The sequence below is a fragment of the Phragmites australis genome, chromosome 1 (genome assembly GCF_958298935.1).
Source record: "Phragmites australis chromosome 1, lpPhrAust1.1, whole genome shotgun sequence".
Classification (NCBI taxonomy): Eukaryota; Viridiplantae; Streptophyta; class Magnoliopsida; order Poales; family Poaceae; genus Phragmites; species Phragmites australis.
In genome coordinates this window covers 18,682,992-18,755,080 of record NC_084921.1, presented here as the reverse complement: position 1 = coordinate 18,755,080, position 72,089 = coordinate 18,682,992, and the positions used below count along the sequence as shown (strand labels likewise).

Genomic DNA, 72,089 nt, shown 5'->3' with positions numbered 1-72,089 from the left:
GAAGCAGGCATCAAGGAGCTTGCTGACTTGCTCCAGGATGAATTCCTGATGCTCGGGCGCCTGCCACCAGACCTTCTACCTCACCGGCCGTGCGTCGAGGCGCACAGCAAGGTGGTGCTCGATCACCTCCCCTAGGGATCCCGGGCATATCGGATGGTTGCCAGGCAAACACGTCGACGTTAGCTCAGAGGAAGGCGACGAGCGCGCTTTCCTATTTGTTGCCCAGGTCACCGCCGATCCGGACAACCTAGGACGAGTCTTCGCCCACCACGACCTCCTTCGTGGGGATGGAGGCGTCGACGGCGAGTCAGGGTTTGGATGAAGAGGGTCTCGGGCCCCTTGGGTGTCCTTCGACCTCGGCCCGAGCAGAGACCAAGGCCGAGTAGAGCTACTCGGTGCAAGAGACTGCGCTGCCGGTCTTAGCGGGCATGGAGATGGGGCTAGCAGGACACGGCATCTTAACCGTGAGGTAGGCATAGTGCGTGACCACCATGAACCGGGCGAGCGCCAGGTGCCCGAGGATGGCGTTGTAGGGCAGGGGGACCTCCGCGACGTCAAAGACGACGTTCTCCATCCGGAAGTTGTCCCGGCTCCCGAATGTGACGAGCAGCTTGACCTGCCCGAGGGGCAGAGTGTGCCCCTTCGTCACCCCGTAGAAGGGGAGCGATGGCTTTAGGCGCCTTGATGGCACCTGCAGTTTCTGGAATGCCTCTTGGGACAGGAGGTTTAGGCCTGCACCTCCATCGATTAATACTCTGCTGACCTTCACATTGCAGATGGTGGGGGACACTACCAGAGGTAATCGCCCCATGCCTGCAGTACTCGCGCATCTTCGACGGCCCTTCGCTCATTGAGATGTAAGCGAAGGTCTTAAGCTCCGGTTGTGGACAGGGGGGCAGTGCTCTACCTAGAGACCCCCAGCCAGTTCGACCGCCACCTGAAGATGGACTGGCCTTGGTTACGCCGTGGTGGGAGGTGGCACGGGAGCTTTCGACCAGCACCTGCCGGTGAGCTGTGCCCACCAGGGTGGCCACCTCCTGCAGCCAGTGGCCTTCTGGGATTTCCCCCACTGCCTGGACAGGTGGGTGCCTGAGGAGTGCTTGCGCCGCAAGCAACACACTCCCAAGACTGGCATCACCAAAGGTGAACCTGCGCTGTAATGGCGCCTGGCGCTGTCCAGACGCGGATCTCACAGCAGGAGTGTCTGCCGCTTGCTGAGGGTTAAGCAGCCCGCCTGCGGCGGCGGCGGCGGCCTTGCTGAGCCCAGCACTGTTGTCCCCATGAGAGCGGAGCGCCATACGGGCGGATCGTGACTGCTGCTGAGGAGCAGCAGAGATTAGGGCCTCCTGAGCGATGGGCTCCACTTCTTCGCTAGAGCTGGAGCCGGAGCGTCGGAGGCGATGTCCACCCTCTATCTTTTCTGCAGAGAACAAAGCGAATTCAGGGATGCAACCCCCCTACCTGGCGCGCCAGCTGTCGGAGGGTGAACTCCTCAAGCGAGGATCCGGAGGGACCCCCTTTGACATTCAGCCGGGGGGATGATTGTAAATTCGCCTTGTGCATGAAATAAATGCGAGTAAATGAGATGCAGGTGGAGGGGAGGATCGGATGCAGGAGGAAGTAAATGCTCAGGGGATTTTAAGACAGGTTCGGACCGCACTGAGCATAACACCCTACTCCTGTGTGTATTTTATAAATGCTCTAAGAATGTCTCTCTGAGGATCTGCTGTGTTACAAGAATATTTGTCTAAGTCTAGAGCTTCGTGCTCCCATCGTCATTGTCGACTGGAGTTCGTTTGATGTGCTCTATTTGATCTCCGTCTTCTATGTCTTGTGTCCGCTCTCAGACTCGTCTTCTCCGGGGAGCCCACCCCGCTTATATACCCGTCGGGGTGGTAGCGTGCCCAGAAAGGATGATGCAAGTTCCAAGGCGCCATAAATGGAAAGCAACCATCATGGGCTGCTATGTGAGATGACGGGGAGGGTTGAAAATGCGCCCCCGTCCGGTCTTGTTCAGCGAGTACTGCAGGGAGGGCCCACCGGGCAGCCACCGAGCAGCCCCGCGTGCCCGCCCGGTCAGAGCAAGCCTGACACAGTAGGGTGGCCGGCGGTGTGCCTCGAGCCCTATGACGTTATCTCGAGGTGCGCCGGATGACGCGCGATGGGACCCGTGCATTAAATACCCCCACGCCCCCCTGCCAGACCGTGGCAGGGCCTGACAGCAAGCGTGGGGGGAGTGGTTGGAAGTGACAGGCCATGCGCCCTCTTAAATAAGGTATCAGGCCTCTTACCAGTTGTCACCTTACCGCTAAACCCCTGTTGAGGCCACCGGCGGAGGACTTCTTAGTCCCTCGGGGAACTGTGAGTGCTCGGGGGGCTACTGTTCACAGCCCCGAGCACTCTCTCCCGGATATGCCCTTTTCTTGGTCCTCGGGGAACTCGGGTGCTCAGGGACCACTGTTCGTGGCCCTGAGCGCCCTCTCCCGGTATTGTACTGCTCGGGTCCTTGGAGAACTCGGGTGCTCGAGGACCACTGTTCATGGCCCCGAGCACCCTCTCCCGGGACTTGATCTTCTTTTACCATCGGGGAACTTGGGTGCTCGGGGACCACTGTTCATGGCCTCGAGCACCCTCTCCCGGGACTTGATCTTCTTTTACCATCGGGGAACTTGGGTGCTCAGGGACCACTGTTCATGGCCCCGAGCACCCCCTCCTGGAACTGGGACTTCTTTTATCATTGGGGAACTCGGGTACTCAGGGACCACTGTTCATGGCCCCGAGCACCCTCTCCCGAAACTTGGTCTTCTCGAACCTCGGGAAGATAATCCCCGAGGGAGGGTGCCATGTGGCACACTGCTGTTCTAGCCTCGGGACTCGGGGACCCCTGGTTCCCATGTCACTGACACCTGCTGTACCAGGAGCTCTTCAGTATGGGGATCGATGTGACATATGGTGCAGAACTTCCCCATACTAAAGAGCTCCTGGCATAATGGTTTTGCAGTGAAAGCACAATCATCTTGAACTGCAGTGACAACAGTAAATCTAAATAAATGACGAAAACACAATCATCTTAAAACAATGTGTTTTATGCCACTTATTTAGATATTTTATTACCGTAATCTTGAATGCGGCCGGCGAGGGGATGGTGGCGAGGTCGGTGACAGGAGAAGACAAGCCCAAGGGGAGTAAGTTGGGAAGATGCGAAGCGAGGCGGGGCAGCCGCGCGCGGTCGGCACGATGAGGCCACGATAGGCAAGGGGATGCCGGTGAGAGAAGTGTGAGAGAGGAGTGAAAGTGGAGTGTGAGATGCTTATGGAACTGACAGAGGGGAGAAATATTTATGGAATGATTATCACTATCAGTTTAGAAGCTCAAAAGACAGATCAATTATTGATCACTGCCGGTTTAAACTTATGAACTGATAGTGTTATTTTTATCACTGTCAAGTAGTGATAGTGGCTATCACTACCGGTTCATAAGCTCAATCATTGATCTATCATATGAGCTTATGAGCTAGCAGTGATACTTTTGATCACTGTCGGTTTGTAACACGAACCAACAGTGATATATTATTGCAATGATAGTGGTTGTCACTGCCAGTTCTTAAAATCTCAATGTTATATATGTCAGTTCAACTTATAAATCAGCAGTGATACCTTATCACTACCAGTTATTACCAAACCAACAATGAAAATGGGGCACGAATGATCCTTGATGTAGTAGTGGCTGTTGGAAGGATAACGGCCTTGTCCTACCTTGGAGTAGTTCTGTTTTTGCACTCCCCTACTATCAAGACACTAAACCCTATTATTCCAGCAGAAACTAGGGGTCTATTTGTTTTAGCTGTGGATTCTGAAAAGCGGCTTTTGGATTCTTGATTGTGAAGAGCTAGATTGTGGAAAGTTGATGGTCCAAAAGCTGAGGGTTGTTTAACAACCTGGATTCTGTGTGCGTTGGATTGTTGTTTGTGCATGTCAAAAGTCTGAAATGCCCTGCCCTGTTTACTATTTCTTGGTATGTTTCTCATTCGATCGAACTTGTAGCTTATTTGTAAAATACGAATATGCATAATTAAATTGCAAAAGATACATCATTCATGCAAACTTTAATTTTTGTCCATACCAATATCCTCCCATAAATAATCGACTCTCTCATGACATATAAAGCATTAGTAAGGCTATCACATAAGATATTCATATCTCCCTCTTCATCTCCTAATACAAAGCATTAGTAAGGCTATCACGAGAGATATTCATTTTCTCATGGATGTCAAACCACCCTGCTTGCGGCTGCACCTTGTGCACCATCTTTTCCTATAGTTACCTGCAACAATCACACAAGCCAACATAAATAAGCAAAAGGGAATGATAAGATGACATGTAATATGCTACTTTATCATTTAACCTACATGGAGAAAATTTCCATATGCTGCATTGAGCCATTGAAAAAATGATTTGTAAGCGGGCACTTGCATATGAACACTTGCTCAGCAGAATACATTCAAGCATGCCAAGCTATAGAACCACCTCAACAACAATCATCTAAAAAAATGACAACAAACATGAGTAGCTGACTTCTCCATGAAAAGTTGCCAAAAAATGATAACAAACATGAGTACATGTATGTGTCCAAGGTTTTCACCTATTGAAGATGTGCAGTTGTAGACATGCTACACTACTAGTACTGCAATTCCTAACTAGACAAATATCGAGCCCGGTTTTCGCATTTATCCTACACTGAAATACAAGACTAAGGATATGTGCTGAATATAGTAAGGAAATTGAGCCAATTTTCAATATGAACCTGGACCAATTCACAAGCATGTACTATCTGGCACTAGCCTGATAAACAAGAAAAGCATGCACTAGTTTGATGGCCCTTACCGCAAAGGAATGGGGAGCTGAGGGACTTGGCACGATGGCAGGACGAGGTGGCCAATATGTCATGCTGGGTCAAGGCACCTAGCCGGGCCGCGTCGGGTTAGGACACCAAGCCGGGCTGCGCCACTAGGGAGGCCACACCTAGGAGGCTGCCACTGCCTAGGAGGCTGTTGTCGTCATGTGGGAGGTCGCCGCCACTTGGGAGCCAGTCGCCGCATGGGAGGACACCGTCACCGCTTGGGAGGCTGATGCCCGCAAGCCATCCCTGAAGGCGACGGCAACGGCAAGCTCTTCGGCCTCCAGGTCGACCTCGACATGCTCCATCGATGCGCGCGACCAAGGGCTACTAACGACGAAGAGGTGACGGCACGCCTTGATCTGGTAGGAGAGGGGACGGCAGAGATGGGCTAGCGCCCCTTGGATCCAGCCGGAGAAGGGGACAATGTCGCTAGATCTAGGATGAGAGCAGGGGTTGCAGGTGTGGAGCGCGAAGGGGGAGAGGTGGTTGTGAAGGAAGAAGGAGGCGGCGGCAAGCGGGTTGGGAAGCAACAGCATCAAGGAGGGGAGGGGGAAGAGGCAGGGTCGGACATGAGGGCGGTGGGAGCGGGAGGGTGGAGTGCGCGGAGTTCAGCAGTAGCATCTGGGTTTAGCAATCTGGAGAACTAGATTTTAGAAGTTATGGCCAAAAGCTAGCTGTTTGTTTTCACTTTAGATTGTGGAAGCTGCTTTCCACAATCTAAAGTGGAAACAAACAAGTCCTGGAACAGTTGACATCGCCATTGCATTTGCAATTATAGGAGCACTTCTTGTCACGGAAATACTGCAATTCGTACTATATCAGATCAGACTGGGCTCTTGTATCATTCCAATGGATTTGGTGCATGAAACTGTTGGGTTAGTTAGCATGATCAGATATTGGCAACATAAGATAGGCCAAATTTCGGTAATTGAAAGCTGTTGTTATTGTCCCCGCAAGTCTGACAAAAAAACTTTCTCACGAGAGCAATAACGTAGGGAATTCAAAGGTACTGCAATGTTTTATTCAACCGCACATTCCAAAAAATAGAGAAGTTAGCCATACTGATACTACGTCTAGGTCAAGGTTTCCATTGTTCTGTGAGACCATTTCCTCTGAAAATAACCATTTAATGACCAAGTTATTGTGAAATTGCACTCCCTGATCAGGAAAAGGAGCAGATTCTGCCTTACCATCAGCATCGGGAATTTGCGACCAAGTTATTGTCCTCCATCCCAGAACTGCGATATGAAGTTTGTCTGTAACTCTGTGATGGTGGAAGGAAGCGAAGAGTTGGGAAACAGGGCACCAAACAAAGACAGATTGTCGGAGATCGCCCGCAGTGATGGTGCTAGACGGGAGACCATTTTCATCCGAGGACTGAAGCTTGCAATAGAGCTGGAGGCATTGGATCTTGCTCTTCGCTGGAAGGTGCTGGCCGAGTTCTGGGCCGAGACGGATCTACATTGCGCCGTCGGACAACGCCATGGAGCGCCTTGCAAAAGGTGGGGAGTTTCTTACTCGTGTCTGGGCTCTCCTTACTCATGCCGGCATCCTCACATGGGACAGAACGCAAACTCAGTGAAAGCGGAAATAGTTTCACGCCAATGAATTGCATTGATGGGTTGCCGATTATATATAAGCGGGCAAAGCCTTGTGGGAAAAAAATCAATATACTTCTAATGTCAAATAAGGTTCACTAAGACAATAAAATATTAGGTCAAACTTCTTTGGTACAAGAAGAAAGATCCTAACAATCAGGATCAAGGAGATATATATGGTTACCTAAACTAAGGTTGTTAGCTAAGGAAACAACACAATCAAAGGGATTGTACGTGTGCATGCCGTGACATGCACCTATATGGTTTAACACTGATGGAGAAGGCATCGCATGAGGCAAGATCAACTTGCTTTGTGTGCGGTGTGCCCACCTCGGCAACAGCTCTGGAACTGTACGTTTCATTCGTGTCTTTGTGTCCTCTTTCGATTTGGAGGTTGCAGTTTCATTTCAGTCGAACAAATCTGCTGCTTCCATGTAACGAGTGTTGTACTGCTTTTATGTTAACGAAGCCTTGCGCTTTTGATTTGCTTTTTCTTAAATATTATCAAGTGAAAATCCTAGTCATTTATATGGGAGAGGCTGAGTGGCTCTGCTTAGATGCCAATACGGTGCCTTGGAATGTGATGTTAGACGGAGAATCCGGCCCCTGGCTCCCTCCTTAGCGTGCATGGCACTGTGTGGCTGGCACGGGACGCCTGGCATCTGGGTGCTGTGCCTGTTACACTTTCTGCTTGCTTGATGCCTTGACTTCTGCAGATGGCCGTCCGGTTCCCATGTCCCGTCAGGTTCTCGTGGCCGTCCGGCTTCTGTGCTTGTTTGGCTTTTTCGTTTTGCTTTCATATGTGCCTGTATAATATAATACTTGCGACTCGAATCAATACAACACACATTTGTATCATATTCTCTTACATGGTATCAGAGCTATTAAACCTAATGATTCTGTTTCGGACCGTACGTTACTACAAAACCTATTTTTTGAGACACCTAGATTTCATTTCTACAGGCGGTTCATAGGACGAACCGCCTGAGAAAGTGACTGCGCCCCGTGCGGCTGAGGACCGCCTGTGAAAACTAATTTTCACAAGCGGTTCTTTATGTAAACCGTCTGTGGAAATAGATCCATTTTCACATGCGGTTCACATAAGGAACCGCCTGTGGAAATTGAGTATTTACACAAGCGATTCCTTATGTGGACCGCCTGTAAAAATGGATCCATTTCCACAGGCGGTTTCTTAGGTCAACCGCCTGCGAAAATAGTCCATAAATACTCCATCGTCTCGGCCAGCTCCATTCAGACAGGCTTACTGTTTCGAACAGTAAGCATTTACTGTGGCGGCGGATTTGGAAAATAGGTGCGGAAGGTTTTGTTTTTTATTTTCTTGGAGGAGCCAAATAAGGTATATATATCTCATCCCTAGCTTGCATTTTTTTGAAGTTTAGATTTAGATTTAAGGCTAAATTAGAGTTTAAATGTGATCTAGAGATGCTCATGGTTCTTGCCATTAAGATCATCAAATTAACTCAAATTTGTTGCAATATTGATTTAATTGTGTAGATTCACATGATTCTAGTATTATATTTTAAAAATGTAGCTAGAATGTGATGTTTTTAGCCTTAGGAGGTTTCATCATGAATGGGGATTTTTTCTCTAGATCTAGGGAGATGGAGAGGGAGAGGGAGAGAGAGTAATGAATTCACATTATTTTGAGCCATAAATTTACGTCAATGTAGATTCAATTGCGTAGACATATTATAATCATAATAAGCCCATATTTTCCTTTTTTCAAAAAATCTTTTAATTCTGATTTTCAAATTAATTAATTAATTAATTAATTAATGTATCTAATTTTGTTGTTGAAGTTAAAGATGGACAGAGCATGGATGTATGATGCACTAAGATATGGAGAAATATACATCAAAGAACTCTCTGTTTTTATTAAATCCGCAGAGAATGACGCTTTAACTAAGAAGACAAAGGAAATATATTGTCCATGTTCTGACTGCAAGAACCAGAAATTGTGGGACAAATCAAGCATAATCAAATCACACTTGATCTTGAGAGGTTTTGTTGAGGATTACAAATGTTGGTCCAATCATGGCGAACAACGTACAAGCGAACCAAACCAGGACATCGCTGCCGATCAAGTAGATGGTGATGATGAGGGAGCAGTCGAAGGCGACATTGATGTTGTGATGGATGATGATGCCGATTTTGATCTGGATGATGATGCTGATTTTGATCTGGAGGAAATGCTGCACCACGCAGAACTGCATGTTTTAAGGGACACGAGAGGTTTAGATAATTTCGAGGCGTTACAAAAGGCATTGAATGAACTTTTGTATGAGGAATCGAAGGGCTGTGATAAGGAGTTTACGGTGTTGCATTCGATGCTTGAACTTCTAAGGTTGAAGGCCAGCAATGGATGGTCCGACAAGAGTTTCTCGAATCTGTTGAGTCTCTTGGCAAACATGCTTCCGAAGCCTAACTCCTTGCCCACCACCACTTATCTGGCGAAGAAGCTTATCTGCCAGTTGTCAATGGATGTGCAAAAAATGCATGCGTGTCCGAACCATTGTATCCTCTACCGTAAAGAGTACGAAGCCTTGGATAAATATCCAGTGTGCAATGCGAGTCGGTACAAGAAGAATGATGATTGTGAGGACGAAGATGCTTCCGCCAACGCGAAGAAGAAGAAGAGTAATGCTGGTCGTGACGAAGAAGACACTTCTTCCAACGTGAAGAAGAAGAGAAGAAGTCATGCGATGGTGATGTGGTACCTACCAGTGATCCCTCGCTTGCAGCGTCTGTACTCGAACCCTAGGGACTCTGAACTGATGCGTTAGCATTTCGATAAGTGCAAGAAGGATGGAACTAAGCTTCGACACCCTACTGATGCTAGGCAATGGAGAAAGTTCGATGCCATGTATCCAGAGTTCGCTGAAGAACCAAGGAATGTAAGGTTCATGTTGAGTACCGACAGAATGAATCCTTTCGGTGACATGAGCACCTCACATAGCACTTGGCCAGTGGTCCTTGCCATCTACAACCTTCCTCCATGGCTATGTATAAAGCGGAAGTACCTTATGCTGTCCATTCTTATCCAAGGACTGAAACAACCGGGCAACGATATAGATGTGTTTCTGAAACCATTGATGGAAGATATGGTGAAACTGTGGAACGAGGAGGTCCGGGTGTGGGATGAGTTCCGACGACAGTACTTCACGCTGAAAGCAATGATTTTTGTTACCATCAATGATTATCCCGCCCTTTTTAACCTATCAGGACAGGATAAAGGGAAGCAAGGATGTGCAGTGTGCTTGGATGAAACCGCGTCTGTGTACCTTCCATACACACAGAAGGTAGTGTACACTCAGAACTCACAGATACCGCAATATGAAGAAACATTTTGACAACACGGTTGAGGAAGATACTGGCCCGAAACCTCGCAACGAGGCACAAGTGTTTCAAATGGTTAGTAGCATCAAGGTTGTTTTTGGGAAGCCGCCGAAGGGTAAAAAGAGGAAGAAAAGTGAGACGCCGACCAGCACGCTGTGGAAGAAGATGCCAATTTTCTTTAAGTATTTTCTCTACTGGAAGGACTTGGACGTCCGTCACAGCATCGATGGCATGCACGTTGAGAAGAATGTGTGTGATAGCATCCTTGGCCTCTTACTGGACATACCGGGAAAGACAAAGGATGGAATCAAGTCACGTAAGGACTTGGTGCATTTTGAAATCAGGCCAGAGCTACACCCTGAAGACAGACCAAATGGGAAACATTATCTTCCGTCGGCTAGCTACTCTCTGACACCTGAGGAGAAAAAGGCAATGAGCTAAAAAAAGATAATAGTTCCCCTCATCTTGGTGATCTGTCGACCATCATGATCAGAAATTGCATATGCACGCGATTTGTTACTGGATGGCAACGCAGAAGGAAGTGAGTCTTATAGATAGATGATAATAATAGGGCGTGTAAAGAGGGGGTAGTTCAATAGAGTAAAAAAAGAGAGCTCTTTTATGGTGGTCCATACTACCTAGAGGTAGGAGGTAGTATAAATCTAATCCGACGATCCACGTAATTGGATATTTTGGTAATTATGATAATTTTGTTAAAATTACTCATCATGCTTTTGCTAATAGAAATATCGATGTCGTAAACATTGGATCGCTAACCCTAGCTGATGGGTAGCAAATGAACTCTCATGCCAAATACAGATTAAAATATTAAAACGGTAATGAAAAATTACTTTCATACCATATATTTTTCTTCCAAAAATAATCCTAATACTACCATACTACTCACATATACTACCTATACTACCGGTGAGAAATGAGTAGTATCCTGGTTAATCTGGACCGTTAGACTCTAAAAATAGATGGCTCATATTAATTTTGGACCACTGTAGTTCAAATAGCTTCAGTTTTATTAATTTGTACCATTTTTAGCCCCTCAAGAACATGATTTTTACACAACACAAGTGATTTAGCTCTCCTCGTCTCTATATGTGCTGCTCCTGCATGTCAGTCGAATGTGTTTTTTACTTGAAAAATAGTATGAGACCTGTTAATTTCATTGCATATGTCATGTCCAGCCCATTAGGGGCATTTAGATCGGTCCATCACATCTGCTATGTGCAAGAATTCCTGTTCGCGCACGCAAAAAGTAACCGTGACACTGTATAACGAGTCCTTATGGTAGATTAGTTAGTATATTTATTGGTATATTAAGATTTAAATTGATTTGTTTAGAGATAAGTTTGATTTGAGATAAGTTAGGACTTGAAATTAATTTAAGATTATAATCTCCCTCCTTATATAAAGTAACCGTGACGCATATTATTGTAATCAATCAAAGAAGAATTAATGTAAGTCTCATCTAATATTCTAAATCTCTCTCATCTATAGTCTAATCTCTCCACTAACAACCGATACTGTTCGACTATCTTCTCGGTAGATATTTATCCCCTAATGATTCAGAACCATAACTTACAAAGTTTATCCTAGGACCATAGTTGAAGCAATTTACAAGAAAAAAAAAGATTGTATAGTGTGATGGCTTAACGTCCTATAGGTCTTGTTTGACATAACTAAAATTTATGAGTTTTTTTTTCTAAAAACGGTTTTTGCTGAAAGTTACTTATGATTTTTGCCAAAAACTATTGACTTTTATAAGCAAATTTTAAATTCTCAGCATATCAGCTTTTTAAAAAAGCCACGCAGCAAGTTTATTAGCTTTTAGTTTATTTTATTAGAAGCCAGTTTTTTTAGCTTTTCAAAAACTAAAAATAAACCAACCTATTTATTTTAACTTATAACTTTTAAAAAAAACTAACCATAAATTGTGCCAATCATTGCCATAGCCAGCGCAACCAGGTCAAGACAAGTCTGAAGCAATCTCTAGCTAGCCAAGTTGATCAGGTTGGCGCCACAGTTTCCTTCCAAGTGCGGAATGTGGCCACCTCTGTAAGTAAATTGGGTTGTCTGAGCACCCATCTGCTCTGCGAAGAGCTCCACCGCATTTTCCTGTGCATCTTTTGTCTAACCTACAATTACGTAACCTACTGTCTCTGGAGATCAGATTAGGTTTCTCTAACTTCAACGTTACCGTGACTTTATCACTGATATGTGAGGCTATGACCTCATATGTCAGTGATAAAGTTATGATGATGTTGAAATCGAAGCAGCTAGAGATCGACGTAGAAGACAGAGCAGTAACAAAGAAATGCTATATGCTACTCTCTGACACCTGAGGAGAAAAAGGCAATGAGCTAAAAAAAGATAATAGTTCCCCTCATCTTGGTGATCTGTCGACCATCATGATCAGAAATTGCAACTCTCTGCAAGTGCTTACGTGCTTACGTGGGGTGAGAGTCCCAACTGGCTACTCATCCAACATTAAGAACCTAGTCTCGATGAAAGATTTGAAGCTAATCGGCATGAAGTCTCACGGTTGTCATGTGATGATGACGCAGATGCTCCCTATTGCAATCAGGGGTATCAAGCCAAGATACATAAAGGTGGTCATCACACGGTTGTGTCACTTCTTCAACGCAATTTCTCAGAAGGTGATCGATGCTGAAAAACTGGATGCTCTACATAGTTACTTGGTAGAGACTTTGTGCCAACTTGAGATGTGCTTCTCTCCATCCTTTTTCGATATCATGGTACACCTCTTGGTTCACATCGTGAATGAGATAATTGCGCTGGGCCCTGTATTCTTACATCAGATGTATGCGTTTGAGCGGTACATGGGCATTCTCAAGGGCTATGTACGGAATCGTGCTCACCCAGAGGGTTCCATGATAGAGGGCTACAGTACCGAGGAAGTCGTTGAGTGTTGCATCGATTACATAAAAGATTCTAATCCGATTGGTGTACCTGTATCTCGACATGAGGGGAGGTTGTCTGGGAGAGGGACCAAAGGAAAGAAAAGATTCATCGATCATGATTACAAAGCAGTGGAAGAGGCACATTTCACCATCTTGCAGCAGATCCAGTTAGTGGTGCCGTACGTCGAGCAACACCTAAATGAGCTCCACACAAAAAATCAAGGCCGCTCGTATGATTGGATCTTGAAAGAGCACGAGCATCGCTTCACCACATGGTTCAAGAACCAAAACCTTCCGAATGGTGAATCTGTAGATAAAAAATTATGAAAATGTTGGCATATGGCCCATCAAGTTTAGTTACGTCATGGCAAGCGTATGACATTAATGGGTACACGTTTTATACCAAAGCAAAAGACAAGAAGAGCACGACCCAAAACAGCGGCGTTCAAACAGAAGCCTATGACATAACAGGGGAAAAGGTCACCTACTATGGGTTCATAGAACAAATCTGGGAACTCGACTATGGAGTGAATCTGCAGATCCTCGTCTTTCGGTGCAAATGGGTCAAACACCCAAATGGCATGGCGGTTTACAACTACGGCTTCACAACTGTCGACCTCAGCCTTATAGGGCACAAAGATGACCCGTGGGTACTCGCTGATCACGTCACACAGGTTTTCTATGTAATCGACCCCGCGAATAAAAAGAAGCATGTAGTTGTTACCGGGAAACAAAGAATTGTCGGAGTTGAGAATGTGGAGGATGAGGAAGAATACAATCAGTATGATGACGTGCCGCCTTTCGGAGATCCGAAAAAGATCAAACTTGTATAAGCAACCCTAGATAGATCTATGATGCCCTACATGCGCCTTGATGGTGTAGGAAAAACAGTTCAAGCCAAATAGTATCGAATTGTATAAAATTAGGATAAACTTCAATTTGTATCAAGGACTTATATGCATGATATAAGATTATGCTTTAATGTATTTCAAGGGCATGTATGGATTAGTATTATGCTTTAATTTACATTTAGGTCATGTATTAACTAAGATGCTTAATATGTAATAGAAGAATATTTGCCCAAAAAATTTAAAAAAAATCATTAGTGCCTTGCACTGATATGTTTCCACAGGCGGTTGACCTAATAAACCGCTTGTGAAAATGATTTCTACAGACGGTTAACCTTATAAACCGCCTGTGGAAATCAACCGCCTGAGTCAACCGCCTGCAGAAATAATTTCCACCGGCGGTTGCTTACGTCAACCGCCTGCGGAAATCATTTCCGCAGGCGGTTGACGTAAGCAACCGCATGTGGAAATCACTTCCTATATAAATTCCCCTTCCGAGGCCCGTGCGCCAAACCCTAGCACTTGACGAAATTTTTGCCCGCGCGCCGTCAGGCTGCCCAAAACTGCCATGCGCTCGCTCCTCGCCGTCTCCCCGCCGTCCTCGACACCATCCTCTGCTCCGGTGATTCCCGCACAGCCATCGCCATCCCCGTCGCCGCCGTCCAAGCCCTCGACTCCCGATGCCGCCGTCCTCACCCCCGAGCGCGCCGCCGTCCCGGAGTCCAAGGGCGCCGTCCCGAAGTCCGAGCACGCCGCCGTCCTCACTTCTTCCTCCCCGCACCGCCGACGACCGAAGAAGAAAAACGGCAGGCAGCCGGTCCTAGCTGTTAAATGTGGTTCACTGTATACTAATGCATTATTTGTATGGAAAATTTCTTTTAGGTTGTTGAGCATGGTCTGGGGCATTTGCCATTTGCAGAGAAGCAGGTTGTTACACCAACAGGTATATTATTGCCTCCCTTTTGTCATGTGTCCTTTTTCTTTTTGTATTTACCATACAGGAAATTCTTTGGCATAATTTAGTCAGAATAACTATGTTCCTTGCTTCAAATTAGCTCTCTAACACAGGCAGATATGGTTTACGAGATAGTTTTTAATAAAGGGAAGGAACATGTTTTGGCAACATTGGCTCTATACGATTGTAAGAGCATGACATTTGCTGTTTTCTATTCGAATTTGTGGTCTTGTCCAGAACCATTAAGATCCAATATCTGTTCTGCTGATGACCATTTCTGATAGTTTTGCAATAAACAATTGAGGAGGTTCGCTATTCATTTTACACTGAATTTAATTACTCTCACTTCCTATGCTCCAAAGTCCCTACTCGGTTCAAAGTTGCATTTAGCTCTTCTGTAATCCTGCTTGTTATGGTAGAGCTAGCACAAACAAATGCGAACTCTAAGTATAACTTGATCATTTTTAAGTGATGTGATGCTTTTGTTATCATAGCTTTGCATTTCATCTAAGAGATAGCTTTTCTTGATATATTTGATTTTGGCTCTTAAATAATGAGTGAAAGTTTGCTCTATTACACAAAACTGATTACAAAATTGGAAGGGAGGTTGAAGCTAGCTGTCAAAGTTTAGGAGCTACTATGATTTGTTAATGACTTTCGGCAGTTTTTTTTAAACGAGTGGCTTTCATCAGTTTATGGAGCTAAACTCGATTGCAATAGTACATGAAATATTCCCTGCAATATTGAACACAACAATATTTGGCAGATCACTAATACAACAAGTCCACATTTCATTTAATATGGTTAAATTGAACCATTTTTGCTGGTACAGTACTGTGTAACTTGCTGATGAGTGGTGGTGTAGTAGTGTACCAATGTTCTAACAAAATAAAGCAACATCTACTTTTCATTTATTTATTTATATAGATAGATATATGCATAATCATGTGAAATATTATAGTCATTACTCACAGACATACCAAATGCATCAATTCTTGTCATCATCTCTTGTAGTACAACATGAAGGTACATGCATTAAGTGATGTACACTCTACACTAATATATTTGCACCAAAAGCCTCTCCTTGATTCCTTTTCTTTCCTCTAAAATAATATTACCCATTGCAATCTGATCTTTGTTGCATCTTGCTTCACAATGGCATATTGGAACGAGAAATTTTATTGATGTACCATTGCATACTTGTTGGTTTTTCTAGGCAACAATAATCTAGCGGTCGATTAAATACCATGGGGTAGAAGAGGACAGTAACCCCTAAGAAACCAGAAGCAAGCAGGATATCGGATAGGAACCTATGCCCCCCGAAGAAACCAAAATTACAGAGGATGCTCGCAATAGAGGCCTCCCCAGCACAGAGGACGCTCGCAATAGAGGCCTCCTCGGCACAGATGACGCTCGCAATAGAGGCCTCCCCGGCATAGAGGATGCTCGCAATAGAGACCTCCCTGGCACAAAGGTCGGATAGGAAGCAGGAGATCGGATAGGAGCCCAAGCCCTCACCAGCCGTCCTCCTCCGACAGCAGCCAAAGCTCGGCCTCGTATCACAGCCCGAGCCCTGTTTCGTGCGATCGGTAGATCCGACGTCAGGAAAGTGACAACGAGTACGATCCCGCCGAAGAGGTATTTAGTTGAGTCAATGCATTTTATACTTCTTAAATGGAGGAATATCTTCGGTTCATGTCAACTCTCCTTTTTTTCTCTCTAGAGGGTGAGGGTGCAAAGATCTTCGCGTCAATCATCTACGCCACAACATTCTGCGCCACAACCCACCGCTACCTCTGTGCCCGAAACTTCAGGTCCCTCTGGGCCGACGCTGAAACGAAGAAAGGGACGAGCGTAGTAGAAACAAGTTGCCATCCGGCATTTATACAATAACACAGGTCGGTGTTGAAGGGGAGCTTGTTGCACCTCATGAGGCCTGCGCCAAATTCCGCAAAAGTTGCGGATTTCTTGTCAAGGAGTACGTCCCAATCACTGTAACTGATTGGCGGTTGCTGTCGGATGAGACGAAGGAGTTCCTGTGGGCAACATTGCAGAGAACCATCCGATTCCCCTTGGGAACAGAGGAAGTAGCCAAACAGAATGCATTGAAAACTATGGGAAAGAGCTTCCGGGGCTGGAAGAGTGAGCTCAATAAGGAATTCATGAAGAAGAACCTGGTACCCTTTAATAAATACGGAAAGATTACGCCAGAGTAATGGGCAGAGTTTGTTAGGCAGAAGACCACACCTGATGCCATCAAACTGGGTGAATCGTTCAAGCACCTTGCGAAGAAGAACAAGCACCACCATCACCTGGGCTCATCTGGGTACGCCCCCAAAATTCCTGAGTGGAGGAGGCAAGAAGAAGAGGCTACCCGAGCTGGGAAACCCAACCCTTTGGAAAATTATGACGAGCGAAGCAGGAACTGAGTCTACGCTCGGTCACAACGAACCGAGTCTGGGGACTTAGCCTTTAATAGCCCCAAGACCATGGAGGTGACCCAGACCATCCAAGGGCTTGCTAAGGAAGGGTCTCTAGAGCCCGACAGGGAGGATGACCTGCTTACCAAGGCCCTGGGAAAAAAGGAACACCCGGGTCGCACTCGAGGAATCGGATCAAAAGTGGGCTGAAAATATAGGTTCTCAGACGCTGCGGGCCAGTACAAGACCCATAATAGATATAAGAAGACCCTAGAGGAACAGATATAAGAACATGTTAAGGTCGAATTCATGAAGATGTGGAATGAAAAGGAGAAGGAAAGGGTGGCATTAATGCTGATAGAGCAACCAACCAGCCCAGGCTTTCAGAGCAGTGTCGGGTCCACAAATTTCGATAGCCAGAGATATCATGTGGATGAAATCACATAGGCTACCCCTTGCATTCTTCATGTTCCGGTCAGGAAGGGAGACTTCACTGTCAAGGCTGCCACTGGCTAGGCCATTCCAGGCCGTGTGTTTCACAGTCAAGATATTCCGGCCGGTTACGCCAAGGTACAAGTGGACTCGGTGCAGCCGGTTTTCATGAAGTACAAGCTTGAAATCAGCACACCTGAGGGTATCGAGATTCTCGATGAGGCTGTTGGCAACTTCATTCTGTGGCCCAGACGGGATATCATCTTCAACTATCAGAAGTCACAATCGCCAGCGTCATGCCTGTCCCAGCGCCCAGCATCTCTGCCTCAGACACCTCTGCCCCAGAGCCAACCCACTCTACCTCAGGCACCTCAGCCCCCGCGCCAACCCTCTCCACCTCAGGCACCGTCGCCCCCGCGCCCGGTATCTCCGCCTCAGGCAACTTTGCATCGTGCTTCACCGTCTACAACTCCGGCACCTCCGCCTCCAGCGTCTCTGACTCCGGCATCTCCGCCTCCGGCACATCCATCACCTGAGCATCGGAGAGTTCCTAAAATGATTACTCCATACGAGAAGATTGATCTACCTGATCCGATGAAGAGGTGGCTTATGTCCTCATCAAAACCAAAGGCATCATCCGCTCAGGAATCTCCAGCGAAGGGCGATCTCACGAAAGAGATCGTCAAAGCATTAAGTACCCCACAGATAGATTTCGTGCCTACACTGGATGTTCCTGAGAAATATGAGCATGACAAGCCATTTCTGCCATCATTTCAACTCCAAAAAGGTCCGTGGGAGATGAGGAAATTCCACGAATGGTACATGAGGGCATGTCGTGCAAGGCTCTCTATAATCACTGCTTATGTCCCTGTTATTGTTTATCTAAGTGGAGACAACTACCTCATGTTGGATTTTAAGGACATGCACGCTTTGTTCCGCCTCGAAAAACTCGACATCAATCTCATAAGCGTGTGGTGCCTGTAAGTGCCTACAATCTACTCCTACATTCATATATCTACCAATGTATGCTATAGAAGCTAATGACTAGTGACTTGTTCTGTAGGATGTAATTTAACGATGCGGAAAAGTTGAAGAGGCCCGTCAGATTCATTGATCCGCAACGAGTTTCCCAGCCCAACATGGTCGTGAACATAAGGACTGATGACCCTAGGATTAAGGGGAAGAGTAAAAAGGATAAAACACGGGTCATAAAAGAAGCGACCAAAACAAAAAGGCTCGAAATGTCAAGCTACATAAGAAGGGCTATGCTAGAAATGCAGAACAAGGATTGCATCTTCGCTCCCTACAACTTTAAGTAAGTGTGATACGTTATGAACCTAACATAAGTATTCAACTTAGTTGATCGATCAAGAATCTAACATAAGTATTCATGTAGCGATCACTATATTTGTATAATGCTGATGCCGAAGTCGAGAAGACTCATGGTCCTTGACTCTGCCGATTTCCAACAAAAATCCTACCAAGATTTCATTGACGTTATACAGAGGTAAAGGAAATCCCCCATACTTAAAATTCTTATAAATTATTTATGAAATGATAATTACTTATTGGCATTCGAATATGGCCTACAAGTGCTACGTAATGAAAGGTGGGATACACGATACGGACAAGCCGGATGCGATGACGGTCCGTACACACTTTCCGGTAATAACACACTTCTAATTCTTGTATCCCACTATTAATGACGAAGAGTCTTATTGAACTAACGAATATGTTGCGTTTTTATTTGTAGTGCCACAAGCAAGGTTTCAATAGCGTTCTTTGTGGATACTATGTTTGCCAATTTCTTAGGGTAAACGGAAGGTACACAAAGAACCCTGAGGACGTAAGTCATCATTGCGTCTGCACATTCTTATTTGGTTATGTTTCCATTGTCAGTAGTGTTTTAACTCTTTTAGTTGTGTTTTCAATCCAGGCAAGGATGATCGAATGTGCCAACCAAGCTCTCACCGACAAAGAAATCCAAAACGTCCAACGTGACATGTGCCGGTTTATTATGCACGAAGTCATCCACAAGAATGGCAGATTCTTTGATCGCGGAGGCGAATTAGCTAGCCATCCGAGGCTTTGTGTGTGGGAGAGCGACTCTTAGCTATATAGGCTTGTGATGTTGTGAATATTATTGTACTTGTGTTAAATATTGAAATTTGTGATGCTATTCATATTGTTATTGAAACTGTGTGAAATCTGGATGGAATAAAATATATGCTAAGGCGGAACCGCCTGTGAAAATCTTTATATCTAAGGCGACAGCTAATGTGGGCCGCCTGTGGAAATCAATTTCCACATGCGGTTGGCATATGGAACCGCCTATGGAAATCGATTTCCACAAGCAGTGACATAAAGAACCACCTGTGGAAATCCATTTCCACAGGCGGTTCCTTATGCCAACCGCCTGTGGAAATAGATTTTCACAGACAGTCAGTTTTGCACGATTTCCACAGGCCTTCGGTCACAGGCGGGTGCGCTAAACGCCTGTGAAAAGGCGTTTCCACCCACCTGTACAGTATCGTTCTGTAGTAGTGGTAGATCCTTCACTGAGAGGCCAAACAAGTCAAACTCAACAGAGCAATTGTTGTCAGTAGTAAACTGGTGAATAGATATAAGATTCTTGATAAGGCTAGGAGTAACTAGAGCATTGTTAAGATGAAATTTGCCAGGTAAAGCTATTCAGCCAGTAGAGGTGATGGGCAAAAGGGACCCGTTACCAACAATAATTGATGAAGGAGTAATTGACCTTGGCGAATGGAACAAAGATAGGTTACCGCATTTGATGTCATGTGTGAAGATGCCCTAGAATCCATGTACCAGCCAATCGCAGCGGGAGGAGCAAGCGTCATAGTGTTGAACGTGTTTGCCAATGACTGCTAGTTCTAAGAGCCCGCCATTGGAGTCCAAGTGTCTGGGTCGGTGAAGGAGCAGGTGCGGCCAGGTATATTGGCTATTGATGCAGCGGGTAACCACCAAAAGGAGGTCCTATGTAGAATGCCTGTGGTGGTGCATTGGGATGTGGGTGCTGCTGGTGCTGCATGCCCTGTGCTCGTGGGGGTTGGCCGCCGGGGACACCGGGATGGGGACCAAGCCACATCTGAATGGTCCCCATCCACATATTGTAGAACGAGGGCCAGGTGGAGCCCCCCTATTGCCGATGCCACTATTCTTCCTGTGTCAACGGCGTCAGTTGGAGCTGCCAGATCTGCCCTAGGGCTGTGGTGGGGGAGCACCTGAGGGGGGCCTGGGCTGCGGCCGGTCGGGACACTGCCAGATGCCAGGGTTGTGGCAATGACGACACATGCCCTTGGGGATCTCAACGAGCCCACCTACGACCACCCACAAAGACACTCCACACAGCCATGTACCTTCTCAATCGCCTACCCACAAAGACACTTAACCACTCCACACTTTTCTTTGCATTGTAAGGCATTCATTCCACCTATGACCACCTTTGTGTGTTTGGCTCCAAGTGCTACCTCAACTTATCCGCTACAACTCCCCACAAATTCTCGCCTTGTTCCACCCATTGCATCTTCCTTAGATATTCTTCAAATCATAAAGGTTACCGGTGTTTTGATCCTTTTGTCAAATCACATCATCATCTCCCGCCATGTGACGTTCGATGAGACATCTTTTCCTTTTGCAGAATCGAACACCCCATCACCTAATGCATTTGATTTTTTTCCAATGTTGACAGCATGCCGATTCCAGTTGGATCACCGCGTAGCTCTTTCCCTGCAGGTACACCACCACTAGTTGTCACACCAGCTTCCCCTGTGGCTGCCAAGCCTGTTGCTACACTCATGGCACCATTCCCATTGGTCATGACCCGGTGGTCGATCATGCAGCCACCCTAACGCCGCTAGCCACACCTGCAGGACGCGCAGGTAACACCGCACCTGCAGGGAGCGCAGGCAGTGTCGCACCTACAGCAAAACCTCCATCTCCTCTGTCCACCATGCTGGTGGGCCCCGCGTTGCCCATGTCGATAGGTGCGATTACACGTTCAGTGCAAGCCCGCACACTGGCTGCAACCATTGCTCCTATTGTGCACAGTACCACTGCACCGACTACTGACTCCTGTGTTGAGCAGTACTGCCTCCCCGCCCCTGTATGTTCTGCCTGATGACGCGGTACCGGTCCCTCCCGTCAGCAACTCTCACACCATGGTCACTCGTGGCAAGCTTGGGTTCAGGCAGCCTATCCAGTGGCTCACCCTTCACACCACAGCCCTCTTGCCGATCCCAAAGACGTATCAGTCTGCTCTAGCCAATCCTAACTGGCGTAGTGCCATGGAGGACAAGTATCCGCCTTGCTTGGTAACAACACGTGGGATCTCATCCCGTGACCACCCAAGGCCAACATTTTCACTAGCAAATGGATCTTTTGGCACAAGTTTAACGCTGATGGTACTCTTGATAGATACAAAGCTCGATGGGTTCTTCGTGGATTTACACAATGTCTGGGTGTCGACTTCAATGAGACTTTCAGCCCGGTTGTGAAGCCACCCATTATCCGCATTGTGCTCTCTTTGGCTCTTTCCAGAGACTGGCCAATTCATCAGCTTGATGTCAAGAATGCATTTCTTCATGGCACGCTAACTGAGGCAGTCTACTGCTCCCAACCGACCGGTTTTGTGAATCCTTCATGCCCAGACTACGTCTGTCGTCTGAACAACCTTATGGTCTCAAACAGGTGCCTCAAGCTTGGTACAGCCTCTTTGCCTCGTATTTGCTTACTCTTTGTTTTGTGGAGACCAAGTCGGATACGTCTCTATTCATCTACCACAAGGCCAACATCATCTATCTTCTTCTTTATGTGGATGATATTGTCTTGACAGCGTCTTCTGTTGCTGCACTACACCATTGCAACTTTGCAAAGAGAATTCTCTATGAAGGATCTCGGGGCACTTCATCATTTCTTAGGCATTTTTGTGCAATGGAGTCCCGGTGGCTTGTTCCTCTCTCAACGACAATATACAATTGATATCCTGGAGCGTGCTGGCATGTTAGACTGCAATCCCTACAACACACCGGTTGATACTCATACTAAAGTGTCTGCATCTGCTGGAACCCCAGTGAGTGATTCTACTCAATATAACAGCCTCACAGGTGCCCTACAGTATCTCACCTTTACACGGCCGGATATTGTCTATGTCTTCATATGCATGACACCCGAGAGGCTCACCTCACGACTGTTAAGTGCATCCTTTGGTACTTATGTGGCACCATCAACTATGGACTCCAACTTCATTGATCTCTATCGGTAGACCTGGTCATATATTCTGATGCAGACTGGGCAAGGTGTCACGAAACATGCAAGTCCACGTCGGGCTGCTGTATTTCTTGGTGATAATCTCATTTCCTGGTCTTTCAAGTGTCAGAACATAGTATCTTGTTCCAGAATCCGGCCCTTGGCTCTCTCCTGCGCGTGCATGGCACTATGTGGCTAGCACGGGATGCCTGTCATCCAGCTGCAGTGTCTGTTACACTTTTTGTTGGCCTGATGCCTTGACTTCTGCAGATGGTCGTCCGACTCTCGTGCCCCGTCAGGTTCTCGTGGCCGTCCGGCTCCTGTGCATGTCTGTCTTCTTCGTTTTGCTTTCATATTTGCCTATATAATGTAATACTTGCAACTTGAATCAATGCAGCACACATTCGCGTGATATTCTCTCACATGTGAGACCACGCTTTTGTTCTGGCAAGTGTACGTGATATCAGTTGATGAGTAGAATGAAGATTCGTGCCCTCAAGACCTGGAGCATGAATGATTGATCCCATACCTGGAAAAGACATCAGCTAAGCACTCCGGGATATTTTGAGGTGAATTCATATGTATCATTCCATTCTTCATTTATGTACATCAGTACATCATCGCTCTATGCATAACATACCGGCTCTAAGTACGGCCCCACGGGCCAGACTACACACATCCAAACACAGTAAAAGACCATGACCATCCTATATTTTAGAGCTTGGGCAGGGAGACTGGAGGGTCATTCTGAGCTTATGCATATTCTGGTTCCTGAGACAATCTAGCATGCAATAGTTTTTTCATACGCGTCATAGAAATCTACATTGCCTATACTTCATTGTTCATCACTACGATTCCAAATCCATATGTTTTGTTGCTAAATGGCTGCATCTTGTGAAGTATCATCTAAGCTCCGGTTTCCGCAATAAGAAATCAAAATCATGCCTTCACAATCTCATAGAAAACCTACGCCAAGTGTGTTCATTCAGACACAAATATTCTCACTTGTTGAGTAGACCATCTCCGTAGGCTTCTAAATTTCTCATGCATTGGAAAAATAAATAGGGTAAATAATATAATGAAAAAAACAGGAAATCAAATAAAAGGAGAAAAAACACTCTCCTTGTACCATGTGGGATAAACTCTCCTCTTTGAATATTAGCATATGTACCTTGTTCATCATGGAGGCCATCCTGAATGCATAAGGCCCAAGTTTGCCTTTCGTGTTCTGCAATACAAACACAAAAGTGAGTTCATCTGGGCATGTTCCCCCAAATCGAATACAAAAGTGAATTCCTTGCTTCCACCGCAGTGCAAATGTTTGTTATTCTTTGCGTGCTGGTACCGTCCCAGCTCCTTGTTCCCTCGCTTTGGGGTTGAAGAAGCAGTACTACGGCAGTTTAGATAGAGGGTTGTTTTACGGTACACCTTACCCTGGGTAAGAGGAGTAATGAATTCTAGCCATTGATTAATCGAGGTCATTTTAGAGAAAAGGAAGGTTAGTTTGCTATACACTACTAAAAAACTATTTTTCGGGACACGCAAGGTACCTTTCCACATGCGGCTCATATGATAAATCACCTGAGCAGTTGGCGGGGCCCCTGCGGTTTCAGACCGTTTCCACAGGCCTCAGGAAATGGGATAATTACAACAAGGCGGTTCCTTATGTGAACCATCTGTGTAAAGAGTTATTTTCAGAGGCGGTTCTTTATGTGAACTGTCTCTAAAATTGGGATGATTACCGCATGTGGTTCCTTATGTGAACCGCCTATATAAAATGTTATTTTCAGAGGCGGATCCTTACGTGACCTGCCTCTGGTAATTTCCAGAGGTGATTCTTTATGTGACCTGTCTCTGGTAATTAGCCACCTGTTAAAATGTATTTCCAGATGTGCCTCCGTATGTGACCCACTTCTTGTAATCTCTCTATAAAACAGTACATGTTCAGGTGCTCCATTCAGACCGAGTTGCTCTGTCCGAACAGAGTAGCTCAAAGGCGGCCAGGAGATTACCAAACAAGGGGGAAGGTTTTGTTTTTGAATTCCTTGGAGAAGCTGACTATCTAAGGTAAGAGTATCTCATTCCTAGCTAGCATCTTTTTAAAGTTTAGATCTAGATTTAAGGCTTAATTAGGGTTTGGATGCGATCTAGAGATGCACATTGTTCTAGCCATTTAGATCCTCGGATTAGCTAAAATTGTGGCCAATGTTGATTCAATTGTGTAGATCCACATGATTATAACATTATATTTCAAAAATATAGCTTCAATTTGATGTTTTTTAGCCTCTAGGAGGTTTTATCGTGAATGGGGATTTTGTTGATATATCTTGATCTAGATCTAGATGTTGAGGGAGAGAGAGTAATGAATTCACATTGTTTTGAGCTATAATTTTGAGTCAATGTAGATTCAATTGCGTAGACATATTATAATCATAACAAGTCTAATTTCCCCATTTTTTAAAATAAATTATTATGATTTTCTTATTAATTAATTTATGGATCTAATTTGGTGGTTGAAGTTAAAGATAGATAGAATATGGATGTATGATATGGCAAGATATAGAGAAATATATATCAAAAGACTCTCTATTTTTATTGAAACCACCGAGAAGGACGCTTTGACTAAGAAGACAAGGAAATACATTGTCCATGCTCTGACTGCAGGAACCAGAAATTGTGGGACAAATCAATTATAATCAAATCACACTTGATCTTGAGAGGTTTTGTCGAGGATTACACATGTTGCTCCAAACACGGTGAAAAATGTACATGCGAATCAAATGACGACATGCGAAAATGATACTGATGTTATGATGGATGATGATGATGGTTTTGATCTAGAGGAAATGTTGCGCCACACAGAACCTCATGTTTTAAGAGAGAGGAGAGGTTTAGATAATTTCGAGGTATTACAGAAGGCATCGAAGGAACTTTTGTATGAGGAATCGAAGGGCTATGAGAAGGAGTTTATAGTGTTGCCTTCGGTATTTGAATTTCTAAGGTTGAAGATCAGCAATGGATAGTCTAACAAGAGTTTCTCGAATCTGTTGAGTCTCTTAGCAAACATGCTTCTGAAGCCTTACTCCTTGCCCACTACCACTTATCAAGTGAAGAAGCTTATCTGTCTGTTGTCATTGGATGTGCAAAAAATACACACGTGTCTGAACCGTTGTATCCTCTACCGTAAAGAGTACGAAGACTTGGATAGATGCCTAGGATGCAATGCGAGTCGGTACAAGAGGAATGATGATTGTGAGGACAAAAATGCTTCTGCCAATGTGAAGAAGAAGAAGAGTACTACTGGTCATGACAAAGAAAACACTTCTTCTGACACGGAGAAGATGAGAAGAAGTCCTGTTATGGTGATGTGGTACTTGCCAGTGATCTCCCGCTTGCAGCGTTTGTACTCGAACCCTAAGGACTCTGAACTAATGTGTTGGCATTTTGATAAGCGCAAGAAGGATGGAACTAAGCTTCGACACCCCGCTGATGCTAGCCAATGGAGAAAGTTCAATGTTATGTATCCAGATTACACTAAAGAACCGAGGAATATAAAGTTCACGTTGAGTACCGATAGAATGAATCCTTTCAGTGACATGAGAACTTCACATAGCACTTGGCCAGTGGCCCTGGCCATCTACAACCTTCCTCCATGGCTATGTATGAAGCGGAAGTACCTTATATTGTCCATTCCTATTCAAGGACCAAAACAATTTGGCAACGATATAGATGTGTTCCTGGAACCATTGATGGAAGATATGGTGAAATTGTGGAATGATGGGGTCCGGGTGTGGGATGAGTTCCGACGACAGTAATTCACGCTAAAAGCCATGATTTTTGTTACTATCAGTGATTATCCCGCACTTTTTTGCCTATCAAGACAGGTTAATGGGAAGCAAGGATATATAGTATGCTTGGATGAAACCGTGTTCTTGTACCTTCTGTACTCATAGAAGTTAGTGTACATGCGACATCAACAGTTCTTACTCAAAACTCACAAATACCGCAAGATGAAGAAACATTTTGACAATACGATTGAGCAAGGTACTAGTCCAAAACCTTGAAACGGGGTACTATTGTTTGAAATGGTCAGGAACATCAAGGTTGTTTTTGGAAAGCCACCGAAGGGTAAACAGAGGAAGAAAAGTGAGACTCCGACCAGCATGCTATGGAAGAAGATGTCAATTTTCTTTAAGTATTTGCCCTACTGGAAGGACTTGGACGTTCGTCACAGATCGATACCATGCACGTTGAGAAGGATATGTGTGATAGCATCATTGGCCTCTTATTGACATACCGGGCAAGACAAAGGATGGAATCAAGTCAAGTAAGGACTTGGTACATTTTAATATCAGGCCAAAGCTACACCCTGAAGATAGACTAAATGGAAAACATTACCTTCCCCTGGCTAGCTACTCTCTGACACTTGAGGAGAAAAAGGCACTATGCAAGTGCTTACGTGGGGTGAGAGTCCCTGCTGGTTACTCATCCAACATTAAGAAGATAGTCTCAATGAAATATTTGAAGCTAATTGGCATGAAGTCTCATGATTGTCATATGATGATGACGCATATGCTCCCTATTGCAATAACGGTATCAAGCCAGGATACCTAAAGGTGCTCATCAAATGGTTGTGTCACTTGTTCAATGCAATTGCACAGAAGGTGATCGATGCTGAAAAATTGGATGCTCTATATAGTTACTTGATAGAGACTCTGTGCTAACTTGAGATGTGCTTCCCTCCATCCTTTTTTGATGTCATGGCACACCTCTTGGTTCACATTGTGAATGAGATAATTGCATTAGGCCATGTATTCTTACATCACATGCATGCGTTTGAGCAGTACATGGGCATTCTCAAGAGCTATGTAAGGAATCGTGCTCACCCAGAGGGTTCCATGATTGACGACTACAGTATAGAGGAAGTCATTGAGTGTTGCATCAATTACATAAAAGATGCAAAATCGATTGGTGCACCTGTATCTCGACATGAGGGGAGGTTGTCTAGGAGAGTGACCAAAGAAAAGAAAAGATTCATCGATGAGGATTACAAAGTAGTGGAAGAAGCACATTTCACCATCTTGCAATAGCTCAAGATAGTGAAGTTGTACATTGAGCAACACCTGAATGAGCTTCACACAGAAAATCAAAGCCGCTCAGATGATTGGATCATGAAAGAGCACAAGCGTCGCTTTACCACGTGGTTCAAGAACCAAAACCTACTAGATGGTGAATCCATAGATAAAAAGATGCTGAAACTGTTGGCTTGTGGCCCATCAAGTTTAGTTACGTCATGGCAACTGTATGACATTAATAGGTACACGTTTTATACCAAAGCAAAGGACAATAAGAGCACGGCCCAAAACAGCGGTGTTCGGATAAAAGCCTATGACACAACAAAGGAAAAGAGCACCTACTATGGGTTTATAGATGAAATCTGGGAACTCGACTATAGAGTGAATATGCAGATCCCCGTATTTCAATGCAAATGGGTCACACCCAAATGGCGTGAAGGCGGACAACTATGGGTTCACAATTGTCGATCTAAGCATTGTAGGCCACAAATATGACCCGTAGGTACTCGCTGATTACGCCGCATAGGTTTTCTAAATAACCGACCACGCAAATGAAAAGAAGCACATAGTTGTTGCCGGAAAACAAAGAATTATCGGAGTTCAGAACATAGAGGATGGGGAAACAAAGTTACATACAATCAGTTCGACGACATGCCGCCTTTCAGAGATCCAGAAAAGATCAAACTTGTAGAAGCAAATTTGTGATGCCCTACATGCGCCTTGATGGTGTAGGGAAAATAGTTCAAGACACATAGTGCTATGTTATGTAACTTTGTTTCCAATGTGATTTTCATGTTATGCAACTTATTTTTCAATGTGGCATTCATGTAATGTAACTGATTTTCCAATGTGATTACTGATTTCCAAAAGTGATAAAAATGATAATGTTTAATAGACCTGTCAAAAACATATTTAAAATGATTTCCATAGGCGGGTGCTATAGTCTATCGCCTGTGGAAATGGATTACAATAGGCGGTTCCTTACGTCCACTGCCTGTGGAAATGCATTTCTATATATAGCCCGGCGTGAGGCCCCGAAATCCTAAGCCCCCATTGATGAACTTAGACAGCATCGACAGGCTACCTATGTGTGCCGCCGTTGTTGACACCCTCTCTGGTGCCCTCCAGCCTCCGTTCCGCCGCCGACGCATACTTTGCGCTGGAGCCCCTCCTCCCGGTGCCCTTCGGCCTCCCTCCTCCACCCATCGCTGACGCCTGAGGGGCCTCCTTCCTCTGCGCGTCGCCGTCATCTCGGAGTCCAAGCGCTGCCATCCTCCCGAAGTCTGAGCTTCGCCAGCCAACGCCCTCTCCGGTCTCCCTCCTCCGTGTGCCGCCGTCATCCCCTCCCGGTAAGCGATGACGCCTGAGGGGCCTCCTTCCTCTGCGCGTCGCCGTCATCTCGGAGTCCAAGCGCTGCCATCCTCCCGAAGTCTGAGCTTCGCCAGCCAACGCCCTCTCCGGTCTCCCTCCTCCGTGTGCCGCCGTCATCCCCTCCCGGTAAGTGAATATGTTCTCATGGATGTATGAACATCTGCCACACGATGGTGGTTGTGGACCTCTTGCCATGTGATGTGAATCATGGTCGTGCACCCAAGGCGTAGCTTGCTTGGGAACATCCCGTACAGAACGGTACGAGGTGGTCAATATGTGGGCAACTACGTATGCGTTATCCGTGTGACGTAGGACACACGGAGGCTGCTCGTGTGTGTTTAATTGACATGAGGGATCCAGGATGTGATATATATGTTGCTCTATGTGCAAGTGGTATGTTTGTGATGAATATGGGACTAGTAAATGCTGCCAAAAATTTTAACTTTTGTTAGAAACACTGAGTATACTTGCTGCCCATCTAATTGTCAACTTGTGTGTTAATTTTTGGCTAGTTACATCATGAAATTGGGAACAATTTTGCCACTATGCTTGCATGTTGTTCCTTATTGAGTTGTTTTGATCCAATTTCTATTCACTATATTATGAGTCAGTTCAATCACAAGTTGCAATAGCTAGTACTAGTCTACTAGATCCTGCATGAGATGCTTTCAGCAATCAAACAAAAATTTCAGTAGATGTGACCCCCACAAAAAATATTCTACTGAAAATATCCTGCATGGTAGTGTTGTGTGATAGGTAACTATGTAACAAGACATTACAAGCTGTGATTTTTCCATAGAAGTGACCCCCACAAAAATTTCAGTAGCCATACCACCATGCGTTAGAAATTTTATGATTTTTCCAAGATTTTTGGAAATCATGTCGATGCCCAAATAATTCACCCAAGTTTGAAAAGTGGCCTTCTTTAAATAATTCTGTAGAAAAATCTATCCATCCAAATTGGGCGATTGTTGCCAAAATGGAATCCTCGTATGATTCCCTACCTTCTGATAAATTTTCATGAATTTTGGTGAAGCCTAGCTACCTCAATTGGGATTAAAATTTATTCGATGTTCTTGGTAGCTTTGAGTTTATACTTGGCATGGTTATTTGGTATGACATTTTATTTGCTGTAAATACTGTGAGCAAGACGTTGCAATCATCATTCATATGCATCGACTCTTCCTTGCACCAAATTGAAGGTATGATTCAATACTTTGAGAAGTATAGAAATGAAGGGTATGCATCTAGTTTGAACATTGCCAAAGACCTTGCATCTGAAATGGGTGTTGAGCCATCGTTTTCAGTAAAACATCGGGCTCTTAGGAAGAAACAATTTAATGAAATTGATTGCAATGGAGAAATTCTGAAAGCTGAGAAGGCCTTTGAAGTTAATTACTTTTTGGTCATGGTTGATATGACAACAACTTTATTGAAAAATAGATTTGAAGAACTCCAAGTGTTTCAAGGTATATTCGGGTTTTACTGAGTTCAAACACCTTGAAGTCACTGAATAATATTGAACTAATAGATTGCTGCACTAAATTTATAAAAACTTTCTATCTACATGGTTCATCTAATGTGGAGTTAAATGATCTAATATCTGAATTAAGGGTTATGCAATTGACTTTGCCGGATAGAACAATATCTACTATAAAGGTTTTTGAATTTGTTAGAGAAGTGGACTGCTATCCTAATGTTTCTATTGCTTATCGAATCTTATTTACTGTACCTGTGATTGTGGCATCGGCTGAAAGAAGCTTTTCAAAGTTGAAGTTATTGAAGAACTATTTGAGGTCAGTAATGTCTCAGAAAGACTAACTGGTTTGGCGACCTTATGCGTTGAGAAGAATTTGCTAGATGAGATTGATATTGATACCATCATTAGTGACTTCACTTCTATAAAACGTTAGAAGAAATTGTTTCAAATGATCTCCACAGGTAAAGTTACATTCATATGCTATTTTACTTTGTAAGCTTAGCTGCATTTATTGTCTCTAACATGTATAATCATATTCTTATATTTGTTTTAGATTTATGATAAGTTGGCTTCTGTTTTTAAGTTAGGTGATGGAGTCGTGATTGCTAATCTTGGTGCTGACAAATACAGAGACTTAATTGAGAAGTATATCTTTATTTTACCCTCTCATATAGTCATATATCTCGTCTGCATCTTGTTTTCTCTGTTTATGTTATTGTGTACTGGGACATGCTATTTTTTCCATATGATACATGCAACTGCTATTTTGATATAAAAAATATAATACCATTGCTTTGAGCCACTATGCTATATAAATATTTTGAAATTTATATTTAATAGGGCCCTATTTTTAATCTCGCTTCGGGCCACCGAAAAAATGTCAGGGCCGGCCCTGGCTATCTCAATTGGGATTAAAATGAATAGTATTTGTTATTTAAAAGAAAAAAGAAAAATGACTTGGTACTTAACCCCACGTTCTTCTAGCTCGAGCTAACAGACCAGTTCTTGCTTTCTTTCCTTTATAAACTCTCCCATGGCATAGAATTTCTGTTCTACAAAGAATATATTACATTTGAGACTTCTCTCATATGAAGCTTGAACACTTATAGTGGAAAATCATTTAGTTTCTCCTAGGCGGTCTCTTTTTTAACAAATGAACTTCATCTGTATGTCTCAATATATCCAATGTTGCTCAATGAGCTAGCTATTGGATGCACTGCTAGGTGCTAGCTACATATATCTGCAGTGCATATGCATCTTTTGTGGTAGGGATTCCAATTTAAGCTCGAACAATCAGTGGGGGGCCTCGGTGTATGCTAGCTGTTTTTGTCATTTTTAATTATGATCTTGGGGTTCTGGTTTTATATCAACGGACTAGAACACTTCATTGAACCGGTTAGGGGTTGCACCAGAACGTACAGGGAAATAAAGCTGGTGTTGTACATTACCTACATTAAGTAAAACAAGTTAAAAACAGAAGGAAAGTAATAAGACAACTGAAATTAAAGCCGTGTGCAATCATGCATCGGTTGGATTAGCTGTGAGCATATGTTTTTGTTGGACTTAAATTTCCTAACAAAATAGGCGCTGTTAAAGACAAAAAAGTTGTTACAAAGAAGAAGGAAAAAGGGAAATATGAACTATATTGGAAAGTGCGTAGTCACATTTGTTCCTCTTTGAGAATAAGACATGTTCTCCATTTATGAATGCAGAAACCTAAAACCATATATATGCTTATTTCTATGTACTGAAATATCTTATTTATTGTTTGAGACAAGTAGCCAATTAATCTTTAATATCAAGAAAATTAAATAGCTTTTCCTTATCCTTTGAGTCGAAGAGTCAGCTATGTGAAGCTCCAAGCTATTGCATCCGGTCAGAGGAGCCAAGTAATTTGATCTTTATTGCATCTTGCTTCATAATAGTATATTAGAATGAGAAATTTCATTGATAAACTATTGCATACTTGTCAATTTTTTCTAGGTAAATAATAATCTAGAGGTCGATTAAGTACTATAAGGAAGAAAAGGACATGTACCCCTAAGAAAACACAAGCACAGACGATGCTCACACTAGAGAATGCCCCAGCATAAGATGAGACGGATGTAAGCAAGAGTTTTGATAGGAGCCCAAACCTGCACTCGTCGTCCTCCTCCGACAGCAGCAAAAGTGAGCGCTCGTGGCACAACCCGAGCCCTGTTCCGTGCAAGTGGGGGAGCCGACGTTGGGCAAGTAGCTCTGACTACGATCCCGCCAAAGAGGTATTGAGATGAGTTAATGTATTTTATACTTTTTAAATGGAAGAATATTTTTTGTTTATGTCAACTCCTCTTGTTTTCTTTCTAGAGGGTGGAAAGATCTTCGTGTCAACCATCTGCGTCATAACCTTCTGCTTCCTCTGTACCTGAAACTTTGGGTCCCTCTGGGAGTACGCTGAAACGAAGACGGGGCGAGCAAAGTAGAAACAAGTTGTCGTACGGCACTTATACAATAACTCAAGTCGGTGATGAAGGGGAGCCTATTGCACCTCGTGAAGCCTATACCAAATACCGCAACAATTGCGGTCTGTCGAGGAGTGCATCTGAATCACAATAACTAATTGGCGGTTGGTGTCAGATGAGACAAAATAGTTCCTATGGGCAACATTGCAAAGAATCATCTGATTCCCCTCAGGGACAGAGGAAGCCGCCAAATAAAATGTGTTAAAAACTATGGGAAAGAACTTCCGAGGCTGAAAGAGTGAGCTGAATAAGGAGTTTGTGAAGAAGAACATGGTACCCTTCAAGAAATACAGAAAAATCACGCCAGACTAATGGGCAAAGTTTGTTCAGCAGAAGACCACACCTGAAGCCATCAAATTGAGTGAATCGTTCAAGAATCTTGTGAAGAATAACAAGTACTACCATCACCTGGGCACGGTTTGGTACGCCCCCAAAATTACTGAATGAAGGAGGCAAGAAGAAGAGGCTGCCCGGGCTAGGAACTTAACCCATTGGAAAATTGTGATGAGCAAAGCAGGAACTGGGTCTACGCTCGGTCAGAACGAACCGAGGATGGGAACTTATCCTTAAAAAGCCCCAAGACCATGCAAGAGATCGCTAATGAAGGGTCTTTAGAGTCCGGCAGGGAGAAAGACCTTCTTACCAAGACCCTGGGGAACAAGGAACACCTGGGTCGCACTCGAGGCATCGGATCAAAAGTGGGCTGGAAGCATGGGTTCCCAGACACTGTGGGCGAGTACAAGACCCGTAATAGATACAAGAAAACCCTAGCAGAAGAGGTACAAGAATAGGTTAAGGTCCAGTTCGTGAAAATATGGAATAAAAAGGAGAAGGAAAGGGCAGCATTAATGACGACAGAGCAACCAACCAGCCCAGGCTTTCGGAGTAGCATCAGGTCCACGCAAGTCGATAACTGGAGATATCATGTGGATGATATCACAGAGGCTACCCCTTGCATGCTACATGTTCCAGACGGTAAGGGAGACTTCACTATCGAGACTGTCACGGGCCAAGCCATTCCAGGCCGTGTGTTTCACAATCAAGACATTCTGGCCGGTTATTCCAAGGTACAAGTGGACTTAGTATAGCCACTTTTCATCAAGTACAAGCTAGCCGTGTGTTTTCATCTAGCACCTTTGCTTGCTCAGGCATCTTCGCCTCGTGCTTCACCATCTGCAACACCAACACCAACACCTCCACCTCCAGCGTCTGCACCTCCAGCACCTTCACCTGAGCATCGAAGAGTCCCTATCATGGTTACCCCATACGAGAAGACTGTAACATCTCTGGTGAAGAGGTGGCTTTTGTACTCCAAACCAAAGGCATCATTCGCTCAGGAATCTCTAGCGAAGATCGATGTCGCAAAAGAGACTGGCAAAACACTGAGTACCCCTCAGTTGGATTTTTTGCCTACATCAGATGTTCCTGAGACTTATGAGAATGGCAAGCCATTTCTACCCTCGGTTCAACTCCAAGATGGTCCATGGGAGATGAGGAGATTCCACGAATGGTACATTATGGCATGTCGCGCGGGGTTCTCGATAATCACTTCTTATGTCCCCGCTAATGTTTTTCTAAGTGGAGAGTCCTATCTCATGGTGGGTTTTAAGGATATGCACGCTTTATTCCGCCGTGACAAACTATTTGTCAATCTCATAAGCGTATGGTGCCTTTATGTGCCTACAACCTATCTCTATGTTCATATATCTACCAATATATGATATAGTAGATAATGATTAGTGATTTGTTCTGTATAATGCAATTTACTAGGCAGCAAAGATGAAGTTACCGGTCGGATTTCTTAATCTGCAATAAATTTCCCAACCCAACATGGTCATGAAGTTGAGGAAGGATGCCGCAGAGATTAAGGAGAAGAGTAACAGGGAGAAAGCAAGAGTCATAAAAGAAATGACCAAATCACGCGAGCTTGATATGTCGACCTACATAGGACGGGCAATGCTAGAAATGCAAGACAAGGACTACATCATGACCCCCTGTAACTTTAAGTAAGTTTAATATGTTTAATTAGTCCTAAAACTTTATTTTGCACCTAACTTGGTTGATCAAGAACCTAACATAATTATTCATGTAGCGACCACTTTATTTGTATAATGTTGATACCGAAGTGAAGCAGACTTGTGGTCCTTGACTCAGCGGATCTCTCACAATCGTCCTACCAAGATCTCATCGATATTATACAGATGTAAAGAAAATCCCCGTAGAAATAATCTTTGTAATTCATTTATGAATTGATAATAACTTCTTGGTATTCGAATAAGGCTTACAAGTGGTACGTGCTACAAGGTGGGAGATATAATACGGCCAAGCCGGATGAGATGTTTGTCCCTACACACTTTTTAGTAATAACACACCTCTAATACTTGTATCTCACTATTTATGATGAAGAGTACTATTGAACTAACTAATGCATTGCATTATTATTTGAAGTGCCACAAGCACGGTTTCGATATTTTTCTTTGTGGATACTATGTTTGCAAGTTTCTTAGGGTAAACGGGAGGTACACAATGAACCCCAAAGACGTAAATCATCATTGCGCTTGCATATTACCAAAGATGGTCCGTTTAAGGAACAGCCTGTGAAAACCTATTACCAAAGACGGTCCGCTTAAGGAACCACCTGTGGAAATGGTATTACCACAGGCGGTTCCTTAAGTGAACCACCTCTAGTAATTGGTTTCTATAAGCAATTTCTTAATCGTCTATTTCCACAGACATTCGACCAGAGCCGAGTGGCTAAACGACTTTATAAATGGGTTACCACTCACCACTGAAAATAGATTTTTAGTAGTGATATATGGTCAAAGCAAAAAATAGAATGTCCTAAATCAGTGCAACAATATTAATCAACAATTAATTAGGTATGCAGCTTCCTATTTAAGATACCATATGTATGTACACATACGTCACTGTATTCAATATATGGAGTTTTATTAGACAAAGTCTAGATGGCCATCCGTGGTGGGTATAAATTTAAATTAACTTGGTGTTTAAATAAGGCATGTAAGGTTCCACTATAGATTAAATAAAAAACCAGATGTATTTCTTTTGTAGTCTAAATATTGCGATTTCAAATTTGAATTCAAAATTTTATTAGAAGAAGTTAATAGTTTATTGTACTATTAAATTTGAAATACTCATTATTGAGGATGTAGATGTGTATGACAGTAAAATGTAGAAATCACTTAAAAAATAGATGAGTACGATGTACTATAGCAAGTGGTATTATTGCTGTCACTACCATATTAAGAGCCATGCTATTAATAACATACATGAAAAATATTCTTCTTTCCTTATTTACTGTGTCGTAATTGACATTAATAGCTTTTGCATGGTACATCATGGCCTATTATCTCAAATGGGGTAAGAGAAATATCAACCATTAGATCAACTAAAATGAACGGTTCATATCAACTTGGGTGTACTTAAAAAAATCCATAGATAGAACATGAATTTGTGTCTGAAACCATCTTCCAAAAACAAGAGATCATATAACCTCCCAACCAAGCTCCCAATTCCCAACCAACCTATCCATGGAGCGAAGTGACCAGCCAACCAACATTACATCGACACTGGAAGCTCTCTCCCCCTGGCTGAACAATCCGCGGCCGACAGTGACCCAGATCGAGGGTTTTATGGTAGCAGTTGTCCTACTGCTGTTTGTACCCACAAAGAAACTAAACCACTCCACACTTTTCTTTGCATTGTACGGCATTCATTCCACCTAGGACACCTTCGTGTGTTCGGCTCCAAATGCTACCCCAACTTATCCGCTACAGCTCCCCGCAAACTCTCGCCACGTTCCACCCTTTACATCTTCCTTGGATATTCATCAAATCACAAACATTACCGTTGTTTTGATCCTTTTGTTAAATTGCATCATCATCTCCCGCCATGTGATGTTCGATGAGACATATTTTCCTTTTGCTGAATCGAACACCCCATCGCCTAATGCATTTGATTTTTTGTCCAATGTTGATAGCGCGCTGATTCCAGTCAGGTCACCGCACAGCTCTTTCCGTGCAGGTACACTACCACTGGTTGTTGCACCAGCCACCCCTGTGGCTGCCGAGCCTGCTGTTGCACCCGTGGCGCCGTTCCCACTGGTCACTGACCCGATGGTCGAGCATGCAGCCACACTGGCGTCGCTAGCCACACTTGCAGGGAGCGCAGGTAGCACCGCACCTGCAGGGAGGGCAGGCAGCACTGCACCTGCAGCAGAACCTCCATCATCTCTGCCTGCCATGCCGACGGGCCCCGCGTCGCCCGTGTCGATAGGTGCGGTGGCACGATCGGTGCGGGCCCGCATGCCGGCTGCACCTACTGCTCCTATGGTGCGCAGTACCACTGCACCGACTGCTTTTGTTCCTGTGTTGAGCAGTACTGCCTCCCCGCCCCTGGATGTTCTGCCTGATGGCGCGGTACCGGTCCCGCCCGTCAGCAACTCTCACACCATGGTCACTCGTGGCAAGCTTGGGTTCTGGCAGCCCGTCCAGCGGCTCACCCATCACACCACGGCCCTCTCACCAATCCCAAAGACGTATCGGTCTGCTCTAGCCGATCCTAACTGGTGCAGCGCTATGGAGGACGAGGATCCTCCTTGCTCGGCAACAACACGTGGGATCTCGTCCCGCGACCACCCAAGGCCAACATTGTCACTGGCAAATGGTTTTTTCGACACAAGTTTAACGCTGATGGTACTCTTCATAGATACAAAGCTCGATGGGTTCTTCGTGGCTTTACACAATGTCAAGGTGTTCACTTCAACGAGACTTTCAGCCCGGTTGTGAAGCTAGACACTGTCTGCACTATGCTCTATTTGGCTCGTTCCAGAAACCGTTCCATTCATCAGCTTGATGTCAAGAATACATTTCTTCATGGCACGCTAACTGAGGCAGTCTACTGCTCCCAGCCGATCGATTTCATCTATCCTTCCTGCCCAGACTACGTCTGCGTCTGAACAAGTCTCTTTATGGTCTCAAACAGGCGCCTCGAGCTTGGTACAACTTCTTTGCCTCGTATTTGCTAACTATTGGTTTTGTGGAGACCAAGTCGGATATGTCCCTGTTCATCTACCTCAATGGTGCCGACACCATCTATCTTCTTCTTTATGTGGATGATATTATCTTGATGGCGTCTTCTGTTGTTGCGCTACACCGGGCCATTGCAACTTTGCAAAGAGAATTCTCTATGAAGGATCTTGGGGCACTTCATCATTTCTTAGGCATTTCTGTGCAACAGAGTCCCGGTGGCTTGTTCCTCTCTCAGCGATAATATACATTGGATATCCTGGAGCATGCTGGAATGTCAGACTGCAAACCCTGCAGCACACCGGTTGATACTCATCCTAAAGTGTCTGGATCTGCTGGAACCCAATGAGTGATGCCACTCAATATCGCAGCCTCACAGGTGCCCTACAGTAATCTCACCTTTACATGCCCAGATATTGCCTATGTCGTATAGCGGGTATGTCTTCATATGCATGACCCCCGAGAGCCTCACCTCACGGCAGTTAAGCGCATCCTTCGGTACTTATGCGGCACCATCAACCATAGGCTCCAGCTTCATTGATCTCTGTCGACGGACCTGGTCGTATATTCTGATGCAGACTGGACAGGGTGTCCAGACACACGCAAGTCCACATCGGGCTATGTTGTGTTTCTTGGTGATAATCTCATTTTCTGGTCTTCCAAGCGTCAGAACACAGTATCTCATTCCAGAATCTGGCCCCTGGCTCTCTCCTACGCGTGCATGCATAGCGTGCATGGCACTGTGTGGCTGGCATGGGACGCCTGGCATCCGGCTGCTGTGTCTGTTACAGTTTCTGCTGGCCTGATGCCTTGACATCTGCGGATGGTCATCCGGCTATGATGCCCCGTCAGGTTCTCGTGGCCGTCTGGCTCCTGTGCCTGTCCGGCTTCTTCGTTTTGCTTTCATATATGCCTATATAATGTAATACTTGCAACTTAAATCAATACAACACACATTCGCGTGATATTCTATCACATGTGAGACCACGCTTTTGTTCTGGCAAGTGTACGTGATATCAGTAGATGAGTAGAATGAAGATTCGTGAGCTCATGACCTGGAGCATGAATGATTAATCCCATACCTGGAAAAGACATCGGCTAAGCACTCTGGGATATTTTGAGGTGAATTCATATGTATTGTTCCATTCCTCATTTATGCACATCAGTGCATCATCGCTCTATGCATAACATACCGGCTCTAAGTACAGCCCCACTGGCTAGACTACACACATCCAGCCCCCCTACCACTTTCCAGCCAAAGAAGTCCTCATGAGCCCTCTAATAATTTTTTTTACTACGGATGAGGAAGAGAAAGAGGAAGAAGAACAGGAAAAGTAGGAGAGGAAGAATACGAGAGAGAGGTGGAGGAGTCCTCCTACTTTAACTCTTGTGAATCCATCACCTACAAGACTATCTTTTAGAGTGTGAGCAGGGAGACTGGAGGGTCGTTCTGAGCTTATGCAGATTCTTGTTCCTGAGACAATCTAGCATGCAATCGTTTTTTTTTTTTTCATACGTGTCATAGAGAGCTGCATTGCCTATACTTCATTGTTCATCACTGCGAGTCCAAATCCATATGTTTTGTTGCACATTCAAATCAAAGTTTGCTTGTTTCTGATTTCCTTCAACATAAATGGCTGCACCTTTGTGAAGTATCATCTCAGCTCCGGTTTCCGCAATAAGAAATCAAAATCATGCCTTTACAATCTCATAAAAAGCCTACGTCAAGTGTGTTTATTCAGACACAAATATTCTCACTTGTTGAGTAGACCATCTCCGTAGGCTTCTAAATTTCTCATGCATTGGAAAAATAAATAGGGTAAACAATATAATGAAGAAAAAAAAAACAGGAAATCAAATAAAAGGAGAAAAAACACTCTTCTTGGATACACTCTCCTCTTTCAATATTAGCATATGTACCTTGCTCATCATGGAGGCCATCCTGAATGCATAAGGCCCAAGTTTGTCTTTCGTATTCTGCAATACAAACACAAAAGTGAGTTCATCTGGGCATGTTCCCCTAAATCGAATACAAAAGTGAATTCCTTGCATCCACCGCAGTGCAAATGTTGTTATTCATTGCATGCTGGTACCGTTTCAGCTCCTTTTTCCCTCGCTTTGGTGTTGAAGAAGCAGCACTACGGCAGTATAGATAGAACACGAACTTGTGTCTGAAACCATCTTCCGAAAACAAGAGATCATACAACCTCCCAACCAAGCTCCCAATTCCCAACCAACCTAGACAAGAAGCGAGGTCTCAGAAGGAGTGATGACCTCCATGGAGCGAAGTAACCGGCCAACCAACATTACATCGGCACTGGAAGCTCTGTCCCCCTGGCTGAACAATCCGCGGCGGACAGTGATCAAGATCGAGGGTTTCGTGGCAGCAGCTGTCGGACTGCTGTTTTTACAGCTCATATTGGGTTCCTTCCGTCGGCGAACCAGCAACTCCTTCATCCATGGGGGCCTGTGGCTGGCCTACACCCTCCTGCCCCTTCTTATCACCTATACTCTCGGTCTCATGCAATCGTCTCCAATAAAGATTGGACTGTACCCTGTGTGGGGACTGTCCCTGTTCATGCTTGCGGGAGGTGCCAACTCCATCACGGCCTACGACATCGACGACAACAAGAAGTGGCTGCGGCGATTCTTTGTTCTTCTTCAGTGCTATTTGTACATGTTCCTTCTATTGTCACTGTTCATCCCTACCCGTGGTTGGTTCGGGAAGCCTGAGGTTCACTTCCAACCATATAGGCAGCCAAACTATATTCTTTTTGTTGGCCTGACCACGACTGCTGTAGGTATTACTCTCTTCGCAAATAGGACTGGACTCATTGCTAGCTTTATGGTCAACTACTCCGGTGATAGCAAACGGGTAGCCGACTACATGAAGGATCAGGCCATAACAAGAGGTGATTCCCAAGAGTTTGATCCTGTCAGCATGAAGGGCTGCAAATACCCGGTATACTGGCGTGGTCCTGTGCGAACTCGGAGAGGTGGAAGCTACAGATTTAAACTAGCAGATGAAGATGTCGCCACTGTCGAGATGATCTGGGAGAAATGCAACGAAGATATGTTCACCTCACCTGGCGTCAGCTCGCGGATTAAAGGTGCCTGCCTTTCATTTGCCTTGTCTCACTTGCTGAGGCGTCGCTTCTTCGGGATGGATTGCTCTGAGGCTAGCCTTCCAGAGACACGTCAGTTTGTCCTTGAAGGGTTGCTATCAGAGAACAACAGTGACCAATACACAGAAGCATTCAGGGTGATTGAGGTAGAGTTAGGATTCCTCTACGATTGCTTCTACACCAAGTATGCTTCTATCTTTCAGCTGGAGAATTTCTTCTTTATTACAACCGCTCTGAAGATAATTTTCACATTTTCTATTGTACTAGCTCTGCTTTATAAATCACCGACTATCCTGACACGTAACCCAATTATTGAAGTGGATACCGAAACAATTGATATTGTTATTACGGTGGTCATTCTTGGAATATTCCTTTCAGTGGAAATATTGCAATCCATACTGTACCTGGGAACAGAATGGGCCATGGTATCACTAGCTTGCTATCATGTCACAGAAAGTGCTTGCCATGGATACATCCCATTTGCCCTCCGCAAGGCATGTGAGTTTCTTTTTAAACTCCCTTTATTCAGTAATTGGCAGAATAGTATAGGCCAGTACTCAGTGATAGAAGGCTCAAATGTGTCCGCCTTCCTGTTAAACCTTACTGCTTTTGTACACCGTTTGGTGAAACTATTTTTAGGCAAAGGTTCGCATTTTGTGAGGTTACCTGATATAGTGAAGGATGAGATTGTATCCTCACTAAAATCCAATAGTGAAGGCCATCTAACTAATGGGAAAGTATCGTTGCAGCGCAATGGTGTTTTGGAACAGTTCTCATGGGCATTACAGAATGAGACTCAGACAGACAACATGCTTATTTGGCACATTGCCACTGATTATTGCAGTATCGCAGCATGTGAGGAGGAAGATGTGTTTGTTTGGCACATCGCCACTGATTCTGCACAAGAGGGGCAGAAGCAGCTTTCGAGTCATCAGTACCGTGAGGTTGCAACCACATTATCGCGCTACTGCGCGTATCTGATGTCTAAGATCCCAGAGTTGCTTCCAGGGAATTTTGTAGATACCAAGTTTGCATTCGACCAAGCGATGTATGAAGCAAGAGAAGCATTGGGAACCAAGAGGCGAAATAGAGAGGGACTGCTGAGCGCCATTGACCGCTCCAGAGAAGAAGAAGAAGAAGACACCATCTTTACCAAAGGACTTAAGCTTGGGACAATGCTAGAGAGCATAGAAGACAGTTTTCTGCGCTGGAAGTTGATGGCTGAGTTCTGGGCAGAGACCATCCTCTACATTGCACCGTCTGACAACGTCAAGGCGCACATGGAACGCCTTGCGCAAGGCGGGGAGTTTCTGACGCACATCTGGGCTCTCCTCACTCACGCGGGCATCCTGACTCGCCCAGTGGAGCCAGCCCGCGGGGAAGACATTGCATAAGGCCAGTGCTATTTGCTTTCTCCATCCTCCTCAGCTACTACTGTTGGAGTATGCCCATTTGTTTTCCATCCAGTTTGATTCTGATACAATTTTCATTTCATTCCAACAAGTTTGTTGTGAAAACTTTTTTGTCAGGCTGGTGTGCTGTTTTTGCTTCCATGTCAATAAAGGCTCGTGGTTGTGGTTTGTATTGGTTAATAATCTGCTATTAAGTAAAAATTGCTTCCGTTTTTTATGTGAAAAGCGAGTTTGTTCGATCCCAATAGAGTGCACTCAAATTTGAGACAATGAGATTTGTTCTTGAAGTTTTCTATACAAAACCATATAATATAGGTAGTATATGGTATCAGTATAATGTAGATTTGTGCACGTGTGATGTGACCTGGGATTTTCTGGTCGCGTACCTCGCTGCAAATACGTCATCGGTCGTCCGCCGCCCGCTGCGCGGCGCAATGAAGCCACTGACGTTCGCCATCCCGGCCCCGCGACGGAGAAGCCGGCCATCGGCCTATGGACTCCCGACGGTGCCCAAATGCCCGTCGCTCGGAGCAACCTGGCCGCCGTTGGTGATGACTGGTCAAATCCCAAAATCGGGGAGTCGCTCTGCGTTACGACCTCGCTAGAGTTGGAGCAACGGTCTTGCTGGGGTGACCGGCCCTGTCGATGTAGGCCTGAATTCAAGTGTAGCAAAAAATGGTTCTATTAAATTATAATGGTAATTTTGGTGATTAATAACAATATAATTAATATGACTAATATATTTATTAAGTATATAATTTAGTAGGTCTCACAGATGCAATGCATGAAAAAGTCACCAGATCGGGATAAAGTTTAATTGAATTGAAGAAGTCCCAGGAGATTTATTCTCACGGATGATCCGGTGTCTAGGGATCAAACTCACCAGAGTATTTTGTCCAGAAGCAAAGTGAAGGCTGATGACTTCACGGGATAGTCTGATGCTTTGTATTTTGAACTTACCGGAGCATTTATGTAGTAGAGTTACCTCAGGGAAAAAAAATTGAAGGCATTGAATAGTCCAGTGATGAAGGGTATAAAGCACCGAAGCATTTCTTACAGAGACGAGTCCAAGTGCTGAAGAATAAAGATCAATTGACTGGATTGTCCGGTGCTCATATTGTGTACATTAGAGCCTTATCATCGGAGCAATTCTTGCAGAGAAGGTGGCAACTGTTGAAGTTTGAAGCTTAACTCACCGGATATTTCGGTGTTAAGAAGAAGAGCACCAGAGGCTTTCACCGGAATATTTTGCACAGAGAAGAAGTGACGTGGTTCATCGGATAGTCCAGTGATGTAGTTGAAGAATACACCAGAGTATCCAGTGTTTAAGATGATTTTGAGTGGAATCCAACGGTTAGTTTCTAATAGAGTACTCACCGAATTGTCCGGTGCTTGTACTATTGTTCTCACTGGATAATCCAGTGTTAATAGCTTTTCTGAGCCGTTGGGTTAACGGCTAGTACGCGGTTTTGAGGTTATAAATACCCCCCCCCCCATTCGTCATTTGAAGTGGAAGTTGTCCAGAGAAACCCATATACACTTGATCAGACATCCAAGCCACCAAAGTACTTAAAGTGATCACACAAGGTGATTAAGCACAATATTAAAGAGTGTTTAGTGCTTATAGGCCTACGGTGAGTTATAGCTATGTGCTACAGCTTCAAAAAGGGATCAAGAAGTGATCATAACTTGTACCAAGTGATATACTAGTGTCTTGGAGTCTTGGTAACTCATCGGTAACTTGATATAGAGTTGATTAAGCTTGTTGACCCTTCGACTTGGTGTAGAGCTGCGGCAAGGCGATTGTGCAAGGACGCGGAGACCCTTGCCTTTATGGTTCAAGCTCATAAGTAATCACAGTAGCAAGTGACCAGAAGAGAGGCTAGTGGTGAAACCTTATCTTGGTGGCTCATCTGGCTTGAGGCTTTGCCTTAGTGGCTCAAGAGTTATGACATCGTGTCGTCTGGGAGCATATCCTTGATGGAGTTCCAACGTGAATTAGGGGTGGCATTCATATTATCGATACTACGGGATAAAAATTTCTTGTGTCGAGTTTGATCTCTCTATCTTATTTACGTTTCCGCAATTACATACTTGCAATCTAGCTTTGCGTATTTACCTTGTTAGAGTAGTTTACTAGGATTAACTGTAGCTTGAAAATCTTTTGAGTGGTATAGTAGACACACTAGATAAATCTAGAGCATATTTAGATAGAAATTAATATAGGTTTATCTTGTGAAGTTTTTTTAGAGCCAATTAAATTTAAATGTCTAATTTACCTCTTAGAACATCACCGATCCCTACGCTAAGTGCTTTTTTCGGGCCACTCAGGGAAAACCTATTTTAGACTCTTTGTTTTGGTGCTTGGTTGTCAATGAGTTTCTGCGGAATGTAATTATTTATTTAAATTAAAAAAGTACATATGTACATATTCTAGGATTTAATAGATATGTATGGTTCCACGGAGCACAACTAAAAGTACTAGCATTCAAACTCAAGTTTGTGGAAAGTTACCACACACCCTCTTTTGGCCTAGGGCTTTTCCGTTGCTACACCCTTGTCCCCGTCATCTCTGTCGGCTAACTACTCGTAGATCTACTAGTAGGATTTGTTTTCTCTCTAATAAACACACGGTTTGCTAGAGTTCTGCATGATGGCTGCGGTGGTGCCATGATCATGCAAGGTTTGGTTCATCCACCTCTTCTTTTGCGACGACGCATTATTGACAGTGATGACTCTAGCAATTCACGTGTGAGGTTAACTTTTCTCCATCTCACTATGATAGGGTTAGAGAAATTTATCCCTTATGCGGGTTGTTGTTCTGCGTCGACGACTTCATCCTATCAGCCGTGGATTTTGTCTCTAGGCTACTATATCTAGTGAATTCGAGAAAGGTGGTGCCAATTTTCATCATTTACCTCTTCCAAGAGTAAACCACATATGTTTGTTCAGAATCTAAGATATGTCTTGATAGTGAATTCAAGGCATTGGTTGTTGCAGCAAGCCAATGGTTGGGATTCCTTGTCAAAGTAGATACAAGGTTTTGAAGAACGTCGGAGGTGAAGAAAAGAATCTGGTTGTTTTTTCATTGTAATTTTTTATTTCTAAGGAACCTATTTGTAATATGGGATGTATTTTTTTCCATTTTTAATCCAGCCTTATCCGCAAGAATAAATTAGCATTGTATCTATGTTCATAGGGAAATATCACTTATTTCTATATTCCTCTTTGTATATTCAGTTTCTGTACAAAATTTGACACACTTGTGAAACTCAACTCGAGACTATTGGTCGAAGGCCAGACTTTTTCTAAGGTGGGTGTTTTGCTACCTTGCCACAAGTTCGTCACACGTCAATCGTCATAGGCACTGTGAGTTGTGGCTAGACTTCTGGCCTAAATTGTGGCTCAAGCTTGGTTTGCCACAACTTTGATAGTTTAGGTGATAATTTTGGTAGACTCAGGGCATCCTTAGGTGGTGATGAACCAAGCATATCTTTCATTCCTCACAGTTTTTGTGCGCGCTACACATTGCCTAACCTGGTTGTGGTAAAGTTAGACGTGAATCAAACAATCATTAGATATGAATGCACCCCCAACGAATTACATAGGACAATAAGTCCCTGAACTCATGCTGATGCTGCTTTTATATATTAGCTAGCTAGGGTGCCTATGGGATGTTCACCAAGTTTCCTTGTCAAGGAAAGCCTCTGAATCAGTTTCGGCGATGTTTCAACGTAGAAGTTCGAATGGAATTTCACAAGAAACCGTTCGAATCCTACGTGACTCAGAAAAAAACCCCTATGTTTCAACCTTAGTGTTTTCACAACATAAAATTATTCCACTCACTTTGGGGTGATACGGAACAAAACTCGAGCTCCAGCCCAATTTGAATTTCAGATAATTCCACGCTTAGTGTTGAATGAGTTTTACTTAAAAAAAAATCAAAATAAGGCGTTCGAAGATGTAGAAGGGGTCGAGCTCAAGCTCTAGTGAATATAATATGGGGCACAAAGTTCGATAAATTGCTAAAATATAAGTATATAACATGTGCAAATAGGTTAGTTTTTGAAAATGGTGCAGTCACAAGAAAACATCTATAGGAGTTTCAAAAAAATCTCTAAAAAATCGCACATGTAGGCGAGCTTACGATCCTACATCCATGCAAATTTGAGGAGCGAATTCAATTTTCTTTAAAAGATACTCCCTTCGGTTTTAAATATATAATGTTTTGATTAAAATCCGATCAAATTTTTAAAACTTTAACTGTCAATAGCTTCTAAAATATTTACTTTTAAAACATAAAAATCACATATGTAGATTTGCCTTAAAAATATTTTTATAATATTATATTTTATATTTTTAAAATAAATATTTTAAGAGTTATTGACAATCAAAGTTTTAAAATTTTAACCGGATTTTAGTCATATCGTCGTATATTTAAAACCAAGGAGTAAAAAGACAAATTTCTGGTGTAACAACACAAAAGACAAAACTGCACTGCTGGGCTCTATGTAGATCGACAAAATACTACGGTAACATACAAAAGGGAAAAAAACTATACACAGCAGTTCAAATCTCGTAGAAACAGTAGAAAATTGTCGGCGGGGTCAAAGGGCTGTTAGATTTAGGATAGACAGTACTGGGCCATGGCCCACATCTGAGCCAGCCTTGAGCCAAACGATCAAACATGGTCGAACCCAACCACCTTTTCACCTTGTCCTGACCCAAATTCGAGGCCGGCGGGAGGCCTAAAACCCCAATCCCGCCTCGTTGGCGGGAAGCCGGGAACGAACCCCCACTCCCCCAGCACTGCCCGACCCGGTACCAAATGAGCGCCGTGCGCGTGGTCTTGCGTGAGCCATCGCACGACCACCCAGAAGACGGGGACCCATTGCACAGCGTGCACCGCGGATCACGTCCACGGAAAAGGTCCCAAGGCCTCTCTGCTCCCGGAAATCTCTAGCTCGGGTGTTTCCTTACATCCAGGTCCGTGTAAGCATATGTATTTCGTTCGGTCTCGTACGAACGTTCAGTTCAGTGCTTTGTACAAGTGTATTTGCTGTTCTAGCCATTCAAAGTTACCAGATGGGTGTTGTTAATTCATCCTTACCCGAGTAGAAACTCGTTTTTAAGATGTGTTCTTCCTCATTGAGGACGATGAAGCAACATCCTTTTTTGCAGATTGAAAAGCGTTCCTTTAATAGATTCACACATGAGACTTCCTATATATTCTAAAGTTGTAAATAAAATTTTTATGTTAAAAAATTAATCTTATAAATGAATTCAGTTATGAAATATAGAATAAGAAGTTCCCCAAACAAATAGACTCGTTTTTTTCTCTATCCAATCCTACTCCATGTTTCCTATGGGTTAACTGGTCAAGGACCCAGGGATGTAACGAAAATATGCAGGAGTGGAGGGTCCAAAGTGCAAGCTGCGAAAATACCCTTCCTAGTTCCTACAAGCCGCCCAGTATATATACGCCACTCCCTCGCTTTTCCCCCAAATCGCTCCACTCCTCGAATCCCCACCGCCTCTCGCATCATCGCACGATTCGAACCCCATTCCGCACTCGGAAATCCAAATCGCCTGCCTCCCCAAAACCTAACCCTAGCCTCCCTCCCGCCACCGCGCCGCCCCAATGGCGAAGCCGGTGAAGTATGACGATGAGGAAGAGATCTCGTCCTCAGGCGAGGAGGAGGAGGAGCAGTCCGACGCCGGCGGCTCCGGATCTGGCGACGATGGGGACGAGGAGGAGGAGGAGGCGGCGGCGACAGCAGGGGAGGCGGATGGGGAAGGACAGGAGGAGGAGGTCGATGAGGAGGAGATCGAGGCCGTCACCACCGGCGCGGGCGCCGACGAGGAGGAGGATGAGGACGCTGGTGCCCCCGCCGCCGGGGAGGGTGACGACGAGTCACAGTCCACCGAGGACGACGAGGCCGTCGCGGGGGACAACGACGACGGTGACGAGGTGAGCGGGCGGTTAGGGTTTGGGTGCCCGAATCGGGTTTTAAAGGACTTCGATTAATCGGGTTTTGGCGGTTAGATTTTTTTTTTTCAAAGAGGAGGTCACACTCACACAGGAGCTGCACGAGCGCCTCCGGCGGGGGTGGGGGAGCGCCGGGGCTCGAACCCGGATCGCTCCCCCGAGAGCTGCCTCCAGGAACCAGTTGGTTCGGCAGCCCTCTTTGGCGGTTAGATTTTAATCATCGAAAATTACTTGACCTGATACCCCCAACCGTTGCATTGCTTAGCTAGGTATGTGTTCGACCTTCTGTGTCCTCGGTGAAAATTTTGATTTGCTTTTCTATTGTAGCGAGCACTTGTAATTTTAGATTTTACCATATCTATGCCATCATTTTTGGTATGATGTTTTCCTTGGTCCAACTTCCATAATCTACAGATACTATAACATCGGCGAATATCTCTAGCTCTGAACTGGAAGTGTAAGGGGACCGGTAGTTGTTTCTTTCCCTACAATGCAGTAGTTTTCTTGCATCATGTGTACTGTTGGGTAAATTAAAAAAAAAGTTAGGTGAGAATCTTTGTATTCCCTTGAACTTAACTGTTTTTGTTTGCAGACTGAACATTCCGCAGGAAATGCAGTGGTTGGGAAGCGTGAAAAAGCCAGGCTAAAGGAACTCCAGAAGATGAAGAAGCAGAAAATCCAAGAAATATTGGATACCCAAAATGCTGCCATTGATGCTGACATGGTATGTACCTGCTTTAAAGGAATCCCTGTGCACAAATGTGCCACTTGCAAAGAATTAACAATATACATATGTTTTGCATTTGATGCTTCTGTGTATGTTACATACTCTTCCTTGTTCTGATCGTTATTTTTTGACAGAACAATAAAGGGAAGGGACGACTAAAATATCTTCTGCAGCAGACCGAAATATTTGCTCACTTTGCTAAAGGAAGCCAATCGAAAGAGAAAAAACCACGCGGGAGGTAATATTGGTTATGTTAGTGCCATTATAATACGTTTACCACGCATGGTCTTGTAAGACTAGTAGAAGCTGCTGGCACCTTTGCTTGGCAGAACACTTTTGAAATTCAACTTTGATCATGACCATGGTCAATCTTTACCTAGACTGTTGTCTAGTGTGTCTAGACGACAACTAGACTCTAGTCGGTGGATTAGCGTCGAGTTTAGGGGGTAAACACTGAGCTAGACGGCTAGACCATCTAAACAGTCAAACTTGGTCAGAAGCGGTCTAGACACCACGGTTGGACGCATGCTGGATGCGCCTAGGCGGGACACGTGCATCTGGGTGTCCAGGCGCCCAAGGCCCACCTGCCCCCAAATAAGTTTAGGGTTTGGACTGGAGAGGGAATCAGCCAATCCATTCACATTCTGCCACCTCCTGTTCTCCTCTCTCATCCTCTATCTGCAATCACCACCGTAGTGCCACCGGTTCCACACCCCTTCGTCCGCATTGTTGAGTCGCTGCGCACCCATGCCCGCGCCGAGTGGTATGCCTCAAATCTCACTTGAAAATATAGTATGGTAGTATGGAACATATAGCTATTTGTTTCCACATTTGCTGCTACAGTACAAAAACCGTCTAGACAGCCTAGACGCTAGTCGCGGGGTGACTGCCTGTCTACATCTAGTGTCTAGGACTCTAGGTGAACATTGACCATGATATAAAAAGTTGTTTGATGCTTGGAAAAAGTTGTCTAGCACATAAAATGATTCTAAGTTGAAGGACCCTTACATATGCATCAACTTGCGATATAATAATTTTTTTGCTTGAGCCTATAGGTGCATCTGGTTGTAGTTTCCTTGTTGACCTCTTGATCTGGTTAATCTTATGAAATTGTCAGTATTGTATACGTTTTTGAGATGGCATCTGTTTTACCTTTTTATATGCAGTTTTATATTATCATTTCTATCTCTGGCATTATGTTATTATGGAGCACTGCTCGTTATTTCTTATGCAGAGCCGTAAGACTTGGTTCCATTTACTTCATGATTCTTGTCTGTCTTTTCTATAATGTTGTGATATATTTGTTGATAAAGTGAGTTAATTTGTAGGGGACGTCATGCATCAAAGATGACAGAAGAAGAGGAAGATGAGGTATACCTCAAAGAGGAGGAAGATGCCCTTGCTGGAACTGGGGGAACACGTTTGGTTTCGCAGCCTTCATGTGAGCCTTTCATTGATGACTATCTGTAACTATTTTTACATATGCTAGCATCTTTGCGTTAGAAATACTTCTTTCCTGCTTGGTAGATGGATCTTTTTCTTTGTTGTCATAAAAGTATTTTTATATTGTTCATAAGGCGAGTAAATGAAATGTGACATCAACTTTGAAAGTGAGTAGCTGAATACTGTATTTTGATGAGGTGTGAACTGAGCCAACGTTACCCCGTTGATTGTTGATAACTGTACCTTTGCAACTAAGTAAACAAAGATAGACACTTTGTTTATGTTGATTCTTCTCTAAAAGATAGAGCTTCTATTGATGTAATTGATGGTTGGTTTTTGTATCTTCCACCAATACCTTTTTATTAATTGCATCCTCATGAAATCAGCCAATAATCTTAGGCATTAATTTTCTAGGGTTTTATATCTCAGTATATTGTTATATGTAAATTTTAAATGGTTGAATTCTTTTGCTTTGCAGGCATAAAGGGAAAAATGCGTGATTACCAACTAGCTGGACTTAATTGGCTCATACGGTTGTATGAGAATGGTATCAATGGGATATTGGCTGATGAGATGGTATGCTAGATGTGCTAATCTTAATAAGCGAAAATGACAAAGATCTTAGTCTCAGTCATTAATGTGGTTAAGCTTGGCTGGGGATGATATTTTGTTTTATTATTCAGGGCCTTGGGAAAACTCTCCAAACTATTTCACTGATGGGCTATCTGAATGAATTCAGAGGCATAACTGGTCCTCACATGGTTGTTGCACCGAAGTCTACTCTTGGCAACTGGATGAAGGAAATCCAACGTTTTTGCCCTATTCTACGTGCTGTGAAGTTCTTGGGAAATCCAGAAGAGAGGGTTAGTCTCAAGTCTATTCTTTAACAATTGCTGTGACTTCCTACTGACATCTTACTGATAATCAGTAATCCTGTTTTGTCAGAACCATATAAGGGAGAATTTACTACAGCCTGGAAAATTTGATGTGTGCGTGACTAGTTTTGAAATGGCAATCAAAGAAAAAACTGCATTGAGGCGTTTCAGCTGGCGCTACATTATTATCGATGAAGCGCACCGGATAAAAAATGAAAATTCTCTTCTTTCAAAGACTATGAGGCTTTACAACACAAATTATCGTCTCCTTATCACAGGCACTCCACTCCAGGTAGGTATTCCTTGGCAGTGCTGTTTGTTTATGTAATGCATACATCCTGAACTTGGATTGTAAACACCACACGAGTAACTGTGTTGCTTCATATTCCTTTGGTTCAATCTGATTGCTGATTTATTTTGCTCATTGCAGAATAATCTCCATGAGCTTTGGTCTCTCCTCAACTTCTTGCTGCCTGAAATATTTAGCTCTGCTGAGACCTTTGATGAATGGTTTCAAATTTCCGGGGAAAATGATCAGCAGGAGGTGGTTCAGCAGCTTCATAAGGTGGGATATAATACTCGTGATCAACCAATATAAGTATGTTTAAATTAACCATATATAATTCGTGCTTGCAATTTTTGTGAAGGTTCTTCGCCCATTTCTTCTTCGGAGGCTTAAATCTGACGTTGAAAAGGGTTTACCTCCGAAGAAGGAAACCATACTTAAAGTTGGAATGTCTCAGATGCAAAAGCAGTACTATCGTGCTCTGCTTCAGAAAGATTTAGAGGTTATTAATGCTGGTGGTGAACGCAAGCGATTGCTTAACATTGCCATGCAGTTGCGCAAGTGTTGCAACCATCCATATTTATTCCAAGGTGCAGAACCTGGCCCACCTTACACAACTGGTGAACATCTAATTGAGAATGCAGGTATGTTGTTAGTCATGATGTTCATTTTTTATTGCATGATTACAATCTGCTTTTCAACCTAATGGTTGCTTATTAACACTTCTTTTGATATTTACTTAGGAAAAATGGTTCTGTTGGATAAATTGCTGCCCAAGCTAAAGGAACGTGACTCCAGAGTGCTTATTTTTTCACAGGTGATTATTGTCCACTGCCATACAAATTTGAATGGCATTAATAGTTCAGACATTGCGTATTAGGTGATATCATGGCCCCACCTGGAATGCTAAGCATGTGTACTTCTCTAAGCACTTTATTTGCTTTCCCCAAATTTGACTTTATTTGACATATATCACCATCCTGCAGATGACCAGGCTTTTGGATATCTTGGAAGATTATCTTATGTACAGAGGATATCAGTATTGCCGAATTGATGGAAATACAGGTGGAGAAGATCGTGATGCATCCATTGAAGCTTTCAACACACCAGGAAGTGAGAAGTTTGTTTTCTTGCTTTCAACCAGGGCAGGTGGCCTTGGTATCAACCTGGCCACTGCTGATGTTGTGGTTCTTTATGACAGTGATTGGTATGCTGATTTGTTCTGTTAAAATTTTATTTTGTCGCCTACCTGGATGAATCTTCATCTTTGGTTTTTAACGTGCCTTCAGGAATCCACAAGCTGATCTGCAAGCCCAAGACCGTGCACATAGGATAGGTCAAAAGAAAGAAGTTCAAGTTTTCCGCTTTTGCACTGAGGTTTGTTAATTCTAGATTTATAATTATTGTTTTACCAAATTTATATTGCAATCTGACGAAAAATGACTCTAACAATATTACAGTATACTATCGAGGAAAAAGTGATTGAGAGAGCATACAAGAAGCTTGCATTGGATGCTTTGGTTATCCAACAAGGACGACTGGCAGAGCAAAAAAGTAGGGTTTTGATGCTTGTCATTGCTATTTGTTGAAGCATTTTTATTTTAGTAGTAGGATATGGATTATTCTGACCTTATTGTCTTTTATTCAGCTGTCAATAAGGATGACCTTTTGCAAATGGTGAGATTTGGTGCTGAAATGGTGTTCAGTTCTAAGGACAGCACAATAACAGATGAAGATATTGACCGCATTATAGCTAAAGGAGAGGAGACAACAGCAGAGCTCGACGCGAAAATGAAAAAATTCACTGAGGATGCCATCAAATTTAAAATGGATGATAGTATGTGCCCTCCCCTGTCTCTTTGCCACCTCTCTATCCCTGTCTCTGTTTGTCTACCTGTCTAACCCTTTTTTCTCTGATACAGCTGCTGAATTGTATGATTTTGATGATGAGAAGGTAATAATTCATCCATACAATTTATGTGCTGTAAATTGGAAGTTTTTATTTAAAGTCTCTTGCCCACCACCAACTGAATCTGCTTTCTTAATTGCTTGAAGGATGAAAACAAGGTTGATTTCAAGAAACTTGTCAGTGACAACTGGATTGAGCCACCTAGAAGAGAAAGGAAGAGGAAGTATGCCACTTTTTTTTGGGTCGCAGGGCACTTTGTCTATTACTTGTTTTGACCTAATTTAACTTTTTTTTATTGTAGCTACTCTGAGTCTGAGTACTTTAAGCAAGCACTTCGCCAAGGTGCGCCAGCAAAGCCTAGGGAACCACGGATTCCAAGAATGCCACACTTGTATATTTCTTGTTTTGTGAATTTTTTTAATGATTACACCTTGCGTGTTATTGCCAGCTCATCTTTGATTTGTGTATGTCAGGCATGATTTCCAATTCTTCAACAACCAAAGGCTAAACGAATTGTATGAAAAGGAAGTCCGGTACCTTATGGTAATTTCTCAGCTAAATTATTCTTTTTGTAATTTCAGCTAGATGTTAAGAAACTAGTTAGCTTAACTGTTGCTTCATTTTGACGTGGTATGCCATTCCATTGGACATTTACTCCCCCATTACTCCACTACCCATGAGATTGTTATTTGCAATTGTTGTTGGTAATCTGGGTGCTTAACGTTAGAAAATTTAATGCAGCAAGCAAACCAGAAGAAAGATACCATTGATGGTGAAGATGAAGGTATTACCAATACCAACTATTGCAAGTTCATCTAAAAAACTCTCGCAAGTTGCATCACAGCATTCAGGTGGATCATGCTAACCATATAATTCTTATGCAATGCTCAGATCAGTTGGAACCTTTGACTGCAGAGGAGCAGGAAGAGAAGGAGCAGTTATTAGAAGAGGTTAAGATGATACACTACACTAAAATAATAAATTTCTTTTTGTATCTACCTATCTGGTTGCTCTTTTACATGGTTATCTTGCTAACTTCGTTTCTGTTTTTCATGGTACAAATATCAGGGTTTTGCATCATGGACGAGAAGAGACTTCAACACATTTATTCGTGCATGTGAAAAATATGGTCGCAATGACATGAAAAGTATAGCCTCTGAAATGGAGGGGAAGACAGAAGAGGAAGTTCAACGTTATGCTAAAGTTTTTAAGGAGAGATACAAGGAACTGAGTGGTAAGGCAGTAACTCGATATATATGATCATTACTCTGTTGTTAAATATATGACACCTTAGAAATTGTGCAGTCAAACCTCTATGTGACCAGTAACTTAAAAAGGAACTATTTGGATTGGTCATGTGGAAATGATGTAATTGGATTTGTCATGAAAAATATTTTGCAATACAATAATTTCATATAAAAAGTAACAACCAAAGTTGCATATTGAACATCGATGTCATATCTATGAACGGTGGGAGTACACAAGTCTTCACCCAGCAACTGGTGAATTTGGAAATGAATACTGTTCATGCTGACTGATTGTTTATGGTTTGATCCTTGTCCAACCAGATTATGATAGAATTATCAAGAACATTGAAAGGGGAGAAGCAAGGATATCACGTAAGGATGAGATTATGAGAGCCATTGGGAAGAAGTTGGACCGCTACAAGAACCCATGGTTAGAGTTGAAAATTCAGTATGGCCAAAACAAAGGGAAGTTCTATAATGAAGAATGCGACCGTTTTATGGTATGTTCTACTTTATCTTATGCATATTTGAGTATATGGCATGGTTAATAAGCTGTTGTTATGTTCCAGCTTTGCATGGTGCACAAGCTTGGCTATGGAAACTGGGATGAACTGAAAGCTGCCTTTCGAATGTCTCCCTTGTTCCGTTTCGATTGGTTTGTGAAGTCCAGAACTACGCAAGAGTTGGCTAGGCGATGTGACACTCTTATCCGACTGGTTGAGAAGGAGAATCAAGAATATGATGAGCAAGAAAGGCAGGCAAGGAAGGAGAAAAGGCTTGCTAAGGTAAATTCTAAACTAATGTTCTTTCAGAGTCACTTCATTGTTCTGCAGCTCTGCTTTGTCTATCCTTTATTTGGATAGCTTGTTAGTGATACTAGCTGTGGAACTATTTTCTGATCTGATCTTTATTTTTTCTTATTGATAGAACATGACTCCAACCAAGCGAGCAGCATTAAGGAATTCAGAGGGCGAGACAACTCCATCGAATTCATTCAAGAGGAGGCGGCAGTCCCTTATGGACGATTACGTGGGCTCGGTAAGTCCTAGAGTAATGTTTTCTGATCTGATAATCCATGCATCTACCAGTGAGGATCTTTACTAGAATCTTGACGAGTTACCACTTCAAAACAATAATGCCTCGATTGCATTGCCTTTGGAGCTTTTTTCTGGCCAAGGAATTTGTATTCTGTTGTTCACCAGTTGTAAATATGTTTCAGGGGAGGCGTAAGCGAGGGTGATGCGATGTGTGTGTGCTGCTTCCTGTTGGAGTTCGTGGGGAGATGAGCGAAGCACTTTCTGCAATGCATCGTTCTTGTTCTATGTGAGTGCTCAGAGACTCTTTTGTCCATGGGCAGAACCTCAAACGCCGGCTTGACACTGTAGTATAATTTGTGCAATGACATAGGTTAGTTTATTCCTAAAGGAAGTGGCATATGTATGCCTTGAGGTCATTTGATGGCCGCCTTGGTTAGCTGAAGCTGTATTAGGATCGTTGTAGTGTTGAACATTCAGAGCGAAGCTAAATGGAGCTAATATACTCTGGTTGCTCCAGCTTTTGTGGAGCCGATTGGGAAGGTTGTGCGTCCGTTGCCACCGTTCTGGGCGTGACGTTTGCTTTCTTGCCCCCACAGGCAGGGATCACTCAAACTAATGCGCCCTCTAAATCGGCTTGTCTTTTGGTTGGACGTGGGGGTGGGGGGGGGGGGGGGGCGGCGGAAGAATTCCATTCAACATAAATGGGGTCCACTCTTGTTCTTCATTCCAAGGCTATTATCAACATAAATAAAGATGCCAAATCAACATAAGTTGCTATTTTCGTATCTAAATGGTCCGAAGGTGTTGCATCCAAGTGACATGCGCTTTGAGGAATATGGAAAACTTACGGTAACTGGAGTCAATTCAGCATATAAGAGTTAATTTCTGGACGCACGTGAGAAAGAAAAAAGTTACATCCAATCGCCGAATGTAATCTTAAAATGAGAAAGGAATCGAAGAAACTGAAAAGGCCACGCTAGCGAAATAAGGATAAAAATGTGTAACCAAATCATCTTAGATCTGTGCTAAAATGCATCTTTATAACCTCCAAACAATTACATTCATTCAACAATTAAATTACTTCTATCGTATAGAAACCGGACGAATATGTTTATCCCACCCAAACTACTTCCATTCTCAGACAATTTTACATTTCAACTTTCAAATTCATTCTATTGTTGGTTGCGTGGCAAGACTACTGCTTGCCGCGCCACAACAGCAGTCCCGCCATGGTGACAGTATTGTATTGCTACGCCACCCATCATAGTGTGGCCAAAAGGTTTACTTTTAAAAAATAAGATCCTGAGGGGTTTACCTTTAAAATTTTATTTGAAGAAGATTGAAAAAATCCACAGGAAAGCTGTAGCCAGAAGCGAAAAGAATTGCCAACCTATTTTTCTTCTTTTTGCACGGTGTTACGTGGAAAGGTTGCCACCACCGAGTTGTGCAAGAACAGTCATTTTAGGTGGTGCAAAATGTATTTTTCTTCTTGTATTGGATGCACCAAAACCACAAGTTGATTAAAATGCAAGCATAATCCGTTTTTATACAGACGAAATAATTACTCTATATATACACATGGACAACTGAATTGCTGTATAAGAGCAATACAAGGGTGGTAAACCCACAATGTCTTGCCTGGACAACAACTCAGTTCAGAAGAATCCGGAAAGAACAGGAAACACTGCCGCATAACATATACATAATCTGGATGAAGTCTCCCTACAGTAGCAAACACTATTACCTGCTTTCCACCACCAACGGAACAAAACAAGGAGATCCATCTACAGACCAACATGAAGATCCTCTCATGCCCAAACTCGCCAAAAAAATAATTTTATCGGGCTCGTATCCCTCCCTTGTCCTTTTGGAGCTGCTTTGAATAAGCCACGGCCTTAGCATCTAGGGTGGTCTGCTTCTTCCGCCTTGATTGCCCAAGAGCTGCCGGGTCAAACAACGGTCCCGACCATGTTTGGGAGGTCCCCTTCTGGATGGGAACTACGGTACTGAAGGAAGCGTCTTGATGCTCAAATGTCGGCTCCATATGACGACAGGATCCCAACGGATTACCCATAGCTCCATCCTGATGCGGGGGAGGGAACTTCTCACTTTTGCTCTTGGCATTAGCATGGGTTATCATTCGTCGCCTCTGCTGTTATTGAGAAATTTGTAAAGCTCAACAGCGAGTACCTCATTATGCAATAATATTTGAAAGGCTTTGTTATAAATTATAACAAACAGGCCCATTGATTTGTGAAAAATTATTTAGAGGTGGTGCAATTAAACAAAATATTGGTTTTTATCAGATTTTGGTGTTAATTTCAACTTTTTACAACTATTTGGCAATTTGGGCTTGTAAAGTAGTGATATTTGTTATGTCTATGTTTCTTCCCAAAAGGAAAAAAAGTAGAGGTCCACGAGCCCACATTTTCTTGTTGCACTGCTTCAGAACAGCTGTTTCGTTAGATAGGTTAGTCAATGCTATTGGTTTCCACTAAAAAAAAGAGGGATAGATTATGGTGGCTAAATCAAAATTAAATTACCTAACAGTATCAGACAATTATAAGCAACTTTGACAGTTCTTGTATTTCCTGAATGGTGCAAATCATAGCAAACAAAACAAGCATGTCTTCAATCATAACTAGCTTTCACTTACATCTAAGTTGGCTTGAAGCTCTGCATTAGCTTCTGGTGCTGGTCCAGACTTGTGGGTTCGATCCCGTGGCCGAGTCCTTTTTGTGACTTCTCCTTTGGCCTTTGCAGCAGCTCGTAGCCTGGAGGATAATAACACAATACAGAAATATACATCATCACGAATGATCCAGTATTAATCAGTTAGAAAGCTGATTCTATCTGTTACTTCAAGGCGCGGCAACTCTTGATTGATAAGAGGAAGTTAATCAGTAACAATTGGAGCAGGACTGCATGCGCTTGTGCAGGTGCAGATATATGCCATGGAAGTATACAAAAGTGTTATATCCCTACCAGGTTGATAATCTCAATTTCTTGCTTCTAGCTAGTTCCTCGTAGTAAAAGGTAAAGCCCGGACACTATACCCATAGAACACTGCCCGAAAGTGGCTGCATTTGACAGTTTACAGGAAAACACAGGCAGTTCCATGAGATCTAGATGTTTCCTTTCCTCCATTTTATTCAAATGAATTACAGAATAATATGGTTACATGAAGAGTGATGTGAATGCTCAATGTGTTCAAAATCACCATGAATGATTCATGACTCAAACTCTGAATAGCCCAACTTGACATATGACAGTTCATGCAACCCATTAAGAGGGTGATGTTAAATATTGTAGGTGAGACTGCTAGTAACCAACTGGTTTGCACAATTTTTCCTAAAAAAAATCTTTGCATCTATGTCCAGCAAAAAGAGAACAGTGTAAATGTGACCACACCTTCTAGCTTCCTCGTCTCTCAACTTGGCATCCATCTCCTTGCTTGGTGGATATGTTGGCAAGCTTGAAGGGTCACAAGTATAAGGCTCAGTTGAAAAGAACTGCAAAACCCACAGTACAAAAAAATTAATACACACAAGCAACCTAAAAATTCTTGTTGAAATGCAAAATTATAGATTTGTTATGGAGAGCATAGCTCTGATATTGATGACAGAATAATAGTTCATTAAAGAAAACAGCAGAAACATATAAGGGCGTTAAATAAAGCCTCTTCACTGCCAGGTTCCCACAAAACCCCCCTCTTTGTCCCCTTTCATCAACCGAAGCAGGTTTGGTTGGCAGCAATGCTCTTTTTCCCTTTCCAATGCCTTAGTCATGCCAATGTTTTGGAATTGAATCCAGAATGGCTGAAAGGCCTCAAAACCTAGTACCTTAACTCCTGAAACAAGCAAATATCTCCTAACATTTTGTGAAATTGCTCATAGGCTCAACCGCTCAAGCATAGGGTGTTGGCCTGTTGGATAGTATCCAAGTGCTGAAGGCCTCATTTCATGTTTTTAACACATATCATATACCAACATTTCCATATCTCTAGGTCAATGAGCGGTTTTCCCAAGGTGTTTAGTTTTGCAGTTTAATTGAGCCTTGTGGGAGAGCACTAATTTTTGAACCAGAGCATATATGATTAAGTTGTACAACAGTGCAAGGCACAAGACTAATGTACTTCCATATGTGCATGCAAAATAAAGTCATGTCATGCTTGCAAAGACTACAGAGCTCCCAAATAACCTAGTGAGCTCTGTTTCACCCAGTTTAGCAATACAGATTTCTCCCAGTTTAGCAGTATATGCAATCACATAATTAAAATTTAGGCATTATATCATAGCATACAGATTTCTCCCAGTTTAGCAGAAAATTTTATGATAACCCAGTGAGGTCTGTTTCAACTCTAGGCAATAAATTTAACATTTAAAAAAATGTTAATGGAGGCCTTTTGGACCTAAGAAAATTAACATCCTTAATTGGAGCAAAACCTAAAGTTAAAGGATAAAATGGGTCTTTCTTCTTCACAGTTAAACCATCAGCTTAGAATCTAAGAGTCCACTTAGAGAAGAGAACACACAAAAAAAAAAGATATGTATGCTAGAAAAAATGGTCATTTTGGAATACTTCTTCAATTGGAATACTAGAAGCCTCGAAATTGTTTGTTCTGGGGTGCACTAAGCTACACCGCATAGAGAATGCAATGTTTGATAGCATCGTATGACTCACAGGTCAATGACTTTGCCTCATACCAGCATTTCTGATTAGACACCAGCAAATTTTCCTTCCAATTAGGATGATAAGGAGGGAAAGGATAGGAACATACTTCACTATGTAATGCAGCTGTTGCAGTTTGACGCTCAGCTGGATCAATTGCAAGCAGAGTTTCAACCAATGGCAGTGACGATGGAGGAAAATCTTTAAATGTCTCCCTAATGCAACGTTTATAGGGCTGCTGAGGTTTGAATATTGTCGCATGTGGCAGTTTAGACTTCTTCCAATACTCCTCCGAGGGGGAACCACATAGCTTGAAAATCTTGTGCAATTGTTCTACCTGGTGAATAGTGTATATTCCAGTTTTAACAGTAGGAACCAAAGTGGTTGCCTTCAGAAAAGCAAATACGGCAAAGCAAAACATAAACAAATGAACACACTATGAGTTCAGCCAAGAAGCCTAGAATTTAATTACAGTTTAGAACAGTAAAAGTGTAACGTTAAACGAACTCTATGGTAGTTGGATCACCTTAAATAACAGACAATTAAAAATCTATTGTTTTCGTGGACTAATCACTCTAGCTGGATGCATGAAAAATAACCAAAATACATGGCAATTGGTAAAAAAAAAACACCCTCATCAAAGCCTCAAGCATATCTATATTCATATTAATCTCCTAAGAGATTACAAATGATTAGATTCTTTCTACCCTGTTGCTGAATCATCTATTGTTGAGCTTATAAATACCAGTTTTTTTTTATCATTTCTGTGCAATTTCTGGCACATCAGGATGTTTTTTTTACCTCAAGACCACAACGTTAGCCTAACAATTAGTCTATTTTCTGGACTTTATACAATATAATCCTAAACCTTCCTTCTCATGAAAAGCTAAAATTGAGGCCAGCCAAAGGGTCGGCCATGGGATTCATAGGCCAGTAGAGCCTATAAATCGGTTTTACTCAAACACCTCTACAGCATATCTAATGGGAAAGCTTACTTGTCTCATGAACAACAAGTGCAACAAGACGGCTTCTGAGCCACTAATCCTTACTCAAATACAAGAGTATTCTTACAGAAACAATAACATGACGCTGATTGTTTCATATATGTGTTACGTTTTCGGATGCTACGGATATACAATGTACTGATGGAGAGTAGTTTCTAACAACTGTCCTAACAGAACAAAAATCTTATAGAACAATTTTTTGCTCAATACAGCAAGTTTCCATTAGTAAATTTGAAAAGGTATTGCAAGCAAAGCCACAATATTGGAACATATTCATGACTACTGGCTGACATATGACAAAAGTAAAGAACCCATCTAAGCTGTAAAGCCCTTGGTCTTTAAAAATTAATAAAGAAATAAACATGTCTGTGGAGTTCAAACTTCAAACTTACTGTGATGTCATCATTCCACCAATACTAGTTATGTGATCAAATAATTAGAAACGCCTACACTGTTGGGAGATTTCCAATAATTGACATAATTGCACGGATACCTTATTTTAATGGAAAATACAGAAGCATGTTTTTCATCAGAAGTTTTCTTTGAAGTCATGTTGGCAACAACCAACGAGAGTATGTTCTACCCTTAAGAAAAACACTAGCCAGACATTTAGAAAAGGTCAAAAGATCATTCATCTCTTCCCGTAAATTACAATGACAGGGTCACAGATAACTATTTGCCAAACATAAAAAATTTGAAGAAAAGATTAGACAATGTAGAGGCACCTCTGTCCTCATCCAGCACCACAGAATTCTTCATAACGAGAGCAGTGGGAATTGTTAACCCAATATTTTAACCATTGTTTTGACATTACCAGGATCACTAGATTACTACAAAGCAACATAGCAGAATAAAGAGTGTTCCAAGACTCACCTCGGTGCGACCAGGCATTATGGGCTTCCCATACAAGAGCTCTGCCAGAATGCACCCAGCACTCCACAAATCCACACCTACACCATAATCAGTTGCACCTAGTAACAATTCCGGTGGCCGATACCATAGCGTGACCACCCGGCTCGTCATTGGGCGCTTATGCCGTGGATCAAAGAATGCCGCCAGCCCAAAATCCGCAATCTTAAGAATCCCATTATTATCCAACAACAAGTTTGACCCCTTGATATCCCGATGCAGTACATTATTGTCATGACAATGCTCAAGACCCGACAAGAGCTGCTGCATGTAACATTTTATCTGCAAGATAACACACTGCTATCAAATTCACATTATTCCACAAAGTAATCTCCCCCTAAAACAGAAATCAAGCCACACACCTGAGGCAATGTGAACTTGACATCAGGGCTCGCAGCGAGCCCCGCGAGGTCATGCTCCATGTATTCAAACACAAGATACAGACTACATGACATCCTGGAGGTCACCAAGCCCTCCAATTTGACCACATTTGGGTGGTCGAGCCTCCTCAGGATCAGGATCTCTCTGGCCATGAACTTGACACTCTCGGGCTCGAGGTTGTCGAACCGGACCTTCTTCAGCGCGACGATGCGGCCGGTGACGGTGTCCCTCGCCCGGTACACGTTGCTGTACGTGCCCGACCCTATCTAGGAGTGAATCGCCGGACACAACCACCACAGAAAACGAATGACAAATCAGTACTCTCGTAGCACGATGACGAATTTCGCAGATTTCAGGGGAGGGAGGGGCTCGCCTATCCTTCTATACCTTATTGAGCTTCTCGAAGGTGTCGGCGCGGCGCGGGGCCCACCCGCGGAGCGCCTCCCCGGCGACGGCGACGAGCCACGGCGGCCACCCGGCGGCGACCTGCTCGGCCGCGGCGGGCGACGGGACGCACCCCTGCCTGGGCCCCGCCCCCCTGCGGCCCCCGAGCCGCCGCCGCGGCCTCCCCGGGGAAGGCCGCTTGTCCCCGTCGACACCTGCAGAGGGGGAACCGACAGAGGCCGCCTCCGCAGAGGGCGGCGGTGACGCCTTCTTCTTGCTCCTCCCCCTCTTCCTTGGCGCCACCGGGGGGGAGGAGGAGGACGCGGCCGCGCGGCCGAAGACGCAGCCCATGACGGAGCCCTCTCTAGTCTCTACCCTACCCTCTCGGACCTTCCGGAGGCATCTAGTCCAGCAGCCGAACCACTAGGGTTTCTACTGCCCTCGCCGGAGTAGAGCGCGCGGCGAGGGGGAATCAATCAACCAGCAAACACGAGAGAGAGAGAGAGAGAGAGAGAGAGAGTGAGGGAGGGCGGTGTTGTGGGGATGAGCATTTAATAGCCTGCGTGGCGGTGGGGCTGACCTATGGGCCCCGCAAGGGGGTCAGAGCGGGGTCAACAGCTGGCGAGCGGGCAATCCAATCGATCTATAATTCGCACTGCGCAGCGGGTCGGGGGAGGGTGTGTTATTAGGGTGGGGCCCGCGGATCATGAGAGGGGGGGGGGTGGGTGGGTGGGTGATAAAGGCAGTCTAGTCGTTTTGCGGTCGGTTGCGGGCTTCGAGGCGTGGGCAAGCGAAGCCGTAAGGAATATCTGTCCTCCGTTGATTCTGCTCTGCTGTGCACCATACTCCACGCCACGCGTTCCCTCTATATGCTGCGTTTGTGTTTGACTGGGTGGCTAGCGCTTTGTCTGGTTTAGAGGTAGCCGTTAACCCGGCCCAACGCACACGACATAGAGATCTAGCAGCCATGCTATGCTTCTAGTTGCTGACAGTGTCTAAGGTCATCTCTAGTAATTATCTCAAATTTTTATCCTTAAAAATACTATTACAACATCCTCTATCACTATTACAGCATCCCTTATTTTTTCATCTCCAGCAGCTACCCCATTTCCTATCTTCTACTCCTTTTTTTTCTCTCTCTGGACCGTCTGTCAGCCTTTGTGAACAGTGTTGCTACATTACTGCTACAGTGCCCAACGCATTTTTCTGCCTCCGGACCCACTGGCAGTCCCTGCAAGCAGTGTTGCTACAGTGATCGTGCTGCTGCAGTAACCCGCAAAATACAGACCCCTACTCTCTACGCACACTGTAGCGTCACTGTTTGGCACTGTAGCAATGGATGAGGTATCTGCTAGAGTGCAATTTCCAGTGCTACAGTACTTGCGGAGTACTGTAGTACTGGATACAGGTGCTGCTGGAGTTGGCCTAATCAAGGTTGGTAGGATATCGATACGGATTTTAGAATCTTATATCTACGATATTAAAAAGTAAAAATGATATTTATCTTACTATATATATTTTTTAAATTCACGGTACCATGACCTTAGATAAGAGTTATATACATCTTCAGAGTAGCTAAGATTCTACATAGGATCTCATCCTACAATCATAGATGAGAGTATTATAGGATCTACAAAATCGTTAAGATATATGTATAATTAAGTTTTATTAGTTTAATTTGATATGTTTTATTAGTTTGTATCTTCAGAATCTATGTTTAATGATGTTTTATACTTGTTAAATGTATTTTTAATATAAAAATTGAATTAAACGTTTTAAAATAAAAATCTCATAGGATCGTGATCCTACGATCCGATTCTGCTTGAAAAAAAAGATACTACCTAGGATCCCAATCCTACCTAGAATCCTAATTTAAAAACCTTGTGGAATAGGATTTCTTGCAAGTTATGTTGCCATCATAATCAGGCTTTGATCAGAATCTATCTACTCCCTCTGGTTACAAAATGTAGGTCGTTTTAGCCTCCTCAACTATTCTCTAAATATAAGTCATTCTCGAACTTCTATGTATTTGTTTCTCTTTTGTTCTCATCTTACCCATATTTAATAAATGCTACTACTCTCACAAATTAATGAGTTATCTTTTTCAATACAGAATAAATGAAGGGCAACAAGGTCATTTAATCTACTTTCTTAATCCTTGTGCACAAATCTAAAACGACCTATATTTGCAATCGGAGGGAGTATATCCTAATCCTTGAAGGAATGGCAGCCTCCTTCGAGCCAATGTCATAGACTTCATGTTTTGTGTTTTGCCAATATAATAGAAGATAGTCGTCAATTTACAAGTAATTTTCATTGATTATTTGAGATTTAAATAAATAATAAATACAGAAAATAATTATTTCAATAAGTAATTTGTAAATAAAATACTTGCAAAGAATAAATAAAAATATGTAATAAGCTGCAATGTATTCAATAACGGAGTATTATCGAGTTAATACATTTAAAATGCAACAATGCAATTTCTAAAGACGTAAGAGTCTTAAATGCATGAAATACAACATAACTAACGCATGTCCTCCTTGGGCTGGGGCACCGTCACCGCTTGGGTGGCGGCTTCGACCGGGCGGGGTTATGGCGCATCGCCATTGGCCTAGGGCCATGCGACTACCTGGCCGACGCCTTCGGGTGCACCGTCATGGAGAGGGGCGCCTGCGCTGCGAAGCTGAGCATCGGTGATACCGACCCACAGATGATAGTGATGAGGAGAGCCGAGCATCGCCATTGCCGTGAGAGTGAGGCGGCAAGCACTCCGTATTGATGGGGCTAGAGGGCCACCATCGGTGGGAGGAGGAGATGACGCTAGTGTTGCTGCAAGGATGAACACCGGTGGAGTGGAGGGCTCGGTTGGTGGCACCACTGAAGGTGCATTGTGAGGAATCATTCAAATAGTATTCTAATTAATCATTAAGTCAATCATTTTCATAATTACGACTGCAATGATTAACTAGAATACTATTTCGATAGTCCTGATATGTGTTTTGTGCCCAAGATTAAAACACATGCTTTTTCAACATATATCATCACAACAAAACTTAATAAAGAGCGAGTAAATCAAAATATATTACAAGTCTTTGAGTATTAGCAATTTTTGATAATTTACAATAAAAGAGAGCTAGGAGGACAATAAAAAAGATCATCACCTAGCCACAAAAGAATCTAAGCAGCAGAAGAAAATATTTATTAACAACAAAAGATAGTAGAGCCATATACCCTTAAACTCCACCCCAAAATAATGACATCCAAATAATTTGCACTGCTCATCCCCGTCACCTACATCGGCGGGCGTGAAGTAGCCGAACACTACCTCCTCCGCACCGGTAGCACCTGAAAGAGCAGCGTGAGTACGAAGGTGCTTGCAAGACTTAATCCATAATGGGTATATATAAATAACTCGACTTCAAGGATCATGCATTTGGATGTTAGCAAGGAGATGGTCACATAGTTAAATAAATTCATAAGAGAAAGCAAATTTGGACACAGTAATGTGAGCATCTATACTTAACCATGCACATATACCCCTCCTATCGTGTAATCATCAACATCATAAATATCTGTAACGGAACCATCATAAACATATCTATGAATAGAACCATCTCAACCACATACCAACATATCATACCACATCATTCTACATTCGTGACTCTACGACCGATGCAGATGGACAAAAGCATACTCATAACCGAGAGCGTGACAATTTGAATTATTTTTACATCATGCAAGGAGTACTCCTTTACCCACACGACACGATGATCATTCTGCTTATGCGGCCCACTAAAGTCCACACAAGGGGTACTCGTGACAATCTTACCCAAATAAGTCCCAACTATTTGATCAGGCGTCTCTAGGTGCGGAGGTGTCATGTCCCAATTTTTTAATCACGCACTTAAGCAAAATTATGCTTCTTAAGTATTGTGCTTAGAATTTGCGTAATGGTAATCCGGAGTGCTAATGCACTTCATTAATAATCATTTGGATAAGAGAGAAAGTTGGGAGAGAAAATAATGGAAAATGTATTGGAAATACCTATTGTCTCTAACATGTGAGCCCCACATGTGGCCCCACTCCTCACCCACTCCCTCTCTCAAGTGGGCAGTAGCCCACCCTCTCTCTCTCTCCTCTACTCACTCCACACGCTTTCCCCCAACTGCTGCAGCAGGAGCTCCTGCTTTCTCCCCCTCTCACTCAAGCTCAAGCACTCACTCTCTCTTTTCCTCCAAAATCTGAGCTCAAGTTGCACAATTGAATTCTCTAGCTCATAAGCTACTCATCTATCCAATCCATTTTAGTTTTCGTGGAGGAATCGAGTAGTTCTTGAAGTTCTTGGCATTCTTGAGTTTTTTAGAGTAAAAATGGAGTTTTGGTCGAATCTGAGCTCTAGAGTAGTGTTGGTAGTTGATGAACAAGTTCTAGTACCCTTAGACTATCCCTAACAAATTCCCTTTAGGCTTGGAAAAGATCGCAACTCGAATCGACCAAAAATCCACTCGAGAACAGCTTTTCTGTATAGCTCGGATACTCCGGACTCACCCGGATACTCTGGGTTCAGCAGATTTTGTTCGATGAATTGTGTTCAAAATTGGTTAGGGTTTAGGGTGCGAATTTAGTTTAGAATCCTTTGGATAGGGCTTATATACGTTTGTGTAGCACATATTTATAAAATGAGTCAAAAACATCCAAGTGGAAAAATCGTGAAGAAACCAAATCTGTATAGCTCGGATTATCCGGTCAAGCGCGGAGACGACAGGTAGTTATGTGATCGCGTAGCCGAGAGCTCCGCTCGGAACCTCACTCGGAGTGTCCAGTATATCCCGTATAGTCCGGACCAACCCGGAGGTTCTGAGTTAAATTAAAATAATGCTAACCGAAAGTCTTTCCCGGAGGATGGCCCGGATACTTCGGATTCACCCGGATACTTCGGGCCAGTCAAATAAAAAAAGGCAGTAACAGAGCGCCTCTTCCGGAGGGTCACCCGGAGGGTTCGAGCCCAGATACTTCGAACCAGTCCGAATACTCCGGATGGCTGTTATTTTCTGGGTTTCGTTTAGATCGTTTAGTATTGCATTGATGCGTATATCTTATACTTCTAGCATGTTGTTAAGCATTGTGGCATACATTGTTGCACTTTATTCATACTCATGGAATTGCACGTATTATTATTTTTAGAGGACGTCAAGCCGGTGATCCAGGAGGGCAAGGGAAACTTTGGGTAGCCACCTGAGCAACAAGACAAGCAATTAAGCATATTAATCCCTCTTGTGAAATTGGATAAGTCTAAAATGGATAAATTATGCTTATGTATGTATGCATATTTAGTGAGTCAGTGTCAGGTGCCAATGGGTAAAACCTATGCCAATTGCATTCTTCTACTTTGAATACTTGTGTATTTACATTCCTTGTAGCCTTGAGATGTTGTAAATGTCTAAGTATGAGTTCGACTTATATGCTTAGCCATGCTCAGGTCACTCGGTAGAAGTCGAAAGACGGCGCATTCCGTTGTTCGCGAGCATAAGACCTTCTTATGATTACATACACTTGTCGAGGTTGAGATGGTTGTATGAGTGGTGAGTATGAGACGAGGTGTGGGCGGTGATAGGTTGGTGCTTTGCGCCGGTTAAGCACCGATCGTCGGTGTTGTTGGCTTTAGCACTTACCTTACTCACCACATGCCGATCTAATAGTAAGGCGAGTCGCATACCTTCGCAACTATCTCTTTTTGGGCTTGGACATCGACAGTGTGAGCGGGCAGGCTTGTAGCGATACTAGTTTGCTCCGGAAGTAGTTCTAGTATCGCCACGCCGAGCGATGCATGATCCAAATGGTTGGGGCTGGTTGGGAAACGGTTGGAGCGATACATGTTGTTTATAGTTACTTTTGTTCAGTTGTTAGTTGCAGGACAGCTTTCTTATGTTCTGGTAAAGTTCAGTCGCTCACACATATGTCTAGGATGCTTAGTGCTTATGTTTTACCTAACCTATGGTTCATCCTTGCTAATGATCAATGCATAATCCTTGGAGTCAAGCTATGTATATATGCTCTATATGGTTTAAGTCTTGCGAGTACCTTCGTACTAATGCCTGCGCTTTCAGGTACTCCTGCTGCTGGGAAAGAGGCTATTTTTGGCTACTTCGTGCCTGCTGATCGGGGTGGTGGGCAAGAGTAGTGCATTCTACTCTGAAGGTGGCGTTTTTTTTAGACGGTGCCTAAGGGTATATGGTGCCGTTCTCTTTTGTGGTCTCTAAGTTTAACTTTCCGCTGCGTAGTTCTTTTGTGGTTAGGAGTTGAGGGGTTTTGTCTCCTCCTAGCTCACTTTTGTTGTAAATTGTTGAAATCAGTGCATGCTTACTTGTGATATAAATATTTATTACTCGCTCTTTATTAAGCTATGTTGTGATGTACATGTTGGAAGGCATGTGTTTCGATCCTTGGGCACAAAATATATGTCGAGACTACCGGGATTCTGGTTAATCATCGAGGTGGTGATTATGAATGATAATCCTCCTGGTGATTAATTAGAATATTATTTGGATGGTCCTCCATAGGAGGTCATCTAGATCTACTCCTAGAGCAAACTAGATACCCCTAAAAGCCTATTATGCCCACGACACCTGAGACATGCAAGCCAAAGGGTCATAGTTACATAAGGTATTTGGCTCATCCTTTTCATAAAATGAATCTGTGGTTAGTACGAAAAGTGCTAAAGCCAACGACACCGACAGATGGTACATATTCTATGCATGCGGTCTATGGCATCCAGGCTCCTCTCCCGACCTACCCCTATCACCGCCCACATCTTGCATCATCCTCACAACTCATACATTCTAACACCATTATCAATTGCTTTGTGAACAAGTAAATAAGCCTTAAGCTCGCGAACAGTGGTTGAATCCACTGCTCAACTTCTATCGATGACCTATGCATTACTAAGCATTCGGTTGACCTTTGAAGTTAGACAACCACATAGTTAAACCCAGGTTACAATGATAGGAAACATCATATAACCAAGGTAAGATTAATGCAACAACATAGGTTCTACCCATAATTCCTAACATCGACTCGCTATTCATGCACAACATACATATAGCACAACTTATCAAATTAGATACAACCGATCCAAAGTAGTGGGTAGAATATGCTTAGATACTTGCGTTGCTGCTCTGGCGCCTGCCTGATGCTAGCTGCGCATCACTCATAGAATTTCGGAGGCTCGGGGTTGCCTTTGACCACTTGGACCATTGATGCGGCATTCTCTAAATAAATCACGAATGCATTGCATAAACAAGTGAACGACAATATTGTGTGCATATGATGCATGCTTGAACAATAATGAAGCGTTGCGTTTCAAAAATATTTGCAAAGAAACACTAAACGATTCGGGTTGGAAAAGTTTTGAACCTCAGATAAGATGTCCTAAGGTCATATGGGCCGCCGGGGCCACCAGTCACACTCGCTTGAGAACCGATGGGTCTTGGAGGTTGTCTTTGTGGAGCAAAGAGAGACGAGCGCCGCACCATCCACATTGGCCGTGGAGCGGTCAAAGTCGTCACATGCGATGGAGGAGGTTGACTCTCCATCCGTGCATGTTGAGAGCTCCCACCCATGGAAGGTGACGGAACCCTCTTACGTTTCTTCGTCTCCTGGTGGTTCTTCAACTTTAACTCCACCGTGAGAGAGGTGCTCACTAGCTTTTTGAAATTAGAGAACTCATGCGTCGACAGTCAGTCTTGCATCTTGGAACTGAGGCCATTCACAAAGCGGTATTGCTTCCGCTCGTCGGTGTTGACCTCGTATGGTGCATACTATGCAAGGTGGTTGAACACTTACACATACTCATCACCAATTTGCCTCCTTGCTTGAGGTCCATACTCCCACCTCTTGACCTCCATAAAGCCCTTAGGGATGTGAAAATCACGGAATGCCTGGCGGAACTCCGCCCAAGACACCCGATGATTAGCGGGGTGCATAACCAGAAGTTGGACCACCACGCGCCTGCCGCACCCTGAAGCTGATGAGAGGGGAAGAGCGACTTCTCATGGTCCTCGCATCGAAGGAGAGCGAGCTTCTGCTCGATAGTCCGGAGCCAGTGGTCGGCATCCAGAGGATCCTCAGCCCGCGTGAAGGTGGGCGGCGAAGTCCATAGAAAATCATTGAAGTCATCACGGCGCCCGGCCCCACCTCCTCCATGAGGGGCTGTGTTGCGCACAAGAGCCTCGAGGAGCGCCGTTTGGGCCTAACAATTCTGCTCAATTTGCATGAGCACCTCGGCCATGCTCAGCGGTGGAGGCGGCACTGGATTATTCTCATTTGAGGCCTCAGAAAGCTCACCCAAACTGCTGTGGGTTCTCATCCTGTTAATGATGACAAGATAGAAGAGGGAACATCAAATTCCAATTTAGTATAATAGCATTAGCTGGATATCATTACTTGGATCACATAATACCCTATACTTGGAAAAAATGCATATGAGTTATAGAAGATAGAGAT

General features: G+C 43.6%; 3 protein-coding genes across 5 annotated transcripts; 2 read left to right on the top strand and 1 right to left on the bottom strand.

Annotated features, from left to right (window-relative positions):
- The first annotated feature begins 40,463 nt into the window (after positions 1–40,463).
- LOC133883269 (uncharacterized) lies at positions 40,464–42,704 on the top strand. The gene has a single exon (XM_062322545.1). The coding sequence runs from the start codon at positions 40,464–40,466 to the stop codon at positions 42,702–42,704; it is 2,241 nt and encodes a 746-aa protein (XP_062178529.1).
- Positions 42,705–48,217: 5,513 nt separating this feature from the next.
- On the top strand, positions 48,218–56,774 carry LOC133912125 (probable chromatin-remodeling complex ATPase chain). Its single transcript, XM_062354718.1, has 25 exons — positions 48,218–48,693; positions 49,304–49,435; positions 49,573–49,676; positions 50,767–50,879; positions 51,360–51,457; positions 51,565–51,744; positions 51,827–52,048; positions 52,187–52,321; positions 52,404–52,686; positions 52,786–52,859; positions 53,029–53,249; positions 53,332–53,419; positions 53,503–53,596; positions 53,691–53,879; positions 53,965–53,996; positions 54,098–54,174; positions 54,253–54,342; positions 54,425–54,494; positions 54,693–54,735; positions 54,843–54,901; positions 55,020–55,185; positions 55,520–55,698; positions 55,768–55,983; positions 56,126–56,236; positions 56,418–56,774. Exons 1-25 carry the CDS (start codon positions 48,364–48,366, stop codon positions 56,436–56,438), a joined length of 3,327 nt encoding a protein of 1,108 aa, XP_062210702.1. The 5' UTR covers positions 48,218–48,363; the 3' UTR covers positions 56,439–56,774.
- A 977-nt stretch (positions 56,775–57,751) lies between these two features.
- Positions 57,752–64,096, bottom strand: LOC133912105 (probable serine/threonine-protein kinase At1g54610). Of its 3 annotated transcripts, none has more exons than XM_062354699.1 (7): positions 63,588–64,096; positions 63,182–63,466; positions 62,784–63,101; positions 61,016–61,243; positions 59,647–59,747; positions 58,892–59,009; positions 57,752–58,384 (listed from the first exon to the last, which is right to left on the bottom strand). In XM_062354699.1, the coding sequence occupies exons 1-7, from the start codon at positions 63,933–63,935 to the stop codon at positions 58,073–58,075; spliced, it is 1,710 nt and encodes a 569-aa protein (XP_062210683.1). In that variant the 5' UTR covers positions 63,936–64,096; the 3' UTR covers positions 57,752–58,072. The 3 variants fall into 3 exon arrangements, with proteins under 3 accessions (XP_062210683.1, XP_062210675.1, XP_062210692.1); XM_062354691.1 differs by having other exon boundaries at positions 57,752–58,387; positions 63,588–64,095; XM_062354708.1 differs by lacking the exon at positions 61,016–61,243 and having other exon boundaries at positions 57,752–58,387.
- Positions 64,097–72,089: the final 7,993 nt, after the last annotated feature.

What these genes read in the sequence shown, in the direction of transcription:
- LOC133883269 (XM_062322545.1), top strand. Translation starts at nt 40,464, where the DNA reads ATGGAGCGAAGTAACCGGCCAACCAACATTACATCGGCACTGGAAGCT.
- LOC133912105 (XM_062354691.1), bottom strand. Translation starts at nt 63,935, where the DNA reads ATGGGCTGCGTCTTCGGCCGCGCGGCCGCGTCCTCCTCCTCCCCCCCG. An exon ending in TAATGCCTGGTCGCACCGAG is followed by an intron (nt 61,244 to 62,783) that starts GTGAGTCTTGGA and finishes ACTATTCACCAG; the next exon opens with GTAGAACAATTGCACAAGAT. An exon ending in AGAGACGAGGAAGCTAGAAG is followed by an intron (nt 59,010 to 59,646) that starts GTGTGGTCACAT and finishes ATTATCCTCCAG; the next exon opens with GCTACGAGCTGCTGCAAAGG.
- LOC133912125 (XM_062354718.1), top strand. Translation starts at nt 48,364, where the DNA reads ATGGCGAAGCCGGTGAAGTATGACGATGAGGAAGAGATCTCGTCCTCA. An exon ending in ATGATTTTGATGATGAGAAG is followed by an intron (nt 53,997 to 54,097) that starts GTAATAATTCAT and finishes AATTGCTTGAAG; the next exon opens with GATGAAAACAAGGTTGATTT. An exon ending in AGGAGCAGTTATTAGAAGAG is followed by an intron (nt 54,902 to 55,019) that starts GTTAAGATGATA and finishes TACAAATATCAG; the next exon opens with GGTTTTGCATCATGGACGAG.